Source organism: Mus musculus, chromosome 7, assembly GCF_000001635.26.
Source record: "Mus musculus strain C57BL/6J chromosome 7, GRCm38.p6 C57BL/6J".
Lineage (NCBI taxonomy): Eukaryota > Metazoa > Chordata > Mammalia > Rodentia > Muridae > Mus > Mus musculus.
The window spans coordinates 65,768,189-65,840,277 of NC_000073.6; the positions used below are offsets into that span (position 1 = coordinate 65,768,189).

General features: G+C 44.8%; 2 long non-coding RNA genes and 1 pseudogene across 4 annotated transcripts; 2 read left to right on the forward strand and 1 right to left on the reverse strand.

The window, feature by feature from the left end:
- Positions 16,624 to 18,119, forward strand: Gm7551 (predicted gene 7551; annotated as a pseudogene).
- Gm51485 lies at positions 31,138 to 34,162 on the reverse strand. Its single transcript, XR_003946789.1, has 3 exons — positions 33,967 to 34,162; positions 33,238 to 33,460; positions 31,138 to 31,369 (listed from the first exon to the last, which is right to left on the reverse strand). It is a non-coding gene; the product is annotated as a predicted gene, 51485 (long non-coding RNA).
- A 686-nt stretch (positions 34,163 to 34,848) lies between these two features.
- 1810008I18Rik (RIKEN cDNA 1810008I18 gene) lies at positions 34,849 to 38,045 on the forward strand. 3 transcript variants are annotated; one of them, NR_167723.1, is made up of 3 exons: positions 34,849 to 34,961; positions 35,838 to 36,144; positions 37,626 to 38,045. It is a non-coding gene; the product is annotated as an RIKEN cDNA 1810008I18 gene (long non-coding RNA). The 3 variants fall into 3 exon arrangements; NR_167722.1 differs by having other exon boundaries at positions 34,849 to 34,904; NR_045301.2 differs by lacking the exon at positions 34,849 to 34,961 and having other exon boundaries at positions 35,845 to 36,144.
- Positions 38,046 to 72,089: the final 34,044 nt, after the last annotated feature.

Sequence of the window (72,089 nt, forward strand, 5' to 3'; positions counted from 1 at the left end):
TAAGAGTATCACTCCCCCATCTAGAGAGCAGGAGAGGCCTCAAGTGAGTGGGAGGCTGAGGTGTTTGCAGATTCCCACATAAACCTGTCTCGCTACGGCGAGCTGCCAAGCTGCTTCTGTGTACTGCACACAGTGAGTGAGAACGGCCATCTTGTTCTTCCCCACCATGGTCACTGGGGAGGTGTATGCAGATGCACCAATGCCAACACTCTCCATGGGAATTGGTGAAGCAATCTTTTTAAAGCTCACCGGGTCAAACATCCATCCATGGTTAACAGCATGCATGGCTTTTCCAGAGGATCTGAGTTCAATTCCCAGCACCCACATCAGTCAGCTTGTAACGGCTCCTAATTCCTGCTCCAGGGATCCAATGCACTCATATGCATGTTACCCTTACACAGACATGGAAACATTCACATAATGAAAAATAAAAATAAATACTTTTAAAATACTCGCATTCTGAGTATCCGTAGGGAACTTTTACCCACGCTAGCCATGCCCACCTCTGTTCTTTCTGATACTTGGGCCTCCTTGTTAGCACATGAAATACTCCATTATTGCCTGTTCCTGGAATTCCAATTGATTTTTCTTAATTAAGACCTAGACTGGGGTCTGAGATTATATCCTAGAGTAGTGAGTGTCAACCTTCCTACTGCTGTGACCCTTTAATACAGTTTCTCACATTGTGGTGATTCCCCAACCATAAAGTTATTTCATTGCTGCTTCATAACTGTATTTTTGCTACTGTTATCAGTCATAATGTAAAAATCTGATATGTGGAATACTTGATATTTGACCCTGTAAAAGGGTCATTTGAGCCCCCAAAGGGGTCACAACCCACAGGCTGAGAACCACACTGGTTTAATAGTAGATCATTAGCCTAGCGTGTAAAAGGGTGTTGGTTTAGACCCCAGCACTGAAGAAAGAAGAGAAGAGAACCTGAACACCAGGCCCTGTGTGCAAATGGGCTCAGTGAGATCTCCTTGGATGACGAGCATAGGAGAGATAGGGAGATAGGACTGAATTTCTCTGTCAAGTGGAAATGCCTCTTATCTCGGAGAAGAAATCCAAGTGGTAATATGTATATAAAGTCAACCAGAATTTTAGTCCTACTTCATTTCAATTCCCAAGAGTATAAAATCCTGAAGAAGTAAGGACCAGAAGCAAAAGGGAGCCCCACCCCTCTCTCTCCATCCTTCCTCACCTTTCTCTTCTCCCTGGATCCCCACTGGTTTTCTTTCCCTTAACCCCTCAGCTCTTCTGAGCCTTAGTTATGGAGTCTGCTCCTTCAGACTCCTCCGGTCACAGAGTTTTATTCCTTCTTCATAGCTAAAGCATCTTAATATATTCGTCTTTGAAACCTGGGTGTCAGCTCAATGCTCCTATCCCCAGTTTCACAGAAATAGTCTTCCCTGTCTTGCTTTCTTTCTGTCGGGCATTTGATAACACTCTTCAGCATGACTGGGGGACACCCGATCTCACCTGTGACCCGATCTCCTGGCCCTAATTCCATGACAGCTCTCTTGTCATCCATGGGACCTGTTCTCTTTTCTCCCCTGAGTGGCTGAAGTAAAACCAAACATACTTCATAGGATTTTGTTTTCCCTTTGTAGGAGGTGAGTCACGCTAGTCAACAGTCTGCTGATGTTGTAGACCAGCATCACACTCCAGAAACCTGGTTCAAAGCTAGAGACCAATATTGCCCAAAGTCTTGATAGCTGCTCCCCGAGAGCTCGCTCCAGGCTCTCACACCCTCAAGCACATCTGAGATGTTAAAGTTTAAAAATCAATATGAATTTAAAAAATTAAAAAGGAAAGGCAAGAACGTGGCTGTTCCTAGGTGTGGTGGAGAAGAACGTTTATAATAGATAAGAAGGAGAGTGTAGCCAGAGTCAGAGACATCGGAGAGAGTCCAGAGGGTTATGACCCTGAAACATGTGAGGAGATGGGGAGGGGAAAGGAGAGAGGAGAGAAATCTGGTGCAGCAGACAGAAGGCCAAAGGTCCAAAGAGGAGTGGGGAATCGAAATGACTGGGTTATACAGGGATTATATAGGAAAGAGCACCCCATCACCCTGAGCTGGAGAGTTCAGACAGCAGGGTATGCTAGCCACACCCTATAACAGTAGGGACTGAGGGATGATGGGAAGATCTGGAGGTCAGGTCTGCTTTGATATGTTAATCAGGTACCTCAGCAGTTTGTCCTGGATTTGAAACTTAACAATGTATTAAGAGGCTTCCATGCAATACTGTGTAACGTTTAAATAACGTATCATGCCCTGCCCATCCCACGTCCTCTACATCTCTAAACATGTCCACATTCTTTGAAGGATTCTGTTTTTCTCACCTCATCTCTCATCAGTCTATAAGACCATGACGATGCTCAGTCTTGGGGATACTGGAAGCTTTCCTCCGTCCTGAGCTAAAGGGATGGGATGAAATCAGGAGAGGTAATCTGGAGGTAACAAGATGTGTGTGTGTGGCCTTGAAGAATTCAGACCAGGCAGCAAAGATGCAAAGGAGCTTCAGGCGGGAGAGACCCTGAGGACACAGATCTGTTTCCTTTGAGTCACAGAGGTTAAACCACCTGGCTGGAACTCTTCACATTGGATGCCTGAATTAGAAACCGGTCTCTTCCCTCCTTAGGAGGGCTGCCAGAGAAAACACAGGATGCCTGGTTAAATTTGAATGTCAGACAAATAACAAATAACTTTTATATGTGGGCTTGAGACTGTGCATTTTGGGGAAACATATGCTAAAAACTGTTTGTTGTTTATCTGAAGTACAATTCAAGTCAAATTGTTCATCCTGATTTCCTCAATCTAACTCTGGCAGACCTGTACCTTGGAAAATCTAATGTCACATTGTTTCAGAAATGTGTCCTCTATCATTTCAATAATGTTACATTGTTTCTAAGGAAGGGCTATCTACCTACCTCAGAAGTAGCAGGGGAATTCTGGGAAATATATTGTTATATATTTCCTTTGTCACCTCTGGATGATAACTTCAGAATGTACAGCCCTTTCTGGACGTGCTACCCTGTTGCGCTGTGGCCAGGCAGTGTACCAGACTTCCACATCTGTTGAGGGGAGCCACTAAGAAACTCTGGAACTGAACACAACTTGAGATTTCACTCCAGCAAGATAGAGCAAACCACTTGCGGCCATTTAAAATTCATTTTATGAAAAGGCTTTGAAGCACCATTTAGACCTTGAAAGTCACACAAAAGCCACATCTAGGTCCATGAAAAATGTGCCAGTCTTGGCAAAATGATCACTCAGCCCCATCCCAGCAGCCAAGGATGGCTATGCCTGGCTCAGTAAAACAGTTTCTCACCTAAGGGTTTCAGGGCACATGACACACACTGATGATTCAAAACAAAGTTGGCCTACTCGGTATTTATAAATAGCAACAAGCTAAAAGGTCCTGAATCTACACTGTTCACACTGTTCGCAGCATTGCTGTTAGGGAAAGCAAGGTAAGAGGGCTTTGTAGGGTAGTGGCTGACTCATGGTTTCCAGGTTAGCTTTGACTTCCAAATGATGGCTGGCAGGAAAGCCTTGACTTCTCTTTTGCCCAGCGAGGATAAGAAGACTGTCTGCCTGGGGAGATGGGGTAGTGATAAGAACCGATTTAAATGGGGTAATCCATCGAATGCTTGGTTCCCTTTTGGCACTAACAGCCACTCAACAAACATAGAAGAGAGAGGGATGATGGCCCCACCCTCACCCCCAGAACCAAAGGGGCTTCACAGAGGTGTCACAGTATCAGAAGTATAAATGGAGGGATGGCCCTGGGTTTTCTAGGGTCCCATCTAAGCACAGAAATCCCTTGAGTTCGAGACCCTTGAAGTGGAAATTTCTGGGTTCTTTGTGTCCTGTGATTTATTTTGGAAGCTGCCTTGTGAGAGGATGCAGGATGTCTAGAAAGTGTCTAAGTAGAACCCCACAGACAGTGAGGGGATGCTCTTGCATTGCTACGCCTTGCAGTGCTTCACTGTCTTCCCTGGCAGTGCAATGCTTCACTGGTCGTCACTGGTCGTCACTGGTCTTCACTTCATAGAGAGAAAAGTGCCAAAGAATTTCTGATATTCTGGCTGATTCCGGCCACTTCCATTGACTCGTGCTGATTCAGTGGAGCCTTGTGGTTTCTGCTGGATCCTGCCACCGCTACTGACTCGTGCTTGGTGTTTACTATTGGACTGGACTACTGTGTATCCTGATAATGAAGAGTGGAGTTGGCCCAAAGAACTATTTCTAAAGAGGTCCACAAATCCCTTTTCTTATAAACCTTCTTCTTCCTCTATTTCTGGTTGGGTAGGCTAGAAGGGAGGTTGAAACTTTCAAGAACTGACTCATAAAGTAGGTTTAGAAAATCTAAGCCTGCAGACCTTTTCATTGCTATGGTTATAGAAAGGTTCTGAAGATGGGGGAAGACATTCCAAATCAAGGAATGTGAACATTGTGGGGGAGGGAGTCACCTACATAGGACCACTAGAGAGGAGAGAGGCTTGTGGAGATCTTGATTTAAAAGCAGGAAGTCTGTGCCAGACTTCTGACCCATAAATTGTGTGTGGTTGTTTCAGCATCAATAAAAAAATAAAATAATCAAAATCATTGTTAGTAAGACTGTATTCTTTTAAATCAATACCATATTTTTTATGTCTTCCAAATAATACACACATTTGTCTGAAAGAGAGGAGACTTCATAATGTAATGGTTAGCAATTCAATGGTGTCAGAAAAATAAGAAAAATCAGAATATTCATGACAAGAGAAATTTGTTATGGTGTACTTTTTATTTGTGTGTGTTATTGCAGGTGCCTTCAGAAGCCAAAAGAGGGCATCAGACTCCCTCGAGCTGGAGCCAGTGGTGGTTGTGAGCTGCCTGACATGGCTGCTGGAAACCAAAGTGTTTCTTTGCAAGAGCCACTGAGCCCCATCTTCAGGCCCAAATTTTAGACATATCCCAGGGAGAAGCAGAATCATCAAGTATCCCCGATGAGCGGATTTTCAGAGTCATTGTCAATGTAATTGTCCAATGACAGGAGACTTGCTCACTTACAACATCCAGAGTGTAGAAAATTATGCAGCTTAAATTGTTGAAAAGACATAACTAATCACATTCAACTCTTTTTTGTGATGCTAAGGGAAAGAAGCAAAATACCCAACTCTATGAGGATGACAAGGTCCTTTTTCAAGAAAAAGACAGTGTGATGTGTGTCTGCAGCGAGTCCCTGAAAGGGTGAATAGCAAGCAAGCGCTTTGAGAAATCCCTGAAAGCAAGCACTTTGAGAAGATCTGACCCTTCAGCTTGCTGAGTGTTATGCCAGCTGTTTTATACTGTGAGCAAAATGCCAGACGGAAACAACTCAAGTGAGGCGGGACTCGTTTTACATCACAGTTTCATCATGGTGGGAAGAGAGGGAGTTGAGTCTGCTTTGGCAGAGACTCCTCACCCTGCACACACTAGGAAGAGAGGCCCAGCTGCTACCGTAAAAGCCCCCTCCTAGAGTCCAGCTTCTATCAGCCGGGTCCCCTTTCCTAAAGGCTTAGCCTGTTTCAAGTTAGTGTCACTGGTGGAGAACACTCAAAACATGACATGGGGACATTCATGCTTCGAAGTGTAACACTTCCCTACATATGAAATATTTTCCACCATGATAGTTCAGATTAAGGGGAAATTTTTGCTAAAGGGGGAGGTCCCTGAGAACTACAGAAGAGGTCCCACTGGGAATGTCTACTGGGGTCACAGGGGCAGCGGGTGGAGGCTGGAGCCTTCCCTTCTGGGATGTTGATAATGGATGGGTCTCTGGGTCAAAGAAGCACACAGGATTAAACTGCTGAGTAACACCCACTTTGTTTAGTTGTATTGATTTTTCTAAATGCTCAACGGAAAGCCAGGAAGGAATGCTGTTTTGTTGCCCTTCTGGAAGCCAGAGTACCATGACAGGGTTACTACATTGAAGGAATTGCCTCACAACTTGGCAAGCCTGCTCTGAAAGGCTAAGAGTCCTCAATGAAAGCAGCCCATTATTCTCACTCTTCCTCTGCCAGTCTTGTTCAAACTAGAAGTTGGTTGGGTACCTCCAAGGAAAGGGGGTGCCAGGCACTGGGACACTCCATGATACTCGATTCTGAGCTTAGACTCCCTGAAGACTCCATTCTGTCTACAAACCATCACCAAGCAACCATGGACCCAAACAACCACATACTCAGGAGCAGGAGGGGCCCAGTGTCGCCAGCACCTGAGCACAGATCGATTGCACAGGACATGGAATCTGGTTTTCTCAAGCAATTTTTTTCCCCTGGGGGGGACAGAATTAAAGACTGTCTTAGGACTAATCTCATTCCTCTCCCAGTTTTGGATGCTTTCGGCAGCCATGAGATTTTACAGTTCTTCCTGTTGGCAGCGCTCAGTGGCACGAGATCAATTCCTTTTGCTCTAAACAGGCACATACTTGATGTCTGAGTCCTTGGCAGCTAGTAATATGAGTAAGAAGAAGTACAGGTCACTTCAGATGCTGCCACCGCCAAAGTCAAATGAGAGGCCCGAGGGCTTATGGGTAAGCACGTGGTCCTGGGCAGAGCTGTTACATGTGGCTACCCGCTGCTACCGCAGGTTAATGGTCTGACCTTGGTGGCCATCCCGCCTTGGGGTGAGCTCCACCACAGCAGCTGCAGTGGTGTGGATGTGGTTTGCCTCCACCCAAGCTCTTGTGGAAAATTGGTTGTGACTTAACAGTACTGGAAGGTGTGGCCTTGAAGAGATGGTTGGGTTGCTGAGAGGAATTAATGCCTCTTGTGAGGCTGGTTCTTGTAGACACTGATTCTCTCCCTGAGTGTGGGTTTTAATGTATGCGCAACTTCCTCACTTCCTCGGTGCAGTGGTTTCAGTGAGATGGCCTCCATAGACTTGTATGTTTGAAGGTTTGATATCCAGTTAGTGGAATTATTTGGGAAGGATTAGGAGATGCACCCTCACTGGAGAAGGTGTGACTTTGTTGGAGGAGGTGTGTGTGTCATTGGGGTGGATGGTTGGGGCTTCATAAAGAGCATGCCAGGCCCAGTTTCTCCCTCTATGTGCCGCCTGTGGACCAGGATACAAAGCTCTTGCTCCAATGCCATGCCTGTCTGCCTCCTGCTTTGGCCCTCTAAATTGTAAACAAGCTCTGGACAGTGGGTAGACAACCTAGTCTTACCTTTCTGGTCCTTGATGTTTTTAGATCTTAAGAGACAAACTCTATCTCATGGTTCAGTGTGATGTCTACGATGAGATTTTTGTAGATTCCTTTATCTAATCAAAGAATTCCCTTCTATCACTAGCTTATATAACATTTCCTGTATGAATAGATGTTGAGTTTGTACTAACCCGTTTTTTTAAATCCATCGATACATAGAATCTTCTTTCTTGTGTCAATGTGGTAAATTATACAAACTTTTGAATATTAACCTAAGCTTTTATCCTGGAATATTCTTTTTATAGATCATGAGATTGATATATCAAAATATTAGCCATTATTGATTGGCTGATATTTTAAGATTATACTTGTATTTATGAGAATGATTAAGCCGCAATTTTACTTTTCATAATGATCTTTCTAGGTTTGGGTATCAAGGTTTTCTTGCCTATATGTTGATATGTTGATTGTGTTTTCTTTCTTCCTTTTTCTTTTTGTTTCTATTCTCTGGAAGAGTTTTTATGCAATTAATGTTATTTATACATTAAATATGTGGATTGATGCCCTGAAATCATCTAGGTCTGGATATTTCTTTATAGGAAGGATTTGTAATTATATGTGTGTGTGTGTACATATATACATAAACACATATATGCACATATATACATATATACATATATGTATGTGTGTGTGTGTATATTGAACAGACAGGAAATTATCCAGCATTCTATTTCCTCTGATGTTAGTTTTAAACAAATGGTGGGAATTTTGCAGTTTCATCTAAATTTTCAAGGTGATTGACATAAACCTATCCATAAATCCCCCCTCTTTATGTCTATGCCGTGAGACCATCCTCATGGCCTCTGCTGCATTTATGATATTGGTGATGTAATATGGGTGGCTTCTTGCTTTATTTCTTCTTCAGGGTGTGAAAATCTGTGTGAAAAGGATTCTCTTTTGTGTTCCTCTCCCAGCTGCTGAAAGTTCCTCTGACTGATGGCCTTCCATGTCAACCCAAGTCTTATTCTACTTCAATAGAGCTATTTGCGCAGGGTCATGCACCACCCCCACCTAGGGTCTGGCTGGTTATTATGGGACATAAAGTCTGTCCAGGCCCCAAAGCTGGATGGCTCCCAAGAGCCATTTTAGCTTCCAACCACCATGTATGATTGGCTGCAATGTCCTTTAAGACTGAATTACATCAGTGTAACTCTCTGCTCTCCCTTCCCACCTCCGGTTTCCCCTCTCCTCCCTTAATTCTTATCTCAGGTTAATTTGATATTCTCCCAACTCCTTAAGGTGGATACTTATCTTAAAACAACTTTAAATTGCAGTAAACTACACATAACGAAATGTACCACCTTAACCATTTTTAGTGTATAATACAGAAGCGTTGGGTACAAATTTCACTACCATCTACCTCCATAACACCAAAGAAACCCTGGCTCTCACTCCTCCTTGCCAGAACCTTCAGCAACAATCACTGCCTGTGTCTTATGAATTTGATTACTGCAGATGTTTTGTATAAGCGAATCATACAGTATTTGTGCATGCTTATTCATTTTAAGCCTTCACAATTTTCCTCATAATCCACTTTAGTGCAGTTTCTCTCGCAGATTTTAAGTCACAAATAGATGTATGTATGTATGTATATATAATGTACATATATCTATATAGCTCTAGCTGGCCTAGAAGTCACTACAAAGATCAGACTGACCATGAACTCACAGAAATCCTCCTGTCTCTGACTTCCAAGTGATGGATTAAAGGTGTGGAACATTACATCCAGATGGATATATATTGTGGCTTCTTAGAATTGAACCCACATCCCCCTGGAAGAACAGCCGAGTGCTCCTAACTACTGAGACATCTCTCCAGCCCCAGCCATATATTCTTACCATTAACACTTTCTTGCTTTTCTCATGATTTGGTCTCCGACCTATGGATTCTTTGGAAGTATATGATTTATAGTATAAACATTTTTACTTGTTGATTTCTGCCTTAATTCTTCTGTGGTGAGAAAATGCCCTGTGTGAAATTTCAGTCACTGGCAATGTGGTAAAGATTTGTGTCACCTCCTAGATTCTGGTCACATGCTCTTATGTTGAATCCTTTAGAAAGAGAATCAGGCATACAGACTTACTCCAGTTCCAGGGAATCCAATGGCCTCTTCTGGGCATGGAACACGAGCAGAACACTCATACAAATGAAATAAAATATCTTAAAATCTAGTAGTATGGTGAGTTCGTCCTTTTTGATTTGCTATCTGTTTTAGGTTTACAGCTTTGAGGTCAATTTATCATTTTGTTTGTTTGTTTGTTTGTTTGGATGCTGCCTGTGGTTTGAATTGTTTTGAAGTATCACACAGAATTCTGGAAAAAACTACAGTTGTTTCCTACAGTCTCCATTTAGATTTATCTGCCTCTTTACCTATTTATTCATACATTCCTTTATTCATAAATGTTCTTATTGGACATTTGACCCTAAGTCAGTGTCTTAGTGTTTCGTGTCTGTGAAGAGACACCATGACCAAGGCAACTCTTGTAAAAGAAAACATTTCATTGGGACTGGCAAACAGTAAGTTTCAGAGGTTCAGTCCATTGTCATCATGGTGGGAAGCATGGCGGCCTGCAGGCAGACATGGTGCTGGAGGAGCCCAGGATTCTACACCTTGATCCTTAGAAGCCAAGGAGGAGACTGTCATCTGCACTGGGCAGAGCCTGAGAATAAGAGGAAAACTCAAAGCCCACCTACACAGCGACTGACACACTTTCTCCAGCAAGGCCACACTTCTAATAGTGCCACTCCTTGGGCCAAGCATTCAAACACGTGAGTCTGGCGGTTGGGGGGTGGGGTGGGGAGATACCTATTCAAACCACCACAGTCAGCATCTTTTACATTCAGTGCTTTGAACCTGTGGCTTCATCATCCACTGGCCCACGTGGTTTCCTTTGGAGGAAGTACAGTTTGGTTAATGGTTGCTTTTCTTATTTTCTATTTGTTTTACAGTTTTACACTTAATGCATGTCTCTGTGGTTTTCATTTATACTGCTAGTTACTTACTTAATGGTGTGTGTTTATATGTGTGTGTGTACGTGTGTGTATGTGTGTATGTGTATGTGTGTGTATGTGTATGTGTGTATAAATGTGTATGTGTGTGTATATGTGTGTGTATGTGTGTGTATGTGTGTATGTGTGTATATGTGTATGTGTGTGTGTATGTGTGTATGTGTATGTGTGTGTATGTGTGTATGTGTGTGTATATGTGTGTGTGTGTGTGTGTGTGTGTGTGTGTGTAAGGGCACATGCACCCTTACTAGGTTAGCTGTCCCCCACCTGCCCTGTGCCTGCTCTTCCTGGGCAGATGCCTCTGTCTTCCTCACTTTCGTACCACCCTCAGCCATCAGATCTTCAAATACTGTGCCTTACACCCATCCCACCCTTCCTCCCCTCCTCTTCCCCTTTTCTCTCCTCTTTTTCTCCCTCTCCTTCTGGATCAGTAATTACGTGTTTTCTCTCAACATAGAAAAAAATCTACATTTTTTACATATTTTGGTCTGCATATATTTTTTCTAACTTACCTCCATAATTACTTATTTTCTTAAGCTTTGGATAAACATAACTATTAACCTTAAGTTTAGTCACATGTTTAAGTTTTCTATTTATTGCTACTGTGATGTTACTGAAAATATTCATGCTGTCATTTTGCTTCTCGCGTGAATTAGAGTTGTTATTGTAAAGGTTTTTCACTTGACTTTTGGGGAAAGAAGGAGTGCACAGCCTCGGCCTCCCTCCAAACCATGATCCTCCTGCTGTAGCATCCCCAAGGCTGTGTTTACAGGTATGACAGACACCCAGATATTCAAAGTAGCATCATAACAGCATCTTTACAGCAGCATTAGAATTGCCAGTGGATGTGTATCTAGTGTCTATTTTCCCCTCTCGGTCCAATCCCCTCACTGTCCATATTTGGTTATCTTCCACTGAATATTAGACATTTTGTATCAAGTTGTAGAAGACACCAGGGGCCTTGAGCAGCATCCTTCTTTGGAGAAGAACTGCTTTAGCCTCTGTCTGGCACTCAGAATGAGTGACAGCCCTTCCCTGGAGACTGAGGCCACTGAAGGAGGCATTAGCTTTAGTCTCACAGCATATCCAGTCTCACCCAGTCTGAGCAACTGCCTTGGCTTTCCTTGGACAAAAGGGTTTCTCAGAACAGGAAGTTCCGGTATTAAAGTCAGACAGTCAGGTGAACTGAGGTAGAGGGTCACCACTGATTGCTCTTTAGGAAGCCAGGGAGTTGGGGTATATGCCTTGACTCCTCCTTTGCAAGCCATCTGTGCCAGGTTTTGTCATCTGTCCCATGGTGTTCCTGAAGTTATGACTACACGTTCCTCACTACCACTGCCTTCTCAGCATCACACCCAAAGCAGCTTGTGAACTGGCCACTGCCTTGAGTGGAAGAGGAACCCCACGCCCTCACCTCCGCCCCAACCCTGAGCCTCTCCTCTCTCCAGGAACTTGTCTTCTCAAGTCTTCCTGTGTTTACTCCAGTGCCTTCAGGCAGGTAGTGGCTAGGCAGCTTTTTCTAGTTGTTCCTGATGGGAGGCGTGGTCTGAAACAAGCTAGTCCTTCATCGTTGGAAGCAGAAATTAGACTGCGTGTTTTCACAGCTTTTGAGTAGTGCCAAAATGCCCTCCAGAAAGATGGCAGAACATTAGCTTTCAGTTGTGGTCAGGAAAGGTGGTTTCTCTGCATCTTCCCAACAGTGGGCGTCACCATCGATACCAAAGACACTTCATCTTTATGGCTTTGCCATTTGCTAGATGTAGAAGGGGGTGGAGCTTCCAGACTTACCCTTCTGTGACTCGTGGGAGGTGGAGCCTTGGTTCCAGTTTCTCAGGCATTGTACAGGGTGAGAAGCAAGGGGCATTCTCACTCGCAGCACACGTGACGGCGGCTGGAAACTGGAAAACAAGCCGCAGGTGAGTTTGTGGCCAGAATCTGTTACAAGTTCATCCAAGGAACTGGTTCATCAGTGGCCACTCCTTAACAATCACCATCAGTTCCCCCTGATGGGAGCTACTTTGTGCTGTGCGGCTCAGGAGCAGCAGTCCTCACTTCAAAGGCTGGGGAGCTGACACACAGGGCACATGCCAGGTTCTGGAGAGCCTGTGATACCGCCACAAATACACCAGTGAAGGAAAATGCAGGGTCAAACACTCAAAATCTTGAAGGTAAAGGTGGGCAGGCACCTTTACTGTGCTTCGTCCCCTTTCAGAGACCATTGTCACAAAGAAAGTGTTGCTTATGCAAAAAGACTATTTTGACACTGCTTTAACCCCATGGCAAGAAGCCGGGTTGGGATAGGCTGTCTGGGAACGGTTTTACCCTTCTGACTGTGGGTCTCACACAGAGGGTGTGCGGGTAGCATCTTCTGCAGACATTTGTGCCTGCGTTTATTTCAGGTGTTTGCTTTCTAAATAATCCCCCTGGCATGTGCCAAAGCAGCTGGACTGGGGTATTTAATTAGTCCTTTTCAAAACAAGAGGGGAAGGTCAGCCTGTTCTTAATTGAGGAGAGGAGAACACCACCCTATTTGCCTCAATCCCGAAGCAATTCTCTCTGGGCTCCTTTGTGGCCACAAGGGCCATAATTCTGGAGCCAAATTTGGGTATCCCACAATGGTGGGTTCAAAGAGGGGTTTTTCATTTCTAATTACCCCTCAGGTAGCCCCTGTACCCTTATCCAGTAAATGTGTAATTGGCAGTTCCTGCTTGGAGACTGAAGTCTCGGGCGACAACAACTCTAAAGACAAGCTTTCCACTGGTCTAAATGGTCTTTTATAGCGCAGACTTCCAGATACAGGGCTTTTTTTTTTTTTCAAAGGCTTTATGTAGCAGTTAATGGCTGCAAGCAAATAGCCAAACCTCAGATCCTGACTGTGTGCCAAATTCTTCACTGGAAGGGGAGACTCTCACAGTGGTGTTTGTTATAAGTTGCTCAGAACAGGGAATATTTTACACCCATAAATAACTGTTTTGGGGGTGAGGGGGACAGGTGAGACACGGAAAGATGGTTTTTTTTCCAAGAAGAGGAACAGTAAACTTATTATGCCTCAAGAAATTTCCAAGGATGTCCCATATATTCCTCACAGGAAATACTCTGTAATTTTCCCCCCTTCTTGCCAATTTTCCCCGCTTTTTATCTTAATGAATGAGGTTTGCTACAACCCATGTTAGAGCTGGTCTCCGTAACGTTTTTTCCATATTGTTATTTGGAGACTGGGTTCTCTTCAGATTCCTTTCCACCTACACGTGTGGTTAGGTTGGAACTGGCTGGCCAGACGGTATCAGTGGGCAGGCAGGGAGCTTCTATGATACAATGCACCAGCGGTGATTCGTGGAGTAGCCAGAGTCCTGGGAGCCACCAGCCGATGAAGACTAGATGAAGGTGGGCTGGAGACCACCGGACTCAGAGAGTGATGTGGAACAAGGTTCTCCCTTTACCTTGCTGAGGAGTGGAGGGTTTTATGTAACACTTTCTTATCAGGAGCATAAGGGAAACTGGGGAGATGGCTTAGATAGAAATGGTTTAAAAAGGCATGCTTAGGAAGGAATAGTGGGACCCTAAGTAGTTACCTAGACACATCCTCAGAAATCTCACCAGACTGGCACTGCTGTGGGAGCCAGCCTATAAAGTGAGGCCAGGCCTGTTTCATAGATCTGTGTTACATATGAGTCAGGTCTCTGGTTCCAACTTTACTCCAATCTTGCTTTGTTATGAAATCCAGCTATTTCGATGCTGGCTGAGTTTCTCCCCACCCCCAGCACACAATTTCCCTGCCCACTGACATCACTGTCCTTGCTGGGAGGAGAAATGGACTTTAGGGATGGGCTTGGCACAGACACGTGCTCTGTAATGTAGTGTTAGCAATTTGCTAGTCCAATACTTCCCACGACACGAATAAGGAACCTAACACTCAGCTCAATAGGTGCTTCACAGACTGGATAACAAGAGAGACTGGAGCAGCGGGGACGAGACGCTGAGAAGACCAACACAGAGACAAGAGGAGTAAGAGGGGCTAGACCTCCCTGACCCACCATTCCCAGGGGCATCTTCTTAGGGCCACCCCTCCTGGACATCTACCCTTGCCATTCCTCCCGCCCAGTTCTTCCATCTCAACTGGGGCAGGACTCCTTGCCCCTGTGCCCTTCACTCCTACGGACATAATCCTTCTAGAACCCACCTCGACTGGACAGACAGATGTTCATACCTCTGCAATGGCTTCCAGCTCAAGCAAGGCCTCCTGAGCCCTGAAACATGAGTGAGGGATGTTGTGAGTGGAGTCTGGGCTTCAGGAAGACAGATGCACAAGAAGCCTACGCTGCCTCTATGCTGGGATACTCCCTGGACTGACACATGCAGGAATATGCCTGTCTCTTCCACGGGACAATATAGTCACAGCAGACACCGAAGATTCTGCACACGATGCCCTATGGTGGGCTCAGACAGAAATCACAAAACCAGGGAGTTGCCCAAATTGCTAGCCCCACCATGATACTTTTTAGGTGCAAATGTGGGCCAAAGAGTTCCCTCTTTGGGGCGACTGGGTTGTGGGGAAGGTTTTGGAGGGAGCCTTCCATCCTCAGGCAAGTTAAGGACAAAATGAGTTGGGTTGTGAGGAGACTGCAGTCACAGTTAGAACCCAGGGCCTGGGCCAGTGAGGTGGCTCAGCAGGTAAAGAGCCTGCATCTAAGTCTGATAAGGCCGATGACCTCAGCTCTGTTTCAGGACCCACACAATAGGAGAGAACCAGTTTCCACTAGTTGACCTCTGACCATCAGGTACACGCACGCCTCACACAAATGCTACATGTATTAACTAACTAATTAAGCAAATAAGTCATAACCCAGGCCTTGACCACAGCCAAGTTGGGCTTTCCCTTTCAAGCTATGGAGACGAATTACAAGAATTCCATAAGACCCCTGGGGCTCACCTGGTTCGGACAGAACAATGCTTTTGAAGCTCAGGAAAAATACCTTCTGTGTGCCCAGCAGAAGGAGGAAAGCCTACAGGACAGGGAGGAGTCTGAAGGGAGGGGAGAAAGAAGATACGATGAGTCTGAGGGTGGGCTGCAAGGCTTAGGCTTTGCAACAATGTTGCCATTTCCTTCTCCTTCCTCTTTCCTGTCCACTGAGATCCAGCCTCGAGTCTGCTGCGTTCCTTCCATCTGGCCCTCAGCCTGAGGGCCTACTATGACTCCACAGTCCTACCTGTAGCTTTAACAGTTATTTGCACACATTAGGACATATGACTTGTGTTTCATTCATCACTGTACCTCCAGCACCTCCCCGAGAGCCCGGGTCACTCACTGGCTCAGCCACCCCAAGGGCAGCACGAGCAGCTGACCCTAAGCTGCTGTGGGTATCGGCAGCCTCACCAGCAAATCTCATCCTTTTCATCAAGCTGACACCCTAGAGGGGCGATGGGAACAGACAGGCACACAAGCAGAGACTGCCTCCTTTGACTCCCATCAAAGACTGCCTCAGGGTGTGAGCCATAAACAAACAAGCAGAAGTGTGGGGCACTGGGGAGGTGGCTCTGGCCTGTGGCCGGGCAGGGTGTCTCTGAGAAGGCAACACCTCCACAAGACTGATGAGGCATGAATACAGAGGAGAGGTAAGCTAACAGATGAGGCAGAACTGGTGGCCGTGGGCAGGAGTCAGGAGGATTGTGTGTCCTGGAGCCTTGACCTCTTGGCTATTCTGTGCCTCTGTACTCCAAAGCAATTTGGTCAAAGGGTAAACCCTGGTGCTCTCAAGAGAGGATGAAGCGAGGATAGGACTCCAGCATCCTCAAGACCTGGGCTCAGCACCTGGGGCCAAGGGCAGTGAAAACTTCTCTACTCCTCCCAGAGTAGACGGAAGGATGGACCATCCAAAGACAGCCCCACCCAGGGATCCATCCCATATACAACCACCAAACCCAGACACTATTGCATATGCCAGCAAGATTTTGCTGACAGGACCCTGATATAGCTGTCTCTTGTGAGGCTATGCCAGTGCCTGGCAAATACAGAAGTGGATTCTCACAGTCATCTATTGGATGGAACACGGGGCTCCTAAAGAAGGAGCTAGAGAAAGTACCCAAGGAGCTGGAGGAGTCTGCAACCCTATAGGAGGAACAAAAATATAAACTAACCAGTACTCCCAGAGCTCGTGTCGCTAGTTACATATGTAGCAGAGGATGGCCTAGTCAACCAACAATGTGAGGAGAGGCCCTTGGTCTTGCAAAGATCATATGCCCCAGTACAGGGGAACACCAGGACCAGGAAGTGGGAGTGGGTGGATTGGGGAGCAGGGCAGGGGAAGGGTACAGGGGACTTTTGGGATAGCATTTGAAATGTAAATGAAGAAAATGTCTAATAAAAATAAAAATAAAGGGTCCCATATTGAACTCGAGTTGGAAGAGGCGAGTCCGGTCTCAAAATGGAGGGCCATGATCCAAAGGAACCAGAGCAGCTGAGGAAGCTATTTATTGGTTGTCTGAGCTTTGAAACCACAGATGATAGCTTAAGAGAACATTTTGAGAAATGGGGCACACTTACAGACTGTGTGGTAATGAGAGATCCCCAAACAAAATGTTCCAGAGGCTTTGGTTTTTGTGACCTACTCTTGTGTTGAAGAGGTGGATGCTGCACTGTGTGCTCGGCCACACAAGGTTGATGGACGTGTGGTGCAACCAACGAGAGCTGTTTCTAGAGAGGATTCTGTAAAGCCTGGCGCCCATTTAACGGTGAAGAAAATTTTTGTTGGTGGTATTAAAGAAGATACGGAAGAATATAACCTGAGAGACTACTTTGAAAAGTATGGCAAGATTGAAACCATAGAGGTTATGGAAGACAGGCAGAGTGGGAAAAAGAGAGGATTTGCTTTTGTAACTTTTGATGATCATGACACAGTTGATAAAATTGTTGTTCAGAAATACCACACTATTAATGGGCATAATTGTGAAGTGAAAAAGGCCCTTTCTAAACAAGAGATGCAGTCTGCTGGATCACAGAGAGGTCGTGGAGGTGGATCTGGCAACTTTATGGGTCGTGGAGGAAACTTTGGAGGTGGTGGAGGAAACTTTGGTCGTGGAGGAAACTTTGGTGGAAGAGGTGGCTATGGTGGTAGAGGTGGTGGCAGCAGAGGTAGTTATGGAGGTGGTGATGGTGGATATAATGGATTTGGAGGTGGTGGTGGCAACTATGGTGGTGGTCCTGGTTATAGCAGTAGAGGAGGTTATGGAGGTGGTGGACCAGGATATGGAAACCAGGGTGGTGGATATGGTGGTGGAGGAGGAGGCTATGATGGTTACAATGAAGGAGGAAATTTTGGTGGAGGTAACTATGGTGGTGGTGGAAACTATAATGACTTTGGAAATTATAGTGGACAGCAACAATCAAATTATGGACCCATGAAGGGGGGCAGTTTTGGTGGAAGAAGCTCAGGCAGTCCCTATGGTGGTGGCTATGGATCTGGAGGTGGAAGTGGTGGATATGGTAGCAGAAGGTTTTAAAATAAAACAGAAATGGCTACAGTTCTTAGCAGGAGAGAGAGCGAGGAGTTGTCAGGAAAGCTGCAGGTTACTGTCCCAAATGCATTAGAGGAACTGTAAAAATCTGCCACAGAAGGAACGATGATCCATAGTCAGAAAAGTTACTGCAGCTTAAACAGGAAACCCTTCTTGTTCAGGACTGTCATAGCCACAGTTTGCAAAAAGTGCAGCTATTGATTAATGCAATGTAGTGTCAATTAGATGTACATTCCTGAGGTCTTTTATCTGTTGTAGCTTTGTCTTTTTCTTTTTCTTTTCATTACATCAGGTATATTGCCCTGTAAATTGTGGTAGTGGTACCAGGAATAAAAAATTAAGGAATTTTTAACTTTTCAAAAAAAATAATAAAAATAAAAATAAAGAAAAGACAGCCAACCTCCTCCTCTGGCCTCTGCGTGCTCGCAGGCACAGGCATCTGTACGTACAATTGTGAATAAGCCACACAACTCATACACAGAGCTCTCCCCGCAGTCTCTCTCTCTCTCTCTCTCTCTCTCTCTCTCTCTCTCTCTGACACACACACACACACACACACACATGCACACGCACACACACACACACACACACACACACACTACCTTGGTTCAAATTCTTAGGAAATTTAAACCATAGCAAGTACAAGTACTAAGAAGGCTGCAAGGGAAAGGGAGCCTTGTTCCTCTCTGTGTCTACTGAAGCCAGAATCCTGAACCAAGGGGTCCCACTCAGGTAGGACACTCTTTTGACCCTTAATGGCAAGATTCCATAGAGGACTTTGTTAATGGGAGGTAAGGACAGATATAAAAGAGGAGGCTTACCAGATACTGCCGGGGTGTAGGAAATAGTGAGTGAGCCTCCCCCCACCCTGAAGCATCTCAAGGAACTCTGAGGCAGGTTGTGACCTTGACCGCCATATGCTAAAGCTACTGTGTATTTGTACAAGGCTTGGCAACTTGTGTTTTGAAAACTCAAAATGCAAAAGTTCACATAAATATTTCAGTGCCATTCTTCGATGCAGCATTCCAGGCTAAGCCTCTTAATTAACCTCATATCTGAAGATGTTTGAAGATGAAAGGTTTGGTCAGGAATGTATTAGTGGCCCAGCAGGAGCCCCCTCCCACCTCAGCACACACTTGTTCCCATAATACCCTTCACAAAGGCCAGCCACGCCCACCTGAAACCAGGACAGAAGACACTCCAGCTAGGAGCAGGGCCCCACAGCCAGGGCTTAGACCCTTTCAGTGGTTCCTGTGAACTTGCTCCAATTCCTACAGGGCAGCAAGGCACAGGCTAGCTGGACACAGAGTGCTTGGATATATGCCATGACCCCCTTTCATTTGAGAAATTCATATTGTTTTTAGTTTTATAACACAATGTCAACTTACTGTCAAAACATTAAAATTATGAATAAGTTTGGAAAATCATAGCACTACCAAGGCCTAAAGGTAGCAGATTTTTTTCTAAGTTCAAGGACAGCATGGTCTGTGAAGCAAGTTCCAGGTCAGCTAGGCCCACATATGAGAGCCTGTCTTGTGGGGTGTAGGCATGAGGCAGACAAATGGAAGAGAGAGAGAACTAATGAATTATGGGAAAACAGGCTCAACCACTCTGATCAGATTTTTTTTTAAAAGATTTATTTATTACTACATGTAAGTACACTGTAGCTGTCTTCAGACACCCCAGAAGAGGGCATCAGATCTTATTACAGATAGTTGTGAACCACTGTGTGGTTGTCAGAATTTGAACTCAGGACCTCCGGAAGAGCAGTCAGTGCTTTTAACCGCTGAGCCATCTCTCCAGCCCTGTTCAGATATTCTTAAGTTTCCTCCATTTACACACCCAACCACGTCCACCCACATGCTGCTTCCAGTTGTCACAGCCGAGAAACAAATTGCTCCCGATCTGACAAACATAACAACTGTTTATGATCCTGGGCCAGAGGAAGGCTGTGAACAAGGTGTAGTAGTGGGCTGCTCATCTCTGCCCCATGATGTCTGGCTCCCACCCTGGAACACCAAGAGGCTCAGAATCATTGGGAAGCTGTTTACACACATCTCCAGTGGTTGCTGGCCGTTGTCAGGTTTCTTCAAGCGGTTGTGGTTTCTTCACAACCACAGCATGTCAGCTGGGTTGTCTCAAGATAAAGCTATTCTAACTACTCGCAGAAGTCAGGGGTATCCCTTCCACCAGCTGCTATTAACGCACTGGTCCTCAACCTTACCAATGCTGCACCCCCCCTTTAATACACTTCCTTATGTTGTGATGACCCCCAACCATAAGACTATTTTCCTTGCTACTTCATAACTGTAATTCTGTAACTGTTAGGAGTCACAATGCAGATATTTAGGTTTTCTGATAGTCTTAGGCAAACCCTTATGAGAAGGTCGTTCAACCCTGCAGGGGTGGCAACCCACAGGTTGAGAACCACACTGTATCAGTGGCCCAAACACTGCCAGGTTCTGGGGAGGGAAGGGAGCTTTCACCTCCAGGCAGGAAACAGCAAGGTTCTAGAAGAGCCTTTGGGATGAGAAATTATTCTGGGCCACTTTGGAAAAACCTAAGATGCCATGTTAAACATTTCTAAAAAGCTTTATCCTTGTGTATATGTGAGCATGCACATGTGTGCATGATTGCATGCTTGTGTGTGTGGTGTGAACATATGCAACGTGTATGCTAAACTCAACGAGATCAAAAGAGGATGTTGGGTCTTGAGAACCAAACTCAGGGCCTCTATAAGGGCAGAGTCTTCACCACTGAGCCTTTTTAAAGTCCTAACTGCCATGTTAAATTTTAATGGTATCTTCTTCATACAGCCCATTCACATGTTTAAGAATTTATTTATTCTTTGGTAATTTAAAATGCAAATATGTGGCTCAGTGGTTAAGAGCACTGACTGTTCTTCCAGAGGTCCAGAATTTAATTCCCAGCAACCACATGGTGGCTCACAACCATCTGTAATGGGATCTGATGCTTTCTTCTAGTGTGTCTGAAGACAGCGACAGTGTACTCATATACATAAAATAAATAAATAAATCTTTTAAAAAATAAAATGTAAATACAATGTATTTAAATCATACCCACACCTTGACCCCCTCCCACCAATTCCTCCTGGCCACCCCCTCTTATTTCCCTTCCATCTTTATGTCTTTGGTGATGGTGGCCTCTTCTTTTCTCTCTCTCCTCTTACAACCCGCTCTGACTCCAGTCATGAGAGGAGGGCAGCATCTACTTTTACCAAAGACTGACAGTCGCACAGTGTGATGTCCTTGCCTCAGGTATGTAGCTTAAGGATGTGAAATGTGGTACAAGTAGATTCCTGTTTACTAGCTGCCCCCAAGCTAGCCAGGGGATGGAGGATTTCCTGTGCCTTACTAGCCAGCAGCCTGCACACTCTCAGAGCTATCCTATATTGATCCACATCACTAAAGATGAGTTTTCAGCGGGTTCTTTCCCAGGTTGATGGTTTCCCATGCTAGCTTCTACCTGGATACCTGAATGGTTCCTACATTTATGGGCATGCTATGGTTTAGTTAACCAATAACCGGTGGCTGGAACGTCAGTGTTTTTACAATTTCCATTAAGGAGAATTGAGTGGTTCTGGGTAGATGCCTAGCCAAGCATCCATCACTACAGCCTGCATTCTGAAACCAGTTCTATGTTTCCATCCCAGACCCAAGCAAGCAGGGCATGTGTACTGATTAGGAGTGGAGTGGAACCCTTGGCTACATGGATTGATCACCCAGCTGGCTACCACATACTCACATCTGGAGCCCTCTTTGGGTTTTTTAATTTTCAGTTGATTGGGCTGCCCTTGAACCTGTAACTCTACTGCCTCATCGCCCCAGTACCCAGGATGACAAGTATTCTAGTTTACTTTTCTACTGTTGTGACAAAACCTAATAGCCCAGAATAACTTAGGGTGAGGAACCTGTTTATTTGGCTTTTACTTCCAGGTCACAGTTCACCATTGAGGGAAGCCAGAGCAGGAGCTGAAGGAAGGCAGGAACCTGAAGACAGGAAGGAAGCAGAGACCTTAGACAAACGCTGCTCACTGGCTTGCTCTCCTTGGCTTGCTCAGTCTGCTTTGTTATACAACCCAAGGCCATTGTCCATCCACCTGGAAACAGCCTCAGTGGGCTGGGCCCTCCCACACCAATCAATCAAGAAGAAGCACCCACAGACGCCTATAGGTCACTCTGATAGAGGTAACGCCTTAAGTGAGGTTCCCTCTCCCTGCGTGACTCTAGTTTGTGTCAAGTTGACAAAATTTAACCTGCACTACAGACCTAAGCCAGCCTTCATTATCTTATGTCTATCATGAACAGCTACCACGTCCCAGGGCTGAGCCTGGGCACTCTGCTTTTCTGTTCTTCATACTTTTCACCTCTTCTTCCTCAGTGGGTGAGGCTTGCCGCCTTCCCAGGTCCCCTTCGCAATGCTTTTGCCGAAACTGACCTCGTGGTTGAGTGGCCCAGCCTTGCTTTATAGACTGTCTTTGTCTCGCAGTGCTAAGTATTTCCTATAAGGTGTGGTCCTGTTTGCCCACAATTATGCAAGATGAAAGGGAGGAAAGAGGAGAGTGGGGAGAACAGAGGGAGAAAGAGAGGAGGAGGCTGTCAGGAGAAAGAGAGGTGCCATTGTTTCAATTTTGCCAGGGGGGAAGTGAGGGCCTGTAGAGTCATATATCACTAGTGGGTTTACAAATAAAGACATCAGAGGCCACTGGTATTCAAACACAGGACGTAGACGCTCTGTCTGCAACTCTTTTTTTTTTTTTAAGGAAAATTAAATTCCAAAAATATTTGTACTAACTTATAAAAAATGCTTCTCCACACGTCTCCCATTTTTAGCTACATTCCTCATTTCTGAGTTGAATTCCCTTTCCCTCTCCTCTCTGTCCCCCTCCCCCCTTCTCTCTCCAAGTTTAAAAAGGAACAGAAGCAATCCACTAAAATCAAAGCCAAGGTTAGCAAGAATATCACATGAATGGAAAGAACCCACTGTGTGGAAAGCTAGGGGAAATGGGGAGAAAGCCTTTCCACCATGAGACAACATAAGAAGGCCCTGAATGGTGGAACAGCTCCCATGGAGGTGAGAGTAGAGGGAACACACTGAGGGAGCTTAGAACACAGGCAGGAACGTGGAAGGGGAGCCTGAGGATGGCTGAGGTGAGCATGTGATGGCCGGAGGTTCTGGGAAGCAACAGGCAGAAGGGAGTGCAGCTTACAGACGTCAGTATTTGCTGTTGCAGATGCACAAGAGGATGCTGGGAGGTGGTGTCTTCCAGGGATGCAGAACCTGGAACAGACAGGTGGGCAGGAAGGCCTGGGTGCCACCTGCTGATAGAGTCATTATTGATGGGTTTATAGAAAGATAAGGAGAAGAAGGGTTATGTTTGGTGGAGGTGTAGTCAGGTATGGGGGACGCAGGTGCTTTGGTGAGCCCATGCTGAGGCATCCCTTACCCCTGAGGGACCAGCCACACATAGAATAGGATAGGATAGGATAGGATAGGATAGGATAGAATAGAATTTATTCAGGGCATGGGGAGGGGTGTCAAGAGGTCAAGAGGGTAGTAGAGGCAGAGAAAGGCAGGAGGGGAGAGAGAAAGAGAGAGAGAGAGAGAGAGAGAGAGAGAGAGAGAGAGAGAGAGAGAAGAAGAAGGAGGAGAAGAAGAAGAAGAAGGAGGAGGAGGAGGAGGAGGAGGAGGAGGAGGAGGAGGAAGGAGAAGGAGAAAGAAGAAGAAGGAAGAGGAGGAGAGAAGTAGAGGCTGACCATGAGCACATGGAGAGAGAGGGGAGAAAGACCAGAGGACAAAGCAGGAGCAGGAAGGCAAGAGCAGGAGGAGAGGAGAGGAGGGGGCACACAGCTCCTCTTACAGTGAGTCAGGCATGCCTGTCTGGTGCCAGGTAACTGTGGGGCGGAGCATATCTGGTTGTTGCCAGGTAACTGTGGGGTGGAGCTTAGACAAAATGCTAACAATTATCCCTTGATGGTGCACCTGATGTTATATGATGCTAAAATGCCATTGCAATAGGACCTACCACCTTTTCTTTCTGTGTTGGGTAGTCATTGCCACCCTGTTCCCTTCTAGGTACGGAATAGCTGACACCTGCAGAGGCACCTCAGTGGGCACAGGGGGAGATTCACTGTGAAGCCCAGCATTAGCTATGTTTCTTCTTGTTGTAACAAAATCCATGACACACTTGAGAAAGGAAGGGTTTATTTTGGTCTACAGTTGGGGAGGATAGTCTGTGATGGTGGGGAGCACGTAGCAGCAGGAGCCAAGGCAGCTGTGAGGTGCAACGGTCACATTGCACCCATGGTCATGGAGCAAAGAGAACTGAATACAAGTTCTTGGCCTGCGTTCTCCTTCAAATTCAGTGCAGGCTCCTAGCTGATGGAAAGGCACGACTCACAGGGTGTGTCTTTCTCTACCTTATGTAATCCAGTCTAGGAACTCCCTCATAGACATTCCCAGAGCACGGTCACCTAGGTGATTATAGATCCTGTCCAGCTGATGGTATCAACCTTCACCAGTCTACCCGTTGGCGGCTTGATGCCCAAATGTATCACATTTGAGCCAGAATCTTCCTCTTCTGGTCCCCAGAGGCTCCTGGCGATCTGTTAGTGCAAAGTACATTCAGTCCAACCTCACATCTTATGGCTTTTGACCCCATAGTCTTTAACAGTTCTGACTGCTTAAAAGTCCAAAGTCTAATTCTCACTAAGCCTCAAGATAATCTCTTAACCGAGAGCTCCTGTGGAAAAAAAAAATTAAAAAGCGCATTGCAACTCCAATAGACAACTGCACAGAATAAATGCTTCTATTCTAGTAGGGAGGATGAGGGCTCAGCAAGGAAAGTTTGGACCAATGTACTCTGAAGTTCATTGGGGGCAAACACCAAACCTGGAACATGGGATGAAACTCTCTAGGCTTCCACATCTCCAGCCTGAAGTACGCATGCCCTCCCTGTTAGCCTAGCGTTCCTCCACAATTTTAGCCTTCCTCGGTGGACTCCCCACAGTCCTGGTGTTTCCAACATCCTAGGGTCTCCATTGCAACTTAGACTTCACCTCCTCAGCTTCACACCGTGGTATTTCAGGGGCTCCTTGGAGGGACTCTGACCCTGTTTACACACTGATAACTTTTAGCAAATGTAGTGCAAGCCTCCACGATTCTTTCACGAATGTACCTTGCATGTCAGCAAAACCATCAGCTATGGCAGGAATAGAGTTCTAAGCTGTCACCACTGCAGCCTGGAAAGTTCCCTTAGTCTTTTAGGAATCTCAACTCAAGGATCAGATAAGTCTGGATCCCTGGCTCTGATGCAGAAAGAATTTCAAAGTAAGCCAGCATGAAGCAGAGTAGGAGTTTGGTAAGAGACGGTCTGCGGGGCTAGGGCAATGGCTCAGTGGATAAAGTGTTTGCCATGCAAGGTCAAGGACCTGCATTTGTCTCACCAGCTCCCACCCACCTAACACACCAGGGTGGAAATGCATGCTGTAAGCATGGCACTGGGAAGCAGAGACAGGTGCATTCCAGAGGTTTGCTGGGCAGCCAGATCAGCCAAAAGTGTGAGCTCCAGTTTCAGTGAGAGTAACTGTCTCAAAATAAGGTAAGGAACTGAAAATGGTTCACAGCTGAAACCGCTTGATGCCCTTCCAGAGAACCTGGGTTCAGTTCTCAGTAGTCACATCAGGTGACTAACAACCACCAGAAACTCCAGCGCCAGGGGACCCAAGGTTCTCTTCTGGCCTCCTCAAATACTGCATGAGCATGCAGACACTTGGGCACACATACAAACCCATTAAATAAACAAACAAACAAAAAACCCCAAACAAATAAAAATAAATAAATAAATAAAATTTAAAAAGAGGATGGAGATGATAGGGTGGCCAATGTTGACCTCTGGTCTCCACATGCACCCATGGGTGAATAATATGCACACACATCATACACATGACCACTCATGTGAACACAAAGGCACTTTTACTAAACTATATAAAAGGGGGTTGATGAAAAGGCTTAAAGAACATGGTGCCGGTTTGAATGAAAATGGGGCCCACAGGCTCCTGTATTTGGATGCTTGATCCCCAGTTACTGAAACTATTTGAGATAGATTAGGAGGTATGGCCTTGTTGGAGGAAAGGTGTCACAGGGGGTGGGTTTTGAGATTTTAGAAGCCCATACCATTTCCAGTTAGCTCTCGGCCTTGTACTAAGAGATCAAGATGTAAGCTCTCAGCTATTGGTCCAGCGCCATGCCTGCTTGCCTGCTATCACACTCCCTGCCATGAGGTCATGGACTCCAACCCCCAGGACCTATGAGACCCAAAGTGAACACCTTCTTCTTCTTCTTCTTCTTCTTCTTCTTCTTCTTCTTCTTCTTCTTCTTCTTCTTCTTCTTCTTCTTCTTCTTCTTCTTCTTCTTCGAGACAGGGTTTCTCTGTGTATCTCTGGCTGTCCTGGAACTCACTTTGTAGACCAGGCTAGCCTCAAACTCAGAAATCTGCCTGCCTCTGCGTCCCAAGTGCTGGGATTAAAGGTGTGTGCCACCACTTCTCAGCAACACTTTCTTTTATAAGTTGCCTTGGTCATATTTTTGTGGTTTGAATGAGAATGGTCCCATAGGCACCTATGATTAAATGTTTGGTCCCCAGTTATTGAAACCACTCTCCCTACAGAAACTGCTCTCCCCGAAGCTCCCACGGCACAGCTTTAATTTTGCTCACATTCCTTTGCATGCTGGAGTCAGCTCACTCTCTCCTTTGTATTCAGTTCAGGACCCTGGTACATGGACTGGTACTACCCATATCTAGAGTGGATCGTTCTACCTCAGTTAACAACATCTAGAAACTACTTCATAGACATGGACAAAGAATTGTCTCATAAGTAATTTTGGGTCTTATCAAGTTAACAATATTGACTATGGCAGCCCTAAAAGTCCTCTCTTTGGCCCCTTTGTGGGCTGGCTTTGGGAAGATTCTATGGCAGGTAGGCAATAGGCAGAAGGGATCAGAGGTGAATGCGAAGTGAGAGTCCCAGTTCTAGGGTACACTTCATAAGCCAAAGGTGTGTGTATTGGGTTTTTTTTGTGTTGTTTTGTTTTGTTTTGTTTTGTCAACTTGACACAAGCTAACATTACCTAGGGCAAGGAATCTCAATTGAGAAAGAGTTTCCATTAGGCACGTCTAAACGACATCATTGTAGTTAATGATTGATGTTTCTAGTCCCTGGGGTCCTGGGTTGAATGAGAAATCAGGCAGAGTGAGGAACCTGTGAGAAACAAGCCAATCAACAGTGATCCTCTATGACTTCTGCTTCAGTTCCTGTCTCTGGTTCCTGCCTTGAGTTCCTGACTTCCTCCAGGGTCAGACTGTGATGTGGAACTGCAAGCCACGTGAACCCTCTCCTTCCCAAGGTGCTTTGGGTAATGCTGCAGAAACCCCATGACAGAGCGTTGGAGAGACCAACGTCATCAAGACCATGAGACGTGGGAGAGCTTCAGCTCATATAAGTCTTCACGTGGTCCCACTAGGAAGGCACAGACAGGATCCAGAGAGAGAGAGCTGTGTCCCAGAGTCAGAGCATAGCCAGCTAGAGAAAGGCCCTCTGTCTAGTGGAGGTCAGTTTCCCATCTGCCTTGTTTCCAATTCTATTCCATTATTTGTCTCATGGGCCTATTGCCCCATTCGCTGGGCTGTTTGCTAGTAGAGGGCTGTGGGTCTGGTGACTTCTGTCCACCATGCCTTGCCTAATGTCCATTCAGGACACCATCTCTTGGAAAGAGAGTTTGGTGGTCACAGAATGCACTACTGACTGAGAATGCTATGTAAGTTTTGGAGTCAGAGTTTGAACACAGCTTGGGTGTCTTCCCAGAGGTTCAATGCATTAGAAGTTTGGTCCTCAGTGTGGCAGTATGAGAGATGATAGACTTTTAACACACAAGGCTCAGTGAAAATACTTAGGTCACTGGGCACACAAGCCCTGGGTGGGACTCCCGTTAGTTCCCACCAGAGTTAAAAGGACAGAGACTGGCCCCACTGTCTGGCTTCCTGTCTTGCCATGTGATATTCCCCTTTTGCAACATACCTCTGCCATGAACCACTGCTATCATGTAACACCACTGAGGGGAGCCATCTGAAGTGGAATACATGAGGCCACCTAATATTGAAGTTTCAACTTATAAACCTGTGAACCAAATAATCCTTTTTTCTTTATAAAATATTCCAGCCTCAGTCTCACACCTGAGAAGCTGAGAACATGGTGGTAGCTTGGTCCATGATACTGGATGTCCCAGTAGTCAGAGTAGTCCCACAGTAGATGTCTCACACTAGAAAGGCAGACAGCCTGGTTGCTCCTCAGCCCAAAAAGCTGAGTGCCTCATTAGTCCCAATCAGGCACCGAAAATCTGCAGGGTTCCTGGAGAGCCACTGGTTCTGAGGCCTGGCAACACTGACTCTGACATCAGTGAAGAAATCATAGTCGTTGTTGTCATCGTCATCATCATTGTCATCGTCATCAATTATCATCATCATCGTCATTGTCATCATAATCGTCATCTTCATCATCATCATATCATCATTAACATCATTGTCATTGTCATCATATCATAATTATCATCACCATTATCATCATCACCATTGTCATCCTCTACCTCCTCCTCCTTCTTACCTTCTTCTTCCTCCTCTTCCTCAGCAGCAGCAGCACCAGGAGCATAAATCAACTCAACAGCAAGAAGGAAGACCAAGTGAATGGAAGGCAAGCAACCTCCCCTCTGCTATGCTCCTTTTCAGTTGGGTTGCTACCTGGACATGCTGCCTACACTTGGGGTGGCTCTTCACATCAGTTAAGGAATCAGGACAACTCCTCAGATGTGGCTCCCTACTCAGGTAATAATATTGACTTGTGGCAAGTTGACGTTAACACCATCCACTGCAGGTATCTTATTACAGCAACACAAAGTGAACTGCTATAAAGTATGTCCCTCACTCTCAGCTTGTGGGCTTTCTGCTCGTTTTCTAGAAGTAGGGGCCATAAGAAGAGGTGCCTACGGCTTCCACCATGTATCTCGGCGCACAGAGGCTCTGCCAGGCCTCCTCATCTACTCTCTCCAGTGTTCAGTGTCTGCTCTTGGCTCCTCCCTTGTCTGAAGAAATCCATCCACAGGCCTCCTCCAGCTCCAGCAATGTCTAACTACTTGGATCACAGGCTTGAGACATAAACACATAGTCATTTTGCTTCTTTAGTGTCCTGAAAGATGATATAAAAGAAAAGAAAACATCTTTTGAGTCACAGCCCCCACAATTACTACCCCAGCTTTCTCTTTTCCTTCACAGAAAATTTGCTGACAAGTTGCCCATTCCACTTTCCCCAGTACCTTCCTCTTTTCACCCCTTTAGCTGACTGCCCAGTCAGCCTTGCACCTCTCCTCACCACAGAGAGCGCTTCCAGTCTGCCAAACCTATCGACCAATACCCATCATCATCTTGGTTCTCTGGTGTTAGGGTAGCTCAGCACTCTGAACCTGTGGCTTGCAACCCATTCGGAGGTTGAATGACCCTTTTATAGAGGTCGCATATCAGATATCCTGCCTATCAGATATTTACATCATGATTCATAACAGTAGTAAAATAACAGTTATGAAGTAGCAATGAAAATATTTTAGGTAGGGGGTGGTTACCACAACATGAGGAACTGTTTTAAAGGGTCACAGCATTAGGAAGAACAACTACTGCCCTGGATAAATTAAAAAACATCTGCTGCCCCCACTTTCCCCCAACCCAAGCTACAGCTGAACAACATTAGCTCCAGAAGAAATGGGACTCTTCAACAAGTTAAGTGTCTGTTCTTATCACTGCAGGGGCAGAGACCTTTGGACCTGTTTTTGAATTTTTGACAAATTTTGGTAGGTTTGGGGTTCTTTCCCTTTCTCACCATGTTTGACATCTGTTCTCTGATTGGTTCCCTTTCCCACTGGATTTGCATACTTGTATTCAACTGATCAAAGACTGGCTGGTTCCATAAACACAGGCATGCTGGGCTGTATTAGTCAGGGGTCTCTAGAGCAGCAGTTCTCAACCTGTGGGGCACATCCCCTTTGGGGGTTGCCTAAGAGCATCAGAAAACACGCGCGCGCGCACGCGCGCACGCGCACACACACACACACACACACACACGACAACTTGTAGCAATAGCAATATTACAGTTATGAAGAAGCAACAAGAATAATTTTATGGCTGGGGTCATCACAATATGAGGAACTGTATTAAAAGGTCACAGCATTAGGAAGACTGAGAAGCACTGGCCTGGCTGGTCACTCCCTCTCTCCAGTGAGGGGCTCGGGCTTCAGTTCCACTTCCCTCAGAAAGTCCAGAGAATCTCTTGGTCTCAAATAGTCTCTGTGCCTAGTGACTGGGCGGGAGTGTCTTCTGTCAGTCTCTCCTGTCTAGTCTGGGCTATTTGCATCTCCAGTCAGGTATGAAGGCCACACTGGCCAGTGTGATTGATCTTCCTCAGCATGGTCACTCCCCGATCAGTCTACTAGTTCTATAGAATGACAGTGTCCATCACTTGGGCCACGTGTGATTCATCTCTGTCCCCTTCTCTTGTTCTCTGTGTCTAACCTATTTCCTCTTGTAGTGAAGGCTAGAGCCCTGAGTATTTGGAAAGAAGAGAGTTTTATTCAGCTCCTGTTTCTGGAGGCATGGATCTGGCTTCTGCTCATGAGGACTCCATGGCTGATGGGATCACATTTGTGGGGAATTGATGGATGTGTGAAAGACTACACTGTTGAACCAGAAACCAGAATAAGAGAGGCCAGTCTTGGTCTTCTATAACTACCCTTTCTGGAGGACTAACTCAGGCTCCCACAATAACTACATCAATCCCTCCCATGGACAATATCCCCAGTGACAGAGCCAACTCTGCCCATTTTGGGGTCCACAACCTTTCAACCTCATGCCACTGGGGACCAATCCACTAACCCATGAACCCTTGGGGGACAAAGCACATAGAATCCGTGGCTGCTTCCTGCCTGGATCTTTGCAAACAGCCTCATCTCCCTTCCCTCGGCCCCATCTGTGTTTCCTCATCACATGGAAAGTGTGACCTGTTCAGGCAGAGGTCAGACTAACACTCTTCCTTTAGCTGTCATCATAACTCCCTGTCTCACACAGAGCAAAGTCACCCACACTGGCCCCATGGCTCCAGTGACACCAGCTTCCAACGCTGAGCACCCCAACACCATTCTGGGTCGTTTCTCCACTCCCCCTACCTCAGAGCTTCACAGTTCTCTCCCTGGGATCCCTGCACCATTGTGGAGAGCCCTTTTCAGGCTCACACTGAAATTATGCACATTCCCGTCCTACTCCCCCTGCTCACTCTCATAGCTCTGTGTACATTTTATTTATTGGCCAGTCTGTTTTTCTCCTCAGTCAGATTGTAAGGAAATGTTGACCACATGGAAACAGGATAGTGTGCCTGTCTTGTCCACCACTGTATCTCTAGGGCTTGGAACATGGCAAGAGATACAGAGGCTCTCAGACTTGCTCCAGCATCTTTGAATGCTCCCTGTTCCTGTGGGCCAGCATCACATTCAACCTGCTGTTAGAAAAAAACAAAACAAAACAAAACAGATCATACAAAGAGTCTTCCTGTACCAACTAAAACAATCAAGACAATCCTCTACAGACATGCGTACAGAGTATGCTGATGTAGACAGTTCCTGACAGAGACTTTCCCTAGAGGACTCTAGATTGCGTTAAGTTCACAATGAAAGCTGGGAGCTGAATTCATCACACAAAGCATAAACAGAAAGTCCCAAAGAGAATCAAGTGGGAATGGAGAGGGTGCTAGTAGAAACGTGGAGGCAAGTGATGATAGATAGGGCCTATGCATAGATGTTGTCAACAGGAATACTGAGGTGGGAGGAGCTGCCTGTGGCCAGGTGTGCAGGGGGAACAGGTCCAGGTGAGAGGCAATAGGCTTGCTGTGCACAAGAAAAGGAAACAGGTGGAGAGATCACGGTCCACTGAAACCAAGACACTGAAGAAAGCCAAGATGAACTAATACATTAATTTAAAACACAGCAATGCTAAGTGTCAGTGGACAGATGGTTGAGAAAAGCATGGTCCGAACAGTAGAACATTCAGTTGTGAGAAGATGGGAAACCATGCCCAATGGTAAGATATGGATTAACCCTGAGAACAGTGAGTTAAGTAAGCCAGGCTCAAAAGGCGGTATTATACGGTTCTGTTAGTGAGGCTCCTGTGCAGACAGACAGACAGCAGGATGGTGGTTGTCAGGGGCTGGGGGAAAGTGTCTGCACAGTTCCAGTTTCGGAAGGCAAGGAGCATCTGAAAAGGGGTAGCCATGGCGGTAGTGAAGTGCCAGGGTGCTCCTCGCCACTCATCTTAACGCTGCCAACGGCGAATTTATCTCACACACGTTTTATCACAGTGTAAAAATAAGAATGTAAAACTCAGTAGATATTTTTAAAAAATAAAAAAATGACACTCTGCATTTTACATGGGCCCATATATAGACTTTAAGCATGCTAGACTATTAAAGGGGTGGGTATAACAAAGGCAATAAACAGACAAATGATCCAAGGCGGAGAGTGAACCTCTGCCTGAATCTGGAGAATGGTGTTTAGGGATGGTGCAGTCAGTGGGGGATGGAGCTGTCTCTGTGGTAGTTTCAAGGGACATTATCCTGCATCCTCTTTAGTGTGAAGAGGGGGCTCCCTATACCCTATACCACCCCCAACTGCTTCAAAATCCAGTTCCTACAAGGGCCCTTTTGGCTACTTGAACGCCTTCTCTGCTAACCAGAAAGACTGGTCCTCAGGTACCAGCTGCCTCCCAGGCTGGCCAACCACCTGGCCCAGTCTCCTGCATCCATGGCTAGCACACTCAGTGAGGCTTATGCACATAGTAGGTGCTCAGACTACAGGAAGAATGAAGGGGGGGGGCTTCTTATGCCTGGACTCCAGCGACCTCTGTGGGTGACTCTTCCTTCTTCTGACTCAGCACACCTCTAAAACCATGGGAGCCTAAAGATGTCCACTCTCTCATTTTTCAATAACCGATGGCTAATACAGATTGTCAAGTTGACAGAATTTAGAGTCACCTAGCAGAGAGGCTTCTGGGTGTGCCTGTTGGGGGTTGTCCTGATTAGGTAAACTGAGGTAGGGAAGTCAACCCACCTTTACTGTGGGCTGGAATCCTAGACTGAATCAAAAGGAGAAGGTTAGCTGAGCACCAGCAGCCATGCCTTCCCATTTCCTGACCCCAGATGCATGCAACAAGCCACCCTAAGGTCCTACTGCCCTGACTTCCCGGAACGACACCCTTAAATTCTGAGCCAAAATAAATCCCTGTTCCCCTCAGGTGTTGTTTGTTTGTTTGTTTTGGGTTTGGTCAGGTATTTTATCACAGCAATGGGGAAAAACAGCTAAGCAACAACCAGACCTGGTTTCTATTTGAACCCCTGATTCTACTTGATAATGGAGAACTCCTGTCAGCCAGGGCTTAGTTGCATCCTCTGTTCTGATCAGTTCCGAAGGGCACGGCAGGGATACAGTGGTCCTGTGAGTGTGTCTGGTCACTCATCCGAGCATGAGGACGGCCACTGCTTCAGGAAGATGAGTTGCCACCATGCCACTTCAAGGAAAGGGTCATTTGTGTTCCGTGCCTGAAATTCAGACCATGATAAAAACCCCTTCCAGATTTGCCGTCTCCAACGCTTGAATACACCAAGCACCCCCATGCTGCCCTCTTGGGCATGCTGCTGAATTTTGATTGATGTGTCCAATTCTAGGACAACTGAGCCCATCAGGGTGCTGAAGAGGGGACAGCAGAAGGAGCACCAGGGTAGGCTGTGTGTTAAATGAGCAAGCCATGACAGACAAGCCAAGCACTGTGCAGGGGCATGCCTGCTAGGATTGAATAAGCTTTTAGCCAGGGAAGGATACAACCCTTAAACAGCAAAGCAAGGACACCCCTGGCTATGTCCACCAGGTCTCCTAACTGCAAAGCAGTCTGGTTACCATCCAGGAGGGAACATGATAAGAGGATTCAAAGTGGCCTGTCTGTAACTGACTACTGAATGGCTTCAAGAAAGAGACGCCCCCCCCCCCCCACCATGTTACAGTACTACTCTGAAGCTAGAAACGTTTGCCTACTAAGAAAACACAACACCTTGCCTTGGTGAGTTCAAAAGAAAAGAGGACTTCTTCAGTTCACTGTCGCAAAGACCCAAGGACGAGAGACTGTATTGAGTGGTGGCTTTCTGCTGGCAGAGTCCCAAGCAGCAAGGGATCTCCCCCCAAAAGGCAAGGGCCATGCATGCTTCAGTCCAGTGAAGGCCTCACTGCTGGCTACACTGTGTCTGCCCTCTAACACTTACTTCACAATGGGGACAAAATTCCAACCTGAGTTGGGAGGTAGAGGAAGTTGTGTTGAAACCGTAGCAACAATCAAAATAAAAAAAAAAAAAAGTTCACATGACTAATTGATGACTCAGTGGCCGTGGATGTCTCTAGATCCCATTGGCCAGCATTTAGCTAAACTAGAACCTTAGCCGATCATTTCATGTTCCTTAGTCATAATCTCTTCAACGTTCCTTCAGATTTCTAGTATCCAGAGCTACTCAGTGAACAGAAAAAGTTTAATGACTATGGTTTTAGTACTCTAGACAGCGTGTGCCAACTGTCCTGAGAAGGAATGAATGTGTGTGTGTGTGTGTGTGTGTGTGTGTGTGTGTGTGTGTGTGTGTGTGAAATCACGTACTAAATATCTACCCAAACTTTAGCTCTTATATACTAGATTTTATTTTATTTTAACAGATATTGTTGTGCAGGCCCCAGTTCTTCTCTAGCTTTTCCAGAGCGCGCCTCCCTGCTCCATCTTTCTCTTCTCTTGACCAGGTGTGCAAACAATTAGAAGGGCTCAATAGGTCAGGGCCATCTGTGGTTTTTACCAGTTGGCAGTGGCATGCGGGGAGGAGGCCAGGGTTGTGGGTCTAGGGTTGGGCAACTTTGTAACAAACATATTAGATGATGCAACGGGGCACAGGCTTCTGAAAGGCACACGTGGTCTCAACTGTGGCACCTTGGAAACAGCCTACGAACTCAAAGGTGACGTTTTTTTCCCTTGGGCTTGAGCTGGGCTTTCTGGTAGAGTGCAGCCGAGGAGTAAGTTGGATCTGTGTGGGGTTTTAACTAATGTGCCCAAGTAAGTTGGGAAGTGGTTGTCATAGCAGCAGGGTAGCCATGAGACTTGAGGCAGTTGTAGGTAAAAGCCAAGCTCATGGAGGTAGATGCTGTAATGAACAAAGGGCCTATCTATCTACCAACCCTGCAAACAGGCTAGCTTATTAATTATAGACAGCCCAGTCTGGTGTCCCAGGAGGCCCCGGTGTGAATTGAGGGACATAGCAAGCCAGTTTGGGATCCAGTTCCTCTGCTCATCAGCACCTGGCTTCATGCATGGTGTCTGCCCAGGAGGGTGGATGAGGCCAGGATAGCCTGGCCAGGGTCTGCAGGAGTGAGGGCTGATGATCTTGCCAGCAGCCACCTCCCAGGCCCAGCTGCAGGGCTGGGCTTCCTGAAAACTGTGAGTCTGGAGCAAGACAGCTGACCCCTGCCTGCCTGTTTACAGTTTTCACAGGGCTCTGGGGACAGCTGTGGCCTCCCCACCCCTGTGGCCTCATGGTGGTGATGTGGGGGGGGCCCTACTGGAGCGGCTGGGATTTAGGAACATCATCAGCTGTTCAAGAGCTACAGTCTCCCCATAGCTTTCAGCAAATAGTGGGTGTTAGTTCATATCTCCTGTAAACAGTTGTATTCTCGGTGGCTGCCCGGCTCCGGTTAAATATTAACAAAGAACGGCCCCCATGGCCACTCCTGGGGTGTCTGTTTTAAATATTTAAGTAATTGCTCTTTCCCGTCCCTGAATGACATTTTGGCTAAATTTTCTGTAACTGCTGTTGTTCCTCTGGTTATTAAATTGTGTAAAATGCCCACCCCTTCCTCTCTCCCTTCCTCTCTTCTCCCTCCCTCTGTAAACAGCTGTCTCATTCACCGCCAGTCAAAACACCCTGGGACATCCTGGGGCCCAGAGTATCCTGCAAGGCTCATGTGTGACCTCCTGGGAAGCAGGTGGCTATTGAGCTTGGCAGTCTCTCCCCAGGATGCGGCAGAGGGGCTCACCTTGGTGCGCCAAGAAGAGCAGCTGAGCTGTGCTGAGTTGGGTCTGTCTCCATCCAGTATTTGTGGTAACCACAGGCTTCGGGATAGTCTGCTTCTACCTGGGCACAGCTGTGGAAACTTCCTCGGGCCTTAGATTTTGCATCGTTAGGGATCCGCACCCAGGCAGGTTAGTTCCTCCTTCCCAGGTAAGGCATGGGATGGCTGTGCCACTGAAGCCTTGTCTTAAGAGCTAGGTTCTTTCTCTCCTTTCCTTTCCACTCCATGGAAGGAGCGGGGGGGGGGGGGGGGGGTAGAAGGACGAGGGTGACCTTTTTCCTGCTTGGGTCAAAGAAGTCTAGCTCTAATTTATGAGACTCCAAGACAACCTTGCATTTCTGAAGAGCTAGTGAGATCACCTGAAGAATAAACTAATTTAAAGTCACTTCCACTTACCCCAAAGACTACCATGCAGATCTTAGCATCGAATGAATTCCATCCTTAATATTTTAAAGACCTTTTAGTACTTAAAAAACAAAATAAAGGGGTGATTCCAATACTATAATTCCTGGTAGGGCACCAGGGTGGACCCTCGGGACACTTCCTGTTGGAGGAGCCTGATGTAGCACTAGAGTCTCATGGGAAGTCGTGAGTCCCCAGATGCATGGCATCTCTGCATTCTCACTTTCCTCCTTTCTACATGGAGGAAATAGTAGTTCTGACTTCAGAATTGTTAAGATCGACAACTTGGACTTCGTGAGTGATACAACGTGCCTGCACAGTACTGCCTCAACCAATGAGCTAGCTACTGCTGAAACTAACCAGGAGGGAATGCTGAGGGAGAGCATGAGTCAGTCCCCAGGCCACCCTGTGGCCCAGAGACAGAGTCATTAGTTGTTGGGACGTTTGAAAGCAGGATTGCCAGCCAGAAGTCAAATGGACATGTAGGGGCTGAAGAGGGGTCAGTGCCTGCAGCTCTGCGCATGTCAGAGCGATGCAGCTCTGCGCATGTCAGAGGGAAGCTCAGGGATAGCGCCTCATCCCTCAGAACCTGGGGCCACAGGCAAACCGACTGGTGGGGCAGAGGGGAAGTACTTAAGAGCAGGACTAAGTAGAAGTCTGTTTGGGGCTCTGCTCAGTCATTTACCCTTGGCTACCCAGACACGGGATGGTAACAGCCAGCCGTGGCCTCCACCCCACCCTCAGACACTCTAAGAGACACTGGACCTGCTTTCCAAGAACTAACTAGTCTTTCAGTATGAGTGGATTTTATATAATGGGGTAATGATCAAAGCCCACCTCAGCATCACCCATAGCGCTCTGGAGGGCGTTGAAACGTGGGGTAGATGGGCCTCACCTGAGCTTGTTGATACAGAGGGATCCAGACCAGTGGTTCTTACCTCGTGGGTCGTGACCCTTCTGAGGGTCATATATCAGATATCCTGCACATCAGGTATTTACATTACAATTCATAACTGTAGCACGATTATAGCTGCGAAGTAGCAACAAAATAATTTTGTGATGGGGGGGGGGTCAAAACAACATGAGGAACTATATTAAAGGGTCATAGCATTAGGAAGGTTGAGAACCTCTGCTCTAGATGCTAGAGTGAAGATAAGAATTTACATTTCTGATTAGTTCCTGTATCGGTTGCTATTCTCCTTCTCACAGATGGACTGCCTCTCCTTTGACTTCCCGCCTGTTATGCTTGGGACTACTGCAGAAGCTTAGCCCCTTCTGATGTTTGTGTATGACAATCTACAGGCCCAGTCCTTGACACTATCTGATCCAGAGAGCTGCCTTGTGGGGATGCAGACCTTCTACAAACAGGCACACTATGCACCAGGCACCCAGCACAGTCACCCTGGCGCTCCACTCTCAAAAACAAAAGAAGGATGGAGACCCACTGGACACATAAAAAAGACCAGAAATACGAGAAAGAAGTAGGAGAACAACCAACCTCATAGGGAAAATAAATATTTCAGAAAGCAGAAGATAATTCCTCAAAATATTAACCAGTGTCTTCAGAGGAATGAAGGTCTGAGGCCTATAATGAAAAGGAAATAAATAAATAAATAAATAAATAAATAATTGCTGTCAAAAAGGAATCACACGGTAAAGATAGAAGCTTAGAAATTAAACAGGATGATTTAAATCAAAATTTTAATTAAGCTGAGCCAGGTGGTACACACCCTTAATCCCAACCCTCAAGAGGCAGAGACGGGTGGATCTTTGTGAGTTTGAAGCCAGCTTGGTCTACATAGGGAGTTTTAGGTCAGCTAGAGCTACATAGTGAAATATTTTCTCAAAAAAAAAATGGAGTGAGAGGGAGCTGGAGAGAGATTTCTCATTGGTTAAGACTATTTGCTGCTCTTCACATGCCTGAATTTAATTCCCAAAACCACAGGACAATTAATAGCTGTCTGTAACTCCAGTCCCAGGGGAGCGAACCCCTTCTTCTGGACTGTCTGAGTAGCAGGAAGGCACATGGTGCACAGACAAAACACCCATATACAAAACAAAAACCTAAAATCATTAGAGCTGGAGAGGTGGCTTAGCAGTTAAGAGCATATACTCCTCTTGCCAAGGGCTCAAGTTCAATTCCCAGCACCTGCATCAGGAAGCTCACAACCTCCTATAATCCCTGCTCCTGGGGAACTAACCCTCTCCTCTGTCCTCCTTCTGTAGGTCTCATGCACTCACGTGCATGCCCCACTGCCACAGACACATACACATAGTTAGAAAGTACATTTATTTTTGCAATAAAATAATCTTAAAATTCAAAATTGTCAGCCGGGCAATGATGGCACACACCTTTAATCCCAGCATTTGGGAGGCAGAAGCAGGTGGATTTCTGAGTGTGAGGCCAGCCTGGTCTACAGAGTGAGTTCCAGGATAACCAGGGCTACACAGCGAAACCCTGTTTTGAAAAACAAACAAACAAACAAAAAATTCAAAACAAAAAATTGTCAATAAAACAAAGCCGGGATGCATCCTAGAGTTTAGAATGAAAATAGGAAGAAACTAAAAAATGTAAGTGAAAAACACAGTCGCAATAAGTCAACCCAGAATGTCAGGTGCTTGATTGTTTTGCAGCAATAAGCACAGAATACTCAGAAAAGAATATAATCTCAGAAACAATGGAAGATCCTGGCATAAGGTCTTAAAGGATCACAAGTGTCTGTCCGAAGAGAGCTAGTGACTACCACTCTGAATTGATAACACATTGTCTGTATTTAGACATAGCCACATGAAAATTGAGAATACAAAAATAAAATGAAAGTTAAAAAGATACCCAAGTTCCCAGAGAGAAGAAATAAAAGTGAGAGCTTCTCAGAAGGCTCTAGAAGACAATGGCACTAGACCTTTTGGGGTGTAGAAGATAAATTCTGTGAATGAGTGATTTAAATGGTTAGAACCAAGCATCCGGGTGGGAGCGCATGCCTGCACTCTCAGAGGTCAGCAAGCGGGTACAGACAGATCATAACCTTGAAGGCCTGGGCTACACAGTGAGTTCAAGGCCAGCCTGGTTTGAATAATGAGACTCTGCTTCGAAAAATAAGAAAAAAAGGGAATGGGGTGTCAGGAATAGCAAATGAAGACATTCTACAGCTTTTTATAGAGTTTCCTAGGAAGTTCAATAGCAAAGCAAGGAGATAAAAGACCCATGCTGAATCCAAGGACCAATGGATGTAGCCCAATAGTTAATGACAGATGATGCATCGGGGGTAAGGCCTCCAGAGCAGTGGGACAAGCTTAGATCGTGAGTCCTAGAGGCTCTGAGATGGATGCTGTCAGGCAGGGAAATGCAGTGTAGTAGAACACCTGATCAGACAGCCCCAGTCTAGAACACAGAAACTTCTGGAAACATTCTGAGGATTTGAAATTGGACAACTACTCTAAATGCTAAAACCACCTCTGGTTTCTGGTCCAGCACACGAGGATCTCAGAAGACATCATTCTTGCCACTGTAAGACAAAATCTGGAAGTGTGACGAAAGGATGGACCATCTAGTGATTGCCATATCCAGAGATCCATCCCATGATCAGCTTCCAAACGCTGACACCATTGTATACACTAGCAAGATATTGCTGAAAGGACCCAGATATAGCTGTCTCTTGTGAGACTATGCCAGGGCCTAGCAAACACAGAAGTGGATGCTCACAGTCAGCTATTGAATGGACCACAGGGCCCCCAATGGAGGAACTAGAGAAAGCACCCAAGGAACTAAAGGGAACTGCAACCCTATAGGTGGAACATCAATATAAACTAAGCAGTACCCCGGAGCTCTTGTCTCTAGCTGCATATGTATCAAAAGATGGCCTAGTCGGCCATCACTGCAAAGAGAGGCCCATTGGACTTGCAAACTTTATATGCCCCAGTACAGGGGAATGCCAGGGCCAAAAAGGGGGAGTGGGTGGGTAGGGGAGTAGGGGGGGTATGGGGGGCCTTTGGTATAGCATTGGAAATGTAAATGAGCTAAATACCTAATAAAAAATGGAAAAAAAAAAGAAAATTACTGAACAGTGTGAGAACCAATACTGCTTCTTAGATCTATTGGAGAATTAAAGTCACAAGGCTGAGCGCTGGCTTCAAAACTGGAAAGACAGACAGGTAGTGTGGCGGTCTGAATGGCAAGGACCCATATAAGCTCATAGATTTGACTGCTTGGCCCCCAGTTGGTAGAACTGTTTGGGAAGGATTAGGAGGTATGGCCTTGTTGGAGGAGGTCTGTTACTGGGAGTGGACTTTGAGAAGGCTCACACCATTTCCAATTGCTCTCTCTGCCTTGTGCTCGTGGATCACATGTAAGTCCTCAGCTACTGCCCAGCACTACCTCTGCCTGCCTGCTATCATGCTTACCTCCCTGATGGCCATGGGCCCACCCTCTAAGATTGTAAGTCCCAATAAACTCCTTTTATAAATTGCCTTGCTCCTGGTGTCTCTTCACAGCAATAGAAAGGTAACTAAGACAGATGGATACAGAGGCCCACAGCAAACATCTAGGAGCGAACACCTCCATGGGAGCCATGTTTGGTACGTGCATACCTAGACTCCCTGCTACTCAGGAGGCTGAGGCAGGAGGGTGGCTTGAGCTCAGGAGTCGGAGGCCGGTCTGGGCAGCATAGTGAGATTCTATTTAAAACAAAACAAAGCAAAACAGAACAAAACAAAAAATGAACGAAAGTCCCCGGGGTGACTCGGCAGGGCTGAGAGTAGGAAAACCTAAACCATGGGTGACAAATTGCTGGAGGTTCCGTGTGGACACGTGATGAAACTAGGGGACCGTGTGAGGGGTGCCTCATGCTTGTGTAAATTTTGACCTCAAGGTCTCCCATAGTGAGGATGAAGGAAAAAACAAAAAAACAAAAAAACAAAAAAACCAAAAAACCCCATCTGGATCATCTGGCAAGCAAACTGTAATTCATTCATTTTCAAACTCATGCAGAGAATTCTGTTCTTATCAAGGCCTCCTCTCAAAAGAATCGACGTGGTTCAGCCTAGCTGGCCAGAGTTTTTATGAGGACCCAGCAGGCCTGGGAGAGGAGTGCCCAGCTTCATCCTCTGTCGTCTTCCTGTCTATCCTATGTGGAGAAATGAAGGATTTGTAAAGACCAAAGAGCACTGGCTCACTGAAGACCAACACCCAACCATAGACTGTAGAATGCTTCCATGCTCCCATAGGCTCTTGTGTAACCACAGGCTTTCACCAGAAAGAACCTCGTGGCTCAGGCTCCTATATCCAAAGAGAAACAGAAACAAGGACACTAGAGAAAACTGAAGCCCCTGATCTGTACTGTTACAGTGAGCAGTAAACACACACACACACACACACACACACACACACACACACACACACACAGACACACACACAGACACACACACACAGACACACACACACACAAACGAGGAAATTCTTGTTTTATCTTTTGTATTAGCTAGTCCACCATGTCCGACTTTCAACAACACGTTACTAGGCACACTAAAGGTGAAGAACAGTTTTCAGAGAAAGAACAAGCAACAGAAGCAGGCTTGGATACAGCAGACATGCTGGAATTGTGCTGGGAATTTAAGATAATTATAATTAATGTTCTAAGGAGAAGCTGTAATGGAAAAAAGATGGACAGCATGCGAGAACATATGGGTAGGTAAGTAGAGACTGGAACTAAGAGAGTTTAATAAGAAAATCAAGAAATTGAAAAAGATAAATAAAAGAAACAAAGCCCTGCACATAGCCGAGGAGAGAGTCGGTGATGTTCCGGAAGCGGAGTGCAAAGAGAATGAAAACCCCTGGAGAGAGAGAGGGGAGCAAGGATCAGGGGCTGAGGTTAGCAAGTGTCTGTTTGGCGTGTGCTGTGTGCAGCAGCAGCAGTAGCAGCAGCATTTGGTACTTTCATAGTATTACAGGCTACACGTTCAGGATCAAGGCTCATGGGTCGGCTTTGGTGAGCCTGTCTTCCTGCCTTGTAGACAGACACCTTCTCCCATTATCCTCTGTGTGCTCCACGCTGACAGCTCTGCTGTTTCTCCCTCTTTAGACACCAGTCTTACCAAATCAGGGCTCCTAATATACTAATATACATACAGTACCATTGAACCTTAAATAAGTCCTATAGGCCCTGTCTCCAAACACAGTCGCCATGGGATGCGAGCTTTCATGAATGGGTTGAGAGAGGGGCATTCATTCAGTTCTTAACACCCAGAAGCCAGAGAGCCACAGGAGGCTGCAACCTCACTCTGGAACTGAGGGAATGAAACAGAAATTAGGGCCAACCACAGCATGTGGCCACCATCAGCTACACTGGGGAACCTGCATTCTGCCCCCTGCCTGTGGCTACAGAGCTTGGAACAGGAACAGCTCCTACCATTGCTACCCTGATGCCAAAGCAGCTACTTGTTGGTAGACACTTGCTGGCAGGGGAAGCTGGGAAATCAAGTTCACAGGCTCCCTCCAATCCTGTCAATGGACAAGGGCAAGGGAGGGAGAGTTTGGAGTTGTTTCCAAGCTCAGCAACTGTAAAGTGAAGTTTGGGAAATTGGGTGTGGCTATTCATTGTGAGAAAACAAAAACAAACAAACAAACAGAACAACAACAAAAAAACAAAATAAAAAACAAACAAAAAAGGTGATTAGAACATTTAAGGGAGGAAAAACAAACAAAAAGTTATAAATTTTATGACCACATCTGGTGTGGCACATGCCTGCAATCCCAGCATTAGGGAGACTGAGTCAAGAAGGTTGGGAGTTCAAATCCAGCCCCAGCTACATAGTAAATCTGAGCCAGTCTTGGCCACAGGAGATCCTGTTTGATGGCACTGAGGTTAAGAGTACAAGAGGTACAGGGATAAAGATGGAACAGAAATTGAGAGAATAGTTAAGCAATGATTGGCCCAACTTGAAAGCCAAGCCATGAGAGAGAACCTGGCCCTGACACAATTAATGATATTCGCCTGGACTTGCAGACAGGAACCTAACATAACCGTCATCTGAGAGGCTTCACCCAGCAACTGATGGAAACAGATGCAGAGACCCACAGCCAAACATTAGGCAGAGCTTGGGGAATCCTTTGGAAGATAGAGAGGAATGATAGAAGGAGCCAGAGAGTTCCAAGACACACAAGAAAACCTACAGAGTCAACGAACTTAGGCCTATAGAGGCTCATAGAGACTGAACCACCAACCAAAGAGCATGCTTGGGACAAAGCTAGGCCCCCTACGAATCTGTAACAGATGCGCAGCTTGAGCTTCGTGTGGGACTCCTAACAGCAGGACCAGAGGCTGTCTCTGACTCTGGTGCCTGCCTTTAGATCCCTTTCCCATAACTGAGCTGCCTTGTCCAGCCTCAGTAGGAGAAGATGCATCTAGTCCTACTGCAGCTTGATACCCAAGGCAGATTTCCACGGGAGGCCTCCCTTTTCTGAGGAGAAAAGGAAGACAGAAGGTGGGGGAAGGGAGGGACTGGGAGGAGAGGAAAGAGAGGAGGCTGCTACTGGGATGTAAAATAAATTAATTCATTTAAAAAGAGAGAGAAAGGAAACAAGAGCCCTTGCTGCTTTCCGGAAGCTCTAACTCTGTCAGGTCCCAGGGTCCACATGGTGGGGTTCACAACTGCCTGCTTTTGAGCAAGAGGAAGGTATATTAGAGAAAGAATCCATTGGATTTCGGCCTTAAGAACATTCTACTTTTTGTGGCTCAGGAGAAGCAGCCAACAGTCCTACTGACTGACATAACAAGTACTGACAAAGTTGTATATGTTCCGATGTCATTCCTTCCTTCCAACCACTGAGACAAACGTTAAAAAGAACAGGAAATTCAACTGCAGGCCATTGTAAACTCAAGTTCCCAGAGAGCCGCCATGCCCATGCTAAGGAGTCTACAAGCCTATTGATTAACTGGACCTTTGTAATGGTAAGAAGCTAAGATGCTGCTCACCTGGAGCCAAGTGATTTTAGATTATTTTCGATCCCTTTAATAGCTATTCCCTGCCCAAGTCTGTATCTGCCCTTACATCCGTGTACCCGGTAAACTTTTCAAAACTCTAGAAACTGGGCGGGAGACTAGCTTCTGCCACCCTTGATGCTAAGAAAGCCATCTAGTGGCTCGGCCATCTGCTGCAGAAATGTCCTCTCTTTGCTGCTCTTCCTACTGGATATTCCTATCAATGTTTGTTTTTAAGCCTTGATTTACAATCGTCTTACTTGTATGATTATAAACTTTCACAAAACTGGTCCTGCATTAGAACATGCTATTTGACACAACCTGAATCCTTGTTCCTGGGCTGTGCTCATTCATACTCGGCTTAAGAATAGACCATTTTTTTGCCCTTTGAGGAGACATCTATCTTTTACACACCAGCAAACAGAATAGTATCCTTCTATTGATGATGTAGCTAAGATGAAGGTACATCAGAGGCAGAAATGAAGGAAGTGGCTGGCCCCAGTGGACGAAGGCAAAGAGTGAAATTCTCAGCTTTGTGCCCTGGTGAAATTTTTGTCCGTTGCCAAAGCCTTCTGGAAGTATGTTCACATGTGCTAAGATTTCTCTCAGCTATAAGCCATTGCTAGGCATTTCCTAGGTCTGTTTTACAGTAATCACAAGCACGGGATTCATGGCTTCACCTACTGTGTAGTTTTTGGCCAACTTAATCATATTTACCTTTTTCCTGTCAAGGGTACTTTTGCCTTCTCTTGCCTGTTCAGTGAGAGCAGGGAAGTGAACTTGGGTCCAGTTTCAAATGACCCGGTCAGGCTGGTGGACTGGTCTCAGCCTTCATGGCTGCTCTCTGAAGGGTTATTGTCAGGGTATCACTAGGAGAATACAGGCCGTTGTCAGGGTACCGCTAAGAGAATACAGGCCATAACCATTTGGCTACATAGGTAGGGGCCATGGGGCATCATTTTAATTGCTTTTCTTCTAGTAGCTAGCAAACACACTACAGAAACAACATAAGAAGGGAAGGCTGTGTTTGGGGTCATGGTTTAAGGTGATTCAGTCCATCATGCCAGGGGAAGGCATGGAGAGGGAACATGGAAACAGATGGTCACATCCCATAGTTAGGTAGCAGAGCAATGAGCTGCTGTTCAGACCGCTTCCTACTTCTGTTTCACTCGGTGATCCCTGCCCTACCCCAGCCCATGGAGGCTCCTCCCACATTCAGAGCAGACCTTTGCCTCAACTAATCCTCCACAATGCTAATAAAACGCTCTCATGGAAGCACCCAGAAGTGTGTCTCCACTTCAGCCAAGCTGGCAAAGGAGATCAAGCAGGACCCCTGTAGCCAATCTGTAGGTCTGACCACACCCACCAGCAGGGCAGTTCCTCATTCCCGGCACTCCCAACCCTATTGGCCAGGAGACCTTGAGTAAGCCTCTGCTCCCTCTCCCTTACCCACTTCCCCACCTGACCACTGCTCTATACCTAGTAGGCGGTAGCCCCACCCATATCCCTTACCAAGAGTCTCGCTAAGACCCTGGCCACCACTAGGGCTGCTCGGCATCGCACATAGTTCTCAGTTTACCCCTTGTGGGACAGTAGCAGCTCACTTCCCTGCTTTCTCCTAACTCTACTTTCCCAGACTTTAAGCACCTATTTTCTTCTCTCGTGCCCGACCCAGCTCACCTCCTGGCACTTCCAGAACACTGTGCACCATGATCCTCATTCTGGACATATTTGCTATTGACTTTTCCCACCTAGCCTCAACATATGACCTTGTTCCAACTCTGAATCCTTACCTGATCCTTCTGACCCTCTGGCCGCCCACCACTGTTTCAGTAAAGGCCAGCACATGACCCACTGAGTTATGCTGTAGCCAATAGGAGGAATGAGACATCAAGGCCATGGCATCCTGCACTCTTAGAACCTATATGAGTCAGATATTGTTCTAGCTATGTATATTAGTCGGGCTTTCTAATAATGTGATAAAACAAAACACCATGGCCAAAAGCAACCTGGAAAGGAAAGGTTTGTTACAGCTTTTACTTCTGCGTCATAGTCCATCATTCAAGGAGCTCAGGGAGGAAGTCAAGGCAGGGACTCAAGCAAAGGCCATGAACGAATGCTGATTGGCATGGCTAGCTTTCAGGGCCACCTGCCCAGATGTTACTGTGGCCTCTAGGTCGCTGCTGCTACCACCGCTGCTGCCGCCGCCACCACCACCACTCCCCACCCTCCCCAATTCCTCAACACACCTCTGTGGGCTGAGCCTGGCCACATCAATCATTAAAAAAATGTCCTACAATCTGGATGGAGGCATTTTCCTTAATTGAGATTCCTCTTCTGGAATAACTGTAGCTTGTGCCAAGTTGACAAGAAACAAAAACAAACACAACACAACAAAACAAAACCAAACCCTAATATCAGGACAGCACGTTATATTGATAACCTGCTTGTTCTTCTAGAAACTCAGTTTTGTCTCCTTCCTACAGATCAGGCGGCTAAGGCATGGAGATGTCAAGTAATTTGTCAAAGATCAGCCAACCAGAGTTCTGAATGCAAACCCCAGAATCCAGGATTTCTGCTGCTACACTCTACTGCCTCTCCCTGAGAGTTGCTGAGGACCTGGACCTGAAGAGAAACCCAAATCCTCTGGCCTGATCTTCCTGATACCTACCTTAAAAGGAGAACAACATATCTCTGGGAAGGCGTGGGTTGTTAAGTGATGGTTATCTATGTCAGGATTCTAGATTAGTTATAATAAAGTACTGCAATCGGGTGGCTGAAAAATGACAGAAACTCATTGTCTCTGAGTCACTGAAGGTCAGATCCAAAGTCAGGATGTTCTCTCCAGACCTCCAGGGAGGAATTTGTCTTTCAGGGTTTTGTTGTTGTTGTTGTTTTGTTTTGTTTTGTTTTATTGTGGTTTGTTTGTTTGTTTGTTTGTTTTTGAGACAGGGTTTCTCTGTATAGCCCTGGCTATTCTGGAACTCACTTTGTAGACCAGGCTGGCCTTGAACTCAGAAATCTACCTGCCTCTGCCTCCTGAGTGCTTGGATTAAAGGTGTGTGCCACCACGCCCGGTTTTTTTTTTTCCTTTTTTATGGAGGCAATACTCATGCTAGATTCCAGCCCACCTCAATTCACTGTGGCTTCCTTTGTCTTAGCCTAATGTACACCTGAAAAGACTGTATTTCCAAATACAGCTTCACTCACAAGTACCGAGGCCTAGAGCTTCTGTACATCTTTCTGGGATCTACATGTACACAGTTTTCTGTGCATCTGCACAGTTCCTCTTGTAGAGCAATTGTCCTTGTGTGTTGCTCTTTGTATGTGGAAAGCAAGCTACTTTCAGGACGGACACTACTTTCTATATCCCAAAGCCTAGAAGATCTTCAAAAGTAATTATATGTGTTTGACTTGAGCATTATTACATCATCTCCATATCAAATTGCAGAGTCTGAGAAGGAGAGATGGCTCAGTGGTTAAGAGCACTTGCTGTTTGTTCCAGAGGACCTAGGTTCGATTCCCAGCATCCATATGATGGCTCACACCATCTGTAACTTCAGTTCTAGGGGACTCCATGCTCTCTCTGGCCTCCAAAGACACCAGGAATGCATGTGGTGTACAGGGATATATGCAGACATAATGCTCATCATATAAAATTTTTTTAAAAATTTAAAAATAAAAAACATGCCGGGCGTGGTGGCGCACGCCTTTAATCCCAGCACTCGGGAGGCAGAGGCAGGCGGATTTCTGAGTTTGAGGCCAGCCTGGTCTACAGAGTGAGTTCCAGGTCAGCCAGGGCTATACAGAGAAACCCTGTCTCGAAAAACCAAAAAAAAAAAAAAAAATCAAAAACATTATTTTCACCCCAGTGATATTTATAATCTGAAAGAACCTAGTGGGGAAACCCCCACTCAACTCCTGATTCGGCGTGCACCCAAGAATCATGAACAGACGACCATCTTGATGTAAAAACACAAGGTAGTTTAATGGTGGAGCTCCAGATCAAAAAACGTATCTCACGCAGGAGACAGTGGTTTCGACCACAAGGCTTGGAAGCTAGGGGTTTTTATAGAAAAGGGGCTGGGGCTGGGGGAGGAATTGGCGCGGTTTCACATGATTGGTCCATTTAAGCATCAGCAGCCTGTTAACATTTAACTTAGGTCAGAAGGGCAGGAGATAGGGAGGCGCCAAGCCAGTCCCGCATGTCATTCTCTTTATCTTTATGGCTAAGCAGCCTCAGGAATGTCTTAATGACAGGCCTGCTCAGGCATGTCCTGGCCTGTTCTGCTATGTTCTCAGCCCCAGATTTCAAAGCTCACAAACAACTCTTTGGGCTATTTGAGACATGAATCACAGGTCTCAAGTTTTATTTTCTTTCAAATCTTTGCTTTTAAACTATTAAAGTCAATTTAATTTAAAAACAAAGATACACATTTTAGACAGATAATTATAATTTTCTTTCAAGATTTTATTTTCCCCTAGGAAACAAACTAATCTTATTCCATGAGTGAAGTGGAAACTTAAGAGTTCTTTGGAAAGTTAGTTGTGTTGGATGGTGTTCTGCTAGGGCAAACACGTGAAGGGATGTTTTCCTGATGTGGACACAAGAGAAAGACTGTTTTGCTAAAGCAGACTCATGAGGGAACCTTTGGCTGAAGCAGACACAGGTGAAAGCCTAGGGCAGACTCTTGAAGGAACGTTTCACTGAAACAGACACAGGTGAAGGATGCTCTTCTAAAGCAAGCTTGTGAAAGGACACGTAATGAGGGACTCTTCACTAATGACACACAGGTATCAGTTCGCCTCACATTGCTTAGTTGAGCTCCTTTTACTGGGACTCCATACAGAGAAACGCACCAAAAAACTTCTGGTGGTGTGCTACAGCTTCTTGCAGCTTCCGAGGACTTGGGCTGATTGGCAGAGTGAAGTCAGCTGAGGCAGACTCTTGTGCAGAGGCAAGACCTGTGGAGGACACTTGATGTTTGGAGGGAGCACAAATAGGACTCAGTGGACTGTGAGAGGAGCTTGGCTTGCTTGCATAGCTAAACGCTTCTTGGTCTGTAGCCTTCCCTGATCTTCGCACAGCCAAGAATTATTCCTAGTGTCCCTGCTGGTCCGTACCCCTCCTGCTGACTCATACCTATTCTGCTGAGGCCTGGCTGTTCCTGCTAGGTCATGCCGCCACTGCTGCTATCTCAACACTGCTGAACTGGACTTCTGGTATGTCCGTGAAGTGTTTGCAAGTGGATCAGATATTTACATTATGATTCATAGTGGTAGCAAAATTACAGTTTTGAAGTAGCCAGAAAAATAATTTTATGGCCGGGCGTGGTGGCGCATGCCTTTAATCCCAGCACTTGGGAGGCAGAGGCAGGTGAATTTCTGAGTTCGAGGCCAGCCTGGTCTACAGAGTGAGTTCCAGGACAGCCAGGGCTATACAGAGAAACCCTGTCTCAAAAAACCAAAAAAAAAAAAATAATAATAATAATAATTTTATGGTTGGGGGGTCACCACAACCTGAGGAATTGTATTAAAGGGTTGCAGCATTAGAAAGGCTGAGGATCACTGCTCTAGAGGTACTGAAGACAGTAACACACAGGCGAGCAAGGCCCTATGATCAGTGCGTCTCCACTGTCTCTGTGCTTTGTAGTGTTGGCTCTGTAACTTAATTTTCTTCCCAAAGTAACTGTAAACTTCCCAAGGGCAGGACAGCTGCTTGAGAGACATAGATCCCCAACAGTCAACCTGGGGAGTTAGGACCCATCAGCTCTTTCAGGCCCAGGTCTGTGAGTGGTGAGTGTGACAAGACACTCTCCTGTCCCCAGGTGCTGGCATGCCAGCAATACATTACAGTTGTCACTGCAGTAAATGCTGTGTGTCCCTTCCTCCTGCTGGATCCCTCCAAACATGGCCTTCTTTCTTTCAGGGCCTTGGTGACACTCATGAAGATGCCTCTCTCACACTTACTTCATACCTTTCTCTCCTTTCTTTCTTTGTCACATCCCTGGGAAGGCTGGCAGAGTCTTTGGGTAAGTCAGCCTCTGGGTAAATCACTTCTTGTCACACACAGTTCTTGCAGCCTGATTTCAAATCCATTAGAATAAAGCTACCCTTAATATACTCTGTTATGGGCTGGAGAGATGGCTCAGTGATTAAGAGCACCGACTGCTCTTCCAGAGGGCCTGAGTTCAATCCCCAGCAACCTCATGGTGGCTCACAACCATCTGTAATGGGATCCGATGCCCTCTTCTGGGGTATCTGAAGATAGCTACAGTGTACTCATATACATAAAATAAATAAATCTTAAAAATTATTTTTAAAAAAGCTGTGGCAGTGTATGCACACACAAAATTATATATATATATATATATATATACATATATATATATATATATATATATATATTCTGTTATTTCTTGTTCCTACCTATGAAGGAATATATGGAAGGGTTCCAGATGGTGGTGGGGTCACCTCTGGAGAGATGTGGTGTGCAGGTATTGACTGCAGAGGGACCCAGGGATACTTCCCGGGGAATGCTAACATTCTGGGTCTTGGGTGTGACTTGCACAGGTGGCTCTGTGGAACCTCAGAAAACTGCATACAAGCAAGCATCTCTTACATGTGACACATGTGTCAACTTACATGGCACATGCGTTATGACTAGTAGCTTTGGGTTTATGGTTCTTGTCGCTTTCAGTTTTGTTTTGTTGTTGTTTTGATTTCGTTGTTTTGGTTTTAAGAAAAGGGAATATCTACACTTAGCATTTGCTTTTCTGAACAAAGAGAGCACAGAAAGACGTTTCTCTCTCATCCACTTTGCTTCCTCCAGAGGCTCTTACACTGTGGCCTGGTGGGCTCCCTGGCAGCTGTGGACACCCGTGTCTTCATAACTGTCCTTGCCTCTCTTCCCCCACCCCTTTGGGAACCTGGCTCTGCGTGCCACTAATTTACTGCTCTGGAATTTCTGTCTCGATGGTTTTGTGGGGTGGTTGCTGGGGCCTGGGGCTGTTGGGCGTAGGTTTCATCAGCACAATAATTTGTATGTGTGTCCCCAGCTTTGCAAAATTTATACGAAGGGAATTAAAACCAAACTAACTGCCGAGATCAACGTCCTTACCCTTGGCTTCTACAGGGCCTTTGGGTAGAACCCTAGCCTGGGAGCGTTCCAAGAAGGATAAATTAATATTAATGATAATAATACTTTGCACTTGGTCTAGTAAAAATATTTTGAATGCAGCAGAGGCTAGGATGCGAATGTTTGCTTGGCACAGTGGGTCAGGAAGCACCTCTGCTTGTTTATTATGGTAGGGCTTTGTGTACAGAAACTATTTGTCTCCTTTCTCACCACCCGGGGCCATATTTCTTGTTGCTTGCTACATTCAAAGTTTTACAGGAAGCTGCCACTCATATTTAAATGACATGTTTTTAAAACATAGCCGTAAATAGTTGAAGACAGATCCGGCTGAAGTGTTGAGTTGTCTCATATCCTCCCTGTTGGATTTTTTTTTTCACTTGAAATCCATCCCTGTGAAATGGGAACTTTAAACTCAGCACAGCTAGAGGTTATGAGACCCAAGCTGTGAATTGGTGGCGGCTGGGAGATTCCCAGAGGAAGAGGGACTCTCTTTTCAACCAGAGGTTGAACCAGTAGCCAAAGATGTTATACAAATGCAGAAGAGGTGACCCGGGGGTCTGTATGCTACTAGCTGACAGGAGGAGAAACACTGTGTTCTGCAGGCAAAATAGTAGCTGCCTTCTTTTCAATTATAATTACAGAGCTTTCTTCAAAATCCTCTGCTTCCTCCAGAGCCTGTCTCCCTGAAGTGTGAAGCATCACCTGGGGGATTCTATGGCAACAACAAAACAGCCTTGCTGGGCTGGAGAAAGCGCTGCACAGCTCCCAGCAGCTGGCCCCTTGGATATGTGCTTTGCAGTCCGTCTCCAGCCCTGGCGGTGGGATGATGGATTATTCAGGCTGGAATCACCAAGGGGGCATCCTCTTCAGATCTAACTCACTCTAATTCTGGGATGCAGCTGCACCTTGGGCCCCTGCTGCCGTATTGGTAGTCATTTGAAGTCACAGATCTTGCTCCAGCAAATTTGGCCAAGACTCATCCAAGGGGACTGACGTAATGCACCTGTAAACTAGAGGACTTCGTCTCTGACCCGGGAGCGTGGCAGTGAACCTGCCTAGATGGGCTCTAGGAGAAAAGCTGCTTATGTGTGCATTCGAGGGAAGCTTAAGCCCCCTGTCAAAGGAGGGGAGTACTGACCTCGGGTTTAAGATGGTGAATTTCCCACACCTCTCCTGTAGCTTGAATCTGGAATGTCCCTTGGGGGACCTATGTGAAAAGTCTTAGTCTTCATATTGGTGTTATCAGGAGGTAGTGGGAGCTTTAGGAAGTAAGGCCTGTTCAGATTGTATAATGTTCCCTGCATGTATGTTTTCAGGTCTGACCGTTTGGTATTAGGTAACCAGTTGGTGTGCACGTCTCTGGAGAAGACTATTTTTCCCACTCTCAGCATTCCTTTGTTATCTATAGATTACAATATCTATGATATTATACTTATATAATATTATATATTATATTATATAACATTATGTTATATAACATTATATAATTGCTTTATATTATATTATAATGTATTATATACTGTATTATATATATTTGTGTGTATATGTATTGTATATATTTATATTATTATGCTATATAATAATTATTATATTAAATACATATATATTATATATAAGCAATCCATTAAAAAAGATAGGTATGTAGAAGGACTTGGAAGACAGAAAGGGGGGAAATAACATGATATCATCTCAGAAAATAAAATATAATAATTGTTAAACTATAAAAGAGAAGTAATACCTAATATGGAGTCTTTGTCCACTGAGCGATGTCTTTGATCTACCTATGAGACCTCAGCCTCCTCCTTCTTTCTTTGCACCATTGCTCGCTCCCAACAGACGTGCCACCATAAGCCCAGAGCCACAATGCCAACTTATCATGGACCAAGATCTCCAAAATTGTGAACCAACATACACTTTTCCTCTTTGCAAATTGGCTTCATAAAGTGACAGAAAACTGATGGATACTTTGTCCATGTCAATAAAAATGAAGAAAATGGTGAACAGGGTCAAGCACTTGCCTAGCACACATGAGGTTCCAAGTTCAGGCCTGCACACAACAAGAAAACCGAAGAGAAGTTTCTGATCTGCCTTGCAGCAATACGACCCTCATGCAAGACCTTGCCTTGCATCCTTAAGAGAAGAACACTGAAGGATCCACCCAGCTGTCTATCAGCACAGACTTCACTCAATCACATTTTCACTGTTGTTCACAGTTCCATCATACCGTTGTAATGAAACCTCCATAAAACCCAAGAAAGGGGGGCTGGAGAGATGGCTCAGAGGTTAAGAGCACTGACTGCTCTTGCGAAGGTCCTGAGCTCAAATCCCAGCAACCACATGGTGGCTCACAACCATCTGTAATGAGAGCAATGAGATCGGATGCCCCCTTCTGGTGTATCTGAAAACAGCCACAGTGTACTTATATATAACAAATAAATAAAAATCTTTTTTTTAAAAACAAACAAACAAAAAGGCAATGTCTAGAGACCTTATGGGGGTTCCTGAGGGGGTGCTCAAAGAGGGCATGAGAGCTCAACAACCCTTCTCCCAGACTTTAATCTCTCCGTCTGTATCCTTTAAAATAAAAGTTGTATTTCTTAGTTGTGTGAGCATTTCAGCAAACTGATTGAACCGAAAAGGGCCAGAGCAATGGAAGTCAGTTATTGGCAAAAGTTTGAGCTTTCCTGTGCCAGCCCTTGCTTTGAATAACGACATGGAGGCCTTTATACTTATTAATGAATTTCAGGCACTAATGGGCAAATTCTATGTTCTTCTAATCCGACTATGCTGGCCTGTCCTGCTTCCCAGCCAGGTGGCCCTTTACCCTTAGCCTCTCTCTGGCACCTCCTCTTTCATTTGTGTTCCAATGAAGATGGCAGCAACTCCCTGGGTCCCACCTGAGACCCTCTCTCCTAGTCCAGGCATGGATGTCCTGCCTTGTTCTCTCCAGAGCAGTCAGCCCTTATTTAACCAATCAAGAGGTGAGTCACAAAAAATGCTGAGTCACACCAAAGTCCAAAGTGCAACCAGGTCTCTGGGGACAGAAATCAGCCTGTGAATACACAGATCACAAAGTATCCCCCTACAGTTATTTGGTTACTTTTGTTTGTTTGAGGGTAACACGGTCTTACTGTGTAGTCATGGGTGCCCTGGAACTTGCTGTGTTGAACAGGCTGGTCTGGAACTCATAGAGACTCACCTATCTCTTCCTCCTAGGAGCTGTGACTAAAAGGACAAGTGGATACTATGTCCAGATTTTTCTTTCTCTTGTTGCTGTAACCAAATACCTGACAGGAAGTGACTCAGAGGAAGAAGGACACATTTTAGCTTACATTGTAGTTTCATGGACAGAGGAACGTGGCCACTAGGAATCTGGCTGGTTAGATTACAGCAGAAATGGGGAAGGAGAGAGAGGGGAGCAGCAGGAGAGGCCACCAGAACCTGGGCCAGGTTTCAACTCAATACATTCACTATTTAGGTACTAACTGTTCATACACAAGAACCAACAGGAACACCTCATACCCACAACACAACAAACATCTCCTTTCCAGATGGCCAGTCAGAAGCACAGGAAAAGCAGCCAGTGGCTTGGGGTTGCAATAAAAAGTCGAAAGGCACTTTTGTGGACTTAGCCTTACCTAGTGCGATACAACTTATCTTAGTCCAAGCTATCTTCACATCTCAGTTAGTTAGGGTTTCTTTTTTTTTTTTAAAGATTTATTTATTTATTTATTTATTATATGTAAGTACACCGTAGCTGTCCTCAGACACTCCAGAAGAGGGAGTCAGATCTCGTTACGGATGGTTGTGAGCCACCATGTGGTTGCTGGGATTTGAACTCCTGACCTTCGGAAGAGCAGTCGGGTGCTCTTACCCACTGAGCCATCTCACCAGCCCTAGTTAGGGTTTCTATTGCTATAACAAAACCCAATGACCAAAAGGTGAGTTGGGGAGGAAAGGGTTTATTTGGCTTACATATCCGTTGTACTCACTATTAATGATCAAAGGAAGTCCGGACAGGAACTCAAGCAGGGCAGGATCCTGGAGGCAGGAGCTGATGCAGAGGCTACTGGGGTGCTGCTTATTGGCTTCCTCACATGGCTATTTGGTCTGCTTTCTTTTAGCACACAGGACCACTAGTCTAGGGATGGCCCCACCCACAATATATTAAGCCCTCCCTCATCAATCACTAATTAAGAACATGCTTGACAACATCCCAATCTTTTGGAGGTATTTTCTCAATTGAGGGAGGAGGCTCCCTCCTCTCTGACAAATCTAGCTTGCATCAAGTTAACATCAAACTAGTCGTCAGGACACTCCAAGAGAAAGTGTCACCCACTGGATTAGAGGATGTTACCAGCGTCCTATGCTGCAGAATCACCTGCTGGCTGGTGAGGTCAGAGATGTGTTATGAGTTTAAAGTAGGGGAAACTGAGTCTGACTTTGAGTTGGCTTTCATCTATATGCACAGCTCTTCATTTTCAAGTATGAAGTCACTAGATGCCTGGGGGAAAGATGGTACTTGAAAGAAAAACCAAGACGTTGAGCAGAGCTGCCAAACTGTTTAGAGGAAAAGCAAAAAGAGAGATAGTCCAAGGGATTGAGAGAATCTAACAAATCTGAGTCATCTCAAAGAGCTATAGGGAGACCCAGAACCCACAGAGATTGCAGAGGGAACAAACACAGCAGCCCCAATGACCATTCCCAAAGGGATGACTCCTAACAACTCCAGAGACAGAAAGAAGAGAGAAGGGGCTGGAAGATAGCTTAGTTAGTACAGTGTTTGTTACAAAGCCTTGGGGACCCAAGTTCAGTCTCCAGGACTCACAGAAACACTGGGTAACCGTGGTGTGTGCTTGTAAATCCCAGCACTAGGGAGGCAGAGCCAGGCAGACAACCTGAGGCTTACTGGCTGGTCAGTCTAGACTACTTGGTGAGCATGTCTGGTGAGAGATTGTTTTTCAAAAAACATAGTGGCTACATCCTGGAAATCAACAATCGAGGTTGCTGTCTTAGGATTTAACTGCTCTGAACAGACACTATGACCACAGCAAGTCTTATAAAGGACAACATTTAATTGGGGCTGGCTTACGGGTTTAGAGATTCAGTCCATTATCATCAAGGCAGGAACATGGCAGCATCCAGGCAGGCAGAAGGAGCTGAGAGTTCTACATCTTCATCTGAAGAATGCTAGCAGAATACTGACTTCCAGGCAGCTAGGATGAGGGTCTTAGAGCCCACACCCACAATGACACACCTACTCCAACAAGGCCACACCCACTCCAACAGGACCACCTTCTAATATTGCCACTTCTTAGGCCAAGCATATATAAACCATCACAGTTGCCTTCTGTTCTTCATATTCATGCATGTACACACATGCCCGTGTGCATGCACATGCACTTGCATGCACTCGTGTGCGCGTGCGCGCACACACACACACACACACACACACACACACACGGAGACAGAAGAAAAGACTATAGAGTGAAGAGTTTTCAGATGGAAAGCTGGTAGTTTAGAAGGAGGCCTGTCCCTGGTCAGCATGGAAGATGCCTGAATTCTCTGTCATTCCTCATCACTTGACAGCAGTGACAGTGAAGGCTACCCCTGCACGGAGGAGCCAGTGAATATATTCTGGTCCTGTAAAACCAAAGCCTCAACTAGGGGGAAACCCAGCAAGCAGAAGACCAAGTCAAAAGCACCTGATAACAGTATGCAACGAGATTGCAGGTTCTCAAAGGAAGACGCTTGGAATCAGATGAGAAATGCAGCGACCACCCAGGGTCCCCACGCGAACTCCTCCAGGAAACACTCTCATCCTTAATCAATGAGATCTGTGCAGTGTTGAAACTGAATAATAAAAGTACTGCAAAGTTAGCAAGTGAGCTTTAATGCTCATATGTACATTGGGCTTAACATCCAAAAATCAACGTATTTCATCATACTAACACACTAAAAACAAATTTGAGAACATCTCAATATTCACAGGGAAAGTATTTAATGAAGTCCAATATGCATTTCTGATAAAAGATGAAATAGGTCGTGCTGAATAGTCTTATGTCAGCTTGACACGAGCTAGAGTTATCTGAAAGTAGAAAACCTCAATTGAGAAAATGCCTCCATAAGATCTGGCTATAGGGCATTTTTAAAAATTAATGATAGATGGAGTTGGACTCAGCCCATTGTGAGTGGAGCCATCCCTGGGCTGATGGTCCTGGGCTCTATAAAACATCAGCCTGAGCAAGTAAAGATGAGCAAACCAGTGAGCAGCACCCCTCCATGGCCTCTGTGTCAGCTCCTGCCTCCAGGTTCTTGTCCTGCTTGAGTTCCTGTCCTGACTTCCTTTGATCATGAACAACGATATGGAAGTGCAAGCCAAATAAACCCTTTCCTCCCTAAGTTGCATTGGGTCATGGTGTTTCATCACAACCATACTAACCCTAAGATGTAAGTAAGCGCAGGAGAAAACTTCACTGGCCTGACAAAATACAGCGGGGAGAAATCACACAGGGCTGATATTGAGCATGAAAAGCAGAATGCTTAAGTCAAGGACACATAGCACTATGTATGGATCTATTACAGTGACCAAATCCAAATCACTGACATCCTCCAAAGCTAGTGAGGGGGAACACAGGGCAAACATAGAGTGGTCCAGCCTCTGTGGAAACCTGCCTGCCAGTCTCTGACAAGCAGACCCATCTTCCACATCGTGCATAGTGCAGCAATTGATATATATATTTTTTTCATGATCTCTGGAAAGTGCACACAGAGCCTTGCACACACACTCATGACAGTTTTACTCAAATAACCAAATTTTGGTAGCAGCCAAGATGTGCCCCCACTCCCCCAAGCCCATCAAAAGGTGAAGAAACTCTAATGGATCCTTAAAGTGAAAAACTAGAATATTAAAAATGTACTGTCATGAAAAACACACGGAGAGGCTTTGAACTCTTATCACCAAGTGGAAGCAGTCAGTCTTGTAGAGCTACAGCCTGTTGGATTCCGGGTAGATGGCCTCGTGTGAAAGGCAGGACTCCGGAGACCGGTCATGTCAACAGAAAACTATGATTTATACTGTCAGCTTGTGGCATTACATATCCTCCAAACCCACAACCAAATGCTTATCATCTGTGAGCTAGCACATCTGCTTTAGTTCTTATGGTCCGCCCTTTCATTGAGGTCCCAGTCTAGTCAATGTGCTGGAAACGTACAACGTAAAGGGAATGCCAATGCAAAATCCATAGTTCTCATCTTAAAGTCAATAAACTTATTCTGTTTTGTTTTGTTTTGTTTTGTTTTGTTTTGTTTTGTTTTGTTTTGTTTCGAGACAGGGTTTCTCTGTGTAACCCTGGCTGTCCTGACACTCACTTTGTATACCAGGCTGGCCTCAAACTCAGAAATTCGCCTGCCTCTGCCTCTCAAGTGCTGGGATTAAAGGCGTGCGCCACCACTGCCCGGCTACTAAACTTATTCTGGAGCCAATTTGAGTGACCACAACCAGATTGAGGTTGCCCCAAATTCCATGTTTCACTGCAGAAGCAGTTTCACGAAGTTTTAAAGTTTAACAGAATAAAGAAAGTCAGAAATCAAGGCAAGACTAAAATACATTGGTGGATAGATTCAAATTGAGAGGCAGTTACAGCAAGATGGGAAGCTCTGCTATAGGTTAAAGATGCTGTCTTAGCTTTGGGGTTGGTGGAAGCTAGTGGTCTGATGAGTTCATGGATTCCAAAGTGTTTTTTTCTATTAGTCACAAGATGTGAGTGTGGATACAGTGGTGGGACGGGAGTGACTATTGCAGAGAGCTAGAACTATCCTGAGATAAGGGAGTTAGCCTCCGGACCTGCAGCATTCCAACCTTTCTACAGTACTACAGTATTAGTCAATTGGTCTCGCACACACAGCTTCTTTCCAGGAATCATTATTCACAGTTTCCTGTGTTGACCAAGCACCACATTTTGTGCATTTGGGGAAGGTATATTATTTGTTAAATATTATAAGGTCCCTCGTAGCTAGGAAGGCTCATTTCCTAGGACCTGATACAAGCAAGGCTGAGGAGTGGGCAGGATGGTAGTCTGCAGCAGAGAGGGGTAGGTATTAAGAAGGAACCCCCTGGATCATTTCAAAACCATTAGCCGTCATAACCCAGATCCAAACTGTTTTACACCCTCTGCATATGACCTAACATTTGCAGGGGACACAGGCTTACACCAATCCTAAAATTAACAGAGTTTGGCCTGATAGAGTGAGGGTAACAAGTTAAACAAGCATAAATAATCAAAATGTTATAATCACATTTCTAACTAGATTGACGGTTTCCTCCTGACTTACAGTTATTTGTACTCTGATGAACTGACTGACTTATGGCCTTGGGATTATCATCTCTTTCTTTATTAGTAAAATATCACTTAGTTAATATTTATTCCTGGCTATATTTTAGGTATTAATTAAATCAAGAAGCATCAGCATTTAATATATATAAAACATCATGCATGACGTTATTAGTGGTTAATGTCACTGGAATAATTTGGATAAGAAGTGTTAACCCAAAGTTTTAGGTATCTCTTGCTAGCATAAATGGAGTTAAAGTTTGGTTTAAAAATGAGGGTTTTTTTTTGTTTGTTTGTTTGTTTTATCCAACTATGCTGAATAATGAGAACACACACACTCAACATATTTACAAAGACAAATGAAAAACTTGAAACTTTTTTTGTTCAAGACAGGATTTCTTCATGTAGCCCTGGCTGTCATGGAACTCACTCTGTAGATCAGGCTGGCCTCGAACTCACAGAGCTCCACCTGCCTCTGCCTCCCGAGTACAGCACCATTGCTTGGCATTTTTGTTATTGTTTATTTATTTTTGAAATTTTTGAAACATTTAAGCATTAGTTTTGAGTAGTGTAAGGGTTTATGATAAATAAGCACTCAAAACAAAAAACAAAAAAGGCACACGAAATGTCCTCAGTTGTCACTGACTAAAACCACGATTGGTATTATAAGTTAAGAATATGTCAGGTAGAATATTAAATATTATGAAAAATTCTAAATTTAATTTTAAAAGCATTTAAGAAACATAGTTACTCTGTGCGCTCAATTGCCATGGCATCCGAAGGTGAGGCCCATCCAGCATTTTCAAAGTCCCCATGAATCTGCTCTCAGATGATGTGAGAGAGCCCACTGCCTTCTAGGGGTGAGTTACAGACACCTGGATATGATATAATCTTTAAATCAGAATGGAGCCTTTGATGTGATGTCCGTTTTTCCCTTTAGGTTGATGAAATGGGGCAGTCCTTTGTTTTTGTTTTTTTAATTTGAGGAAGACTCTACTTAATTTAAAACATCAGTTATCAAAGCTAAAAAAAATCCATTACAATATCATGCTCTGTTTGTTTATTTAATAGATCAAATCTTATAAATAAATTTAAATACTTGTTCATTAAAACACATTTACAACTCCTTTATAATTTAGTAGGAACATTCTAAGTAGGTATCACTCTTTAAAGAGAATTTTTTATGGTTAGAGCACTGACTGATTATTCAAAAAGCAAAAGACATGTCCAATGTGAAAATGAAAAAAAAAACCTAATATTTAATCATAAGTTTTTAAATGTCTTAGCATCCATTTATTAAATGAATGCTAAGAACAATTTAAGATTTACAGAGATACTGTTACAGAAAATCAACCATTAATTTCATCTTAGGATACTGATTTTGTTGTTGTTATTCTTGTTGTTCGCTTTTTGAAATACAAGGTTTCTTTGTGTATCTATCACTGGCTAACCTGGAACTTGCTCTGTAGACCAGGCTGGCCTCAAACTCAGAGATCTGCCTGCTTCTGTCTCCTGCATGCTAGGATTAAAGGCATGAGCCACCACGCCCTGCAGGATACCGAATTAACCTTAAAAATACTTTAACCTTAACATTCTAATTATTACAATATTTAGAAACCACTTTTAATGAGGTATTTTTAATTGAAGCTCATGAGGCTGTGTCCTAAGAACAGAAATCTGTAGTTACACGCCCAGCAGTCAGAAACACAAGTAAAGCATGTTAACCGCTGTTTGCTTAACCAGGTTTAAATTAATTCCTTGTCAAAGATTTAAGTTATTATAACAGGTACCTTGACTTTTTTTTGTTAGAAAAATCATTTACTTTTTAATTAGTGTTTAAAAGGCATCCAAAGCAGGATAAAGTTTGGCATTTATGAAAAAGTCCAAGGTGAATAACTTTTTAAAATGTATCATCCTGGTATAACACATTAAGATGCTCTGGAAACTCTAAGATGTCTGTGTAAGCCTCAAAGTAGGTTTTTTAAATGACAATTAAAAAATATTTAGGGTTTAGTCTTAATATAGACCTGGCTAAAATAAGGATCTGGAAAGAAAAAAAAAAACCTGTCTGTTTATTTGTTCGTTTTTAAAGAGGCCACAGCAGTCAAAAATATCCTTTAAAAAATCCTTAAAATTTTTGTATTTATACATTCACTCATTTGCATACATTTCTAAAAAACGGAGACATGAGTTAACCTCTTAGTGTTTGGACTAGAGTCTAGTATCTCAAGGAAGGGCAATTGTCTAATAGAAAATCACTTCCACGGTAGGAGCATCACAGCTTACAGAGGACCATGTTGTAGAACCAGACCAGATATGAATGAAGGAGATATGTCATGACCAGAATTGTATGATTATGTGTGTTTGTTCTTGAAAACAAACTTAAAATTTTACATTTAAAAGCTCACAGTAGTTTTCCTAAAGGAAGACTCAGGATCGCTAGCCACCTCTGTTTGTTTACCTGTGTGGTCACATTGATTAAATGTAATTTTGTCTTTTCTCATTATTCTGTTCCTTAAAATCTTAGTTTTACAGCCGGGTGGTGTGGCACACGCCTTAATCCCGGCACTCGGGAGGCAAAGGCAGGCAAGTCTTTATGAGTCTGAGGCCAGACTGCTCTTCCAGAGGTCCTGAATTCAATTCCCAGCAACCAACCATCTGTAATGGGATCCGATGCCCTCTTCTGGTGTGACTGAAGACAGTAACAGTGTACTCACATACATAAATTTAATAAATAATTTTTTTAAAAAAAAATTAGTTTTACTATGAGCCAAAGTGCAGTTGGACCAAATTATCAACTTTAGTTTACATAAGCATTTACTTCTAAGCCAATTTGGTGCTAAGTATATTATGTAAAAATAAATCATAATCATGTGTCATGACCAGCTTATCTATATACATAATCATAGTCAGATACATATTTTATGTTAACTATCTCTCCTTTATGATATAAGGAAGGCTTAGTAACACAAAGAGCCAAACACATTATTTTTCTTTCAACAGATGAGGAGTTTTTTAAATGTTATTATAATTATTATTGTTATTATTAAGTATTATTTCCTAGAATTATTTCTTGGAGGTAAGTTGTAGATCGCAGTTTGTGCCAAATCAGGTCTAGCCACCCATCTTCAATGAGCCAACTAAAAGAGATCAAGTTATAGTGGGAAGCAGGAAAGGGAGACTTGTTCAGTGTGACCACCCTGGGAAGAGGGACAGAGAAATGAGCAGACCCCTCAAGTCCATCTTTTAGGGTCCTGACGTGAGATGAAAGTTAAGTAGGGGGCTAAGGATGTGTGCCCCTAAGCAGTCCTGGTCAACAGAAAGTCATGCTCCCCACGGCTCATCATTATGAGTTTTAAGGCAAGCTGGCAGGTGTATCAGGCATGTACAGTAAAATGGGAGCTCCTCTATATGCTGATGATGTTGTCTGATGACATTCTTAGCTTTGGGGTTGGTGGAAGCTAGTGGTCTGATGAGTTCTTGGATTCCACAATGTTTTTTCTATTAGTCACAAGATGTGAGCGCGGATACAGAGGTGGGCAGGGAGTGGCTATTGCAGAGAGCTAGAACTAGCCCAAGATAAGGGAATTAGCCTCTGGACCTGCAGCATTCCAACCTCTTATAGTACTACAGTTCTAATCAGTCAGACAGTCTCGCACACACACACAGCTTCGTCCCAGGAATCATTGTGCACAGGGGAAAGGGAGGCTGCGGGAAAAGGAGAAAAACAGCTGGGACAAGACAGAAACTGTGGACATAATCCAACTCTGTACAAAACGTCTGAGAATCTACCACAAACCTACTTGAACTAAGAAGTAGGCTGAGCAGTATTATGGGATTTAAGATTCACTTGCAAAGAAAGCCAAATGCATTTCTACACATTGGGCATGAATAAATAGAAATTGAACTTTTAGAAATCAATACACTTATAAAATCATCTAAAAGATGACACACTGAAGTGTGGACTGGATGGGTCCCTTTCCACAGATTGGCAGCTGCTCCTTGCACACATTTTTCAAAAGACTGATAATGGCCAATAAGTGTATGAAGCGGGTTCGCCGGTAGGAATGAACAAGAAAATGCAAATGAAAACCTCAGCAAGATGTCAATTTTATCCTAGGTGGAATGGGCTATTATCAATAAGACAAAAATGCAAATAATAGCCGGGCTTAGTGGTGCATGCCTTTAATCACAGCACTCGGGAGGCAGAGGCAGGCGGATTTCTGAGTTCCAGGCCAGCCTGGTCTACAAAGTGAGTTCCAGGACAGCCAGGGCTATACAGAAAAACCATGTCTCAAAAAACAAAACAAAAATAAAAAAAGAAAGAGAGAGAGAAAGAGAGAGAGAGAGAGAGAGAGAGAGAGAAAGAAAGAAAGAAAGAAAGAAAGAAAGAAAGAAAGAAAGAAAGAAAGAAAGAAAGGCAAATAATAGCAAGAGTAGGGAGAGGGAACTCTCATATACTGTTACTGGGGATGGAAGTTAATACAGCCACTGTGGAAAAACGACGAATGCTCTTCAAGAAATGAGAACTTGGGGGCTGGAGAGATGGCTCAGCGGTTAAGAGCACTGACTGCTCCTCTGAAGGTTCTGAGTTCAAATCCCAGCAACCACATGGTGGCTCACAACTGTCCATAATGAGATCTGACATCCTCTTCTGGTGTGTCTAGAGACAGCCACAGTGTGCTTACATGTAATAATAAATAAATCTTAAAAAAAAAAAAGAAGAGATCTTGTGGTGTGTGCACTCAAGTGAAAGTACATCAAAGACACTGTAAACTCAGAAGTATCCCGCCATTCACAACAGCTGAGACACAGGATCAATGACATTTTAAAAAGAGGAAAAACTGTTTTGTTTGTCTAGAAAAAGAAAACACGTTCCCACTGGGAACTGCAAACAAAGCAGAGATTAAAGAAGCGCTTTAACCTGGGGAGCGACACCACACTCATCATGCTCAGAAGGTACAGGATCATCCCAGTGACAGATTTCTCTAAATTGGTATGTAAAGAACAATGTAGCAGCCCAAATCCCATTGGTCGGTTTGCAGAAATTGGTAACAAAATATCTACAACTTAGAAGGAAATGCAAAGAAATTACAAGAAGCAAAACAAATTTAAAAGAAGTGAACTTACTTCTTTTAAAGAAGTGCTTTTCCCTGCCTAACATTTAAGACATTTTAAGCAGCCACAGGAATTAAACAGAGAGATGGCTAAGCGGGTTAGTGGTGGGTGGTGGAGACATAGACACACAGAGATGGGTAGATCACTGGACAAGGAGAGCATGGACGTCGCTTTAGCACTCAGCTTCAGCTGAACCTTGCCTCGTCCCCCACGGGAATCCTGAGATAACACAGTTGTGGTTTTAATACTGGGGTTCACTGGTTACAGAGTAGCAGACAATGACTGCAGTTGGTTTCTTAAGCGGTAACCAAGCACCTACCCTAGGATATGGCTAGTCTGTTCTTTGTGTTGGCTCAGATTCACACAGTCTTGCTCACCAATGCCCCGGCAGCTTCATTTGTTCCACCCCCATGCTGGAAACAGCTCAGACACCAATCAGCAGGTGGACAGATATACACAATGTGTTACACACACTTTCTACAACAGAAGATGGTGTAGGAACTAAAAGGAATGAAACACTTGAGTGACTCTCAGAATACTGACACTGGGCCAAAGAAGACCATTCGTAAACAATACATATGACTCCATGTATATAAAGTTTTAGAAGATGTAAATCAATATATAGTGACAGTATTATAAATTACATTATAGGTAAGCATCATAAGTATATGCACATGTTAAATTTATTTTTGAATTTGTTAAATTATTATTGAATGAATTACATTATAACTAAAATATTATTTTTAAATTTATTAAATTCTTCAAGACATTGAGAGGTGGTGTTTGAGTCTTCCTGTATCCCAACTAGCAGTATATTCTTCAAAGCCAAAACAATTCTGAACAATTGCACACTGCTGGAGGTATGGCATACCCAATTTCAAGCTATACTACAGAGCCATAGTAGTAAAACCAGTGTGGCACTGGCACAAAAACAGACATTTTGATCAACGAATAGAATCAAAAAAGACCCGGATGAAGTCTACATCACACTTTAAACCAACTATTTTTTGACAAAGATGCCCAAAATACACATTTTTAATATGTTGACAGGGATGTGGGGTAGAGGGAAACCCTTGTATGCTGTTGGTGGAGTGCAAATTGGTGCAGCTACTGTTCCCACAGTGTGTCTGCTCCTCTTAAAACGACTAATAGATCTGCTAGATGGCCCTCCTGGGCGTGGACACAAAGGACTCCTTCCTACTGCAGAGACACATACTCATCCATGTTCATAGCTGCTCTATTCACAATAACTAGCACATAAGACAAGTTTCTACTCATTGATAGATAATAACAATGTGATACCTGTATACAGTGGACTTTTATTCTGTTTTAAAGAAAAATGAAACTTGAAAGTAAACGGATGGAGCTAGAAAAACATTTCTACTGAATGATGTAATCCAGAATCAGAAGAGAAAAAAAAAAAAAAAAAAAAGGATGTTCTCATTCTCAAGTAGAACCAGGAAACCAGAAAGGGACCATTGTTTAGGAGGAGGGAGGGGGTTCTTAAAGAGATGTGCTAGCTTTTGTCAACCTGACCCAAACTGTAGTCACCTGAGGAGAGGAAATCTTAACAGGAAAGTTGCCCCATCAGGTTGGCCAGTAGGCAATCCAGTGGGTCACTTCTTGATTAATTATTGAATCATTCTGGGCAGTACCAACCCCGGGACAGGTGGTTCTGGGTGCTATAATAAGTAAGTTGAGCAAGCCATAGGGAGCAAGCCAGTAAGCAGCTCTCCTCCAAGGCTTCTGCTTCAGCTCTTGCCTCCAGGTTCCTGCCTCACATTCATGACCCGACTTCCCTTCAGGATGCACTGGGACTGGGATGTGTAAGCCAAAGAAATCCTTTTCCTTCTAAGTTGCTTTTGGGTCCTGGTGTTTTCTTACGGTGTTAGAAAGCTAACTAGAAGAAAAGGACATGGTAAAACATAGATGGTGTGAACTGAACAGTGGAAATAAAGGGGGAGAAGGCTTAAGCGGAAAGAGGTATGGGAGGGGAGGGGGAGGGAGGGACAACTAACACTAATGACGTTTGCAAAAACAATATGGAATGCCACTATTTTGTAAGCTACACACACATATACACTAAAAGTTTAGTGGGAGTTAACCTATGCAGGGAATTATGCTCATTCCAGAAGCTATAGGTTGCCAAATAAAACGTCTAGAGCAAGGGTGTGGAATGCTTCCTCAAGGCAATAGGATCCGGATATCCTGTGTAGGGGAGGGAGTTCCTATTCTTCCACCTCTAACCGAGTTGCTAAGGACTGTAGAGGTCTTGTCTTTTACTGTCTGTTGTAATGCAAGGTCCCTAAGACCTGGAGTCTGCACACAGCCTCTGGAACCTGACCCCTAAGTTAATTCTGATTGATGAATGAAGATACCAACCGCTAATAGCTGAGTAGAAGAGAATAAGTGGGGTTAGGTTTCCCCAACCTAAGGAGGAGGGTGGGGAGAGAGAGAGAGAGAGAGAGAGAGAACACCAACCAGGAAGAGGGAGGAGGGAGAAGAGCCACCATGGGCTAGGGTCCAAGAGAACAGGGCCCAGAGGGCTGCCTGGTTGGAGTTGAGAGCAGCCCAGATGGAACACAGTAAATAGTGAGGCTTTGTTAGGGCATTGTCTCATTATTTACTTTGATGGCTTGGGGTTATCGATGGGAAGGTAGGTTCTAACTGCATGGCTATTGTGCTGCCTAAGGCATATTTAAAAATATAAAAGGCTGTAGTGTTTCTTTCATCCCGGAACATAAATGGTCTAAGGTGGGGGAAGAAGCTCTGGGCTGTTTTTTGGGTTTTTTTTGTTTTTGTTTTTGTTTTTGTTTTCCTACAACAGACAGGTGATAGCCTCCAGGGAAAGGAGAATCAGGGTTTTTTGTGAGGCTTCTGGGAGGTTGCTCATGCTATGGTCGGTGGTCTCACACCAAGCAAAACATATGGACAATACAAATTAGGGTTGGTGGGTTACTTTAAAAACAATAATAAGGATGGGTGGTGGTGGTGCACGTCTTTAAACCCAGCACTTGGGAGGCAGAGGCAGTTGGATTTCAGAGTTCAAGGCCAGTCTGGTCTACAGAGTGAGTACCAGGACAGCCAGGGCTATACAGAGAAACCCTGTCTCGAAAAACCCCAAAATAAAGTAAAATGACATAAAATAAAATAAAATTAAAATAAAGAAGGAACATGAAATTGGTGGTAAAGAGCTGGGGTGGGTCTTGGACAAGTTGAGCATAAATATGATGAAAGCATGGTCTATAAAACTCACAAAGAATAAATTAAATAATCTAAAACTTAAATTATTAGTTGAGCTAAATAATTATAAACGTTAAAAGTAAATGATTATATATTTTATTTACTCTGATAGGCTGGAAGAGAATATTCTTGTTGGATGGAGCATTTTGAAGACAAATATAGTTTTGGAATGTAAAAAGGCAAGGGCAGAAAACTGGTAAGCATCCAGAAAGTTGAGGAAATCTCCCAATAGTTAGGACAACAACAACAACAGAGAGCTGAACCAGCAAGTAGCAAAATTGGGCCCAAAGGAGTGATTGCAGCCTGAGGGGTGTCTATTTAAATACAGGGGAAGGCCGTGGGAAGGGGTTTCCAGAGCAGTGACCAGAGAACGTTTTTTGTGGATGCCAAGGCTCTCTGGCCCAAGACATTCACTGAGTGTCTAGCACAGTGAAAAACACCAAGCACACGTGAGGGTGTCACAAGTCAAGATGGGACTTCAGACACCACTCAATGGCAACACTGAAAACTAAAGAGAAGGTCAGCCTTTGACATTTGTTGGACTTCCAGCTCAGAATCCCAAGTCCTCCGCTATTCAGGCATAACAAGGAGGCCTACCCACTCTCAGACATGGACGAGCCTTCCCTTGGGGAAGGACAGCAAGAAGCTATCCCTACTGGAAGAACAACTTGTCCATGAAGGTAAATGATAAGTGTAATCGCACCTGGACCTATCTACAGCCTCAGAAACTATTTACACAGTCATGACAACATTGATGTCAAATATAGATTCATCTCAAAAGTTGATGCTATTCTACTTGAAGAATGAGAGGGGAAAGAAATGTCTTTGAGACCCTGGGAGTAGGGTAAGGAAACCTTATTTGTGCGTTTACTAAATTAAACACTCTCTTCTCTCCCTCAACCCTCATGCTTAAGTCTATATTAACCTATTTCTGTCTTAAAACTATTGTACTTATATGTATTTTGTTTGTTTGTTTGGGGCAAGAGAGCATGGCACACACACACAGAAGTCAGAGGGCAAACTGTTGGAGTCAGTTTTATTTTTCTACCAGGTGGGTCTTGGGGAATCAAACTCTGATATCACCAGGCTTGTCCGCAAGCACCTTTACCCACCGAGCCACCTAGCCAGCCCCCCAAAGCATGTCTACAACTTGCTTCATACTGAGGAATCCTGAAGTTATTTTCTGTGCCGTGGTCAAGAAAGCCTGCTTCACCCTAGTAGAGGTCTCTGAAAGCAAGTCCGGGAGCCTTTACAGTTGGCAGCATAGAGTTGGGGCTCCTGATGCTGCCGAGGACATCTTTGATGGTGGTCTTGCCCTGCAGGATTCTAAAAATGTTACCTCAAGAGCTCTTTGAACCAGAGGTGTTGGCACACACCTTTAATCCCAGCACTCGGGAGGCAGAGGCAGGCGGATTTCTGAGTTCCAGGCCAGCCTGGTCTACAGAGTGAATTCCAGGACAGCCAGGGCTACACAGAGAAACCCTGTCTCAAAAAACAAAACAAAACAAACACAAAAACAAAACAAAACAAAACCAAAACAAACAAACAAAAAAAGAGCTCTTTGAAGATGAAGTCTGTTCTACCTGCAAACTTTTAAGAATTGTAAAAGTCCTTTTAAAAAACCAGATATTTTAACTTCTCAGACAGAATGTCCCCATGTACAAAGTCCGTCGGCTCCTGTCACCTTACTTGACCTTATACTTTCAATTGCTTTCCGGTTGTATTGCTCTCAGACAGTGTTGATGTCACAACATTTTAATGCATTCCATTGCTGAAGACCTTTTTAAAAAATTATTTATTTGTTTTATTTTGCCACATTCTCAATATATAAACTTGGGTGTTTCTGATTTTTGGTTTCACCTTCAGGATTTTTTTTGTCAACCTGAACAGCCTTTGCATTCTGAGAGCAGCACAAGAGGAGCCTGTGCAGTTTTTTTCTTTAATGATACATGTATTTATTTCATGTACACTGATTGGCATTCTGCCTGCATGTGTGTCTGTGAGGGTGTTGGATACCCTGAAACTGGAGTTACAGACAGTTGTGAGCTGTTGTGTGCGTGCTGGGAATTGAACTTGTGTCTTCTGGAAGTTCAGCCAGTGCTCTTAACCGCTGAGCCATTACTCCAGCCCCATCATGGCTGTGAGGTTTTTTAGGTAACTGCTGATAGATGTGGCTGACAATGCAGGTACTGAGTCCGTATCCCCCGAAGCCTACACACCTGAGCTAAATCTCTGTCAGACTCTGTCTAAAGGTTACTGACTTAGCAGCAGAAAGGTTACCAGGCACCCCATGAGAAAATGGCTGATGTTTTTCAGTGTTAATGTTGGGACTGGGCATATCAGTCTGCTATATGCTTCATTGTTTATATGGTTTGATGCCGTATATGTTTATATGATTGTTCCCAATCCCTGTCAAATGATGGCCCTCTGATCTCCAGGTTAGGACCTTCTAATTTCCTTCTCAGATCAGACAAGCCAAGCCTGTCAGTGCCTGGATAGGCAGGGGTCTTCATCTCTATTTAGCAGCAAAGATGCCTCAGAAAATAGATCTTTGGCCATTATCAACCTTAAGACTAAAAGATCGGGGCTGGAGAGATGGCTCAGCGGGTAAGAGCACTGACTGCTCTTCTGAGAAAGTCCTGAGTTCAAATCCCAGCAACCACACGGTGGCTCACAACCATCCGTAATGAGATCTGACTCCCTCTTCTAGAGTGTCTGAAGACAGCTACAGTGTACTCACATATAATAAATAAATAAATCTTAAAAAAAAAGACTAAAGGATCAAAGTCTCAGAGGGGAAGCTGAGGCAGGACACAAAGGCAGAGAAGATTAAGGGGCTGTGGGAAAGGAAAGGAGCCCCTACCCTTGAAGTCTTTTGTCAGCTGAGAATCAAGAATTTCAGCACAACTAACCAAACACACCATGAAGTTTGCCGGTATAGAAACTGTGTTCATTTTTATGGAGATATTTCAAAGAAGAATGGTTAAAATAGCCATGAGCCATGCTTGAGGCCAAACCCAAACAGCATATGATCCTTGAGTTTAACATCATTCCTTTGCAGCTGTAAACGCTAGATTTTGTTATTGAAAAGAAATTCACACACTATATTCTAATCACACTCCCCCCAGCTCCTCCTAGCTCCTCCTTACCTCTCCACCCACCCAACTCACCAATGAGATCATAAGCTCTGTTACAGCCACGGGATGTATCTTAACTCTCTCGTCCCCTACCTAGTATAATGAGGATTACTTCAACCCTATGGCCACTGGGTTTGTCTTACCCTCCTATCCAGCCCACCTCTGGAAACACCCTAGCTTTTACAAAGATGGGTAAAATTCCTTAAAACCCTTTGCAACCGTATAACTTTGAAAACCACCCAAATGACGCTTGGCTGTTCTGAAGAGACTTCTATGTGCCTCTGTCTCTCAAGAAGCTCTCACCTATGCTGTGGTGGTTTGAGAGAAAATGGCCCCTATAGAATCAGGGCGGGGCACTATTAGGAGGTGTGGCCTGTTGAAATGGGTGTGGCTTTGTTGGAGGAAGCACTAGGGGGTGGACTTTGAGATCTCAAATGCTCAAGTCTGGTCTAGTGTGCCATTTACTTCCTGCTGCCTGTGAATCACAATGTAGAAGTCTCTGTTCTTCTCCAGCATCATGTCTGCCTGCATACCACCATGATTCCCACCATGACTATAACAGACTAAACTCTGAGAGTGTAACCCAGCCCCAATGACATGTTTTCCTTTTTAAGAGTCACTGTGGTCATGGTATGTATTCACGGCAATAAAACCTTAAGACACATGTCTTGGGTGTACGCTGTTCTCCTAAGGCACCTGCCCCCTCTTCTCTCTAAAGTCTAGGCTTC